At 40.4% G+C, this 71,586-nt stretch overlaps 1 protein-coding gene across 3 annotated transcripts; it reads right to left on the bottom strand.

Moving 5' to 3' along the window:
- Positions 1–36,229: 36,229 nt before the first annotated feature.
- On the bottom strand, positions 36,230–43,991 carry LOC132393663 (uncharacterized). 3 transcript variants are annotated; one of them, XR_009512025.1, is made up of 4 exons: positions 43,242–43,991; positions 39,736–39,880; positions 39,263–39,448; positions 36,230–38,960 (listed from the first exon to the last, which is right to left on the bottom strand). XR_009512025.1 is itself a non-coding variant. In XM_059969075.1 (4 exons), the coding sequence occupies exon 1, from the start codon at positions 41,495–41,497 to the stop codon at positions 40,241–40,243; it is 1,257 nt and encodes a 418-aa protein (XP_059825058.1). In that variant the 5' UTR covers positions 41,498–42,499; the 3' UTR covers positions 36,230–37,497; positions 37,976–38,960; positions 39,263–39,448; positions 39,736–40,240. The 3 variants fall into 3 exon arrangements, 2 of the variants coding, with proteins under 2 accessions (XP_059825058.1, XP_059825057.1); XM_059969075.1 differs by lacking the exon at positions 43,242–43,991 and having other exon boundaries at positions 36,230–37,497; positions 37,976–38,960; positions 39,736–42,499; XM_059969074.1 differs by lacking the exon at positions 43,242–43,991 and having other exon boundaries at positions 39,736–42,499.
- Between the last annotated feature and the right edge of the window lie 27,595 nt (positions 43,992–71,586).

Below are 71,586 nucleotides of genomic sequence, written 5' to 3' on the forward strand. Positions count from 1 at the left end.
TTCAGATGGGCCGAACCTTTGTGGCAGGGCAACCACCCTAGTGTTCTTCGAACTGAATCAGTAGAAGGTGGAAGTTGAATTGTTTGAAGAAGAGAGTCGAGTGAACCTGGGTGGATTGAGTTGGAGGGTCTGTTGTATGGATATGAGGTTCTGGTGGTCAGTCCACATCTGGAAGGGCTCGGTTTTTCCCATCAGCCAATGTCTTCTTTCCTCCAAGTCTCAAGAGATGGTGAGTAGCTCCCTATCTCCCACTCCAAAATGGCACTGTGCAGAGCCAATCTTCCATGAGAAAAATACACAGAGGTGTGTCTTCCTGTCGGGACTTCATTAGAAGAGGATGGCTCCAGCACCCATGTCAGATGCGTCCACCTCTACCACTGAAGGACTGGATGGCAGAGAGCAGTGGTGAGCTTCTTGAAAGCATGGTCCATGGCAACAGACCAGGTTATTGGTGAGGGAGTGTCAGAGTGAAGGAGGTGAGAGGAGTGGCAATTTGACTGGTTTCTGATGAAATGCTGGTAAAAGTTGCAGAACCACAAGAAATGCTGCAGCTGTTTGAATGAGTATGGTCTGGTCCATTCAACAATGGCATGCACTCGGTCTGGTTCCGTGTTATGCCTGATATTTCTCCATCTTGCAATAAATCTGGTTTTCAAGGAGAGGCTGAAGGACTGAACAGATGTGACAGACATGGTCTTGGGAGGAGTGGGAGGGATCGATGGAGGTCATCATTGTAGATCAACACATTCCTGTGCAGCATGTCTCAGAGAATCTAGGCTTGGAAAATGGCTGGACTGTTGGAAAGTCCAAAAGGCATCACCAAGTACATGTAATGGCCATTGGGTGTAAGAAACACCATCTTCATTCATCCCCCAGCAGATGTGGATTAGATTGTATGCACTTTGAAGAACTAGTCTGGTGAAGATCTGGGAGTGTCGCATATGTGAAATATGTCGTATCAAGGAAAGAGGGCAGCATTTAGTAATGCTGATTTTGTTAGGTCCATGGTAGACAGGGACAAAGACCCCCACCTTCCTTTTGGCAAAGAAGAATCTTGCATGTCTGGGGACTGGGATGTTCGAAGGAAGCCATGGGACCCAGGAGGAGTGTGGTCGTGCAGTCATATGGTCTGTAAGGTGACATGGTGCTGGAGCCTCAGCTCAGTGGTGAACAGATGACTAGGTTGTGAGGGAGAGAGAGCCAGGGGTAACCTAAGATGAGTAAGGTGTGGGGTGAGGTGATTGGGAGGAATTTGTTGGACTCGCGGTGCTCTCCGATGCTCATGTGCCCAGACGACGTGCATGCCCAGACCCCAAGAGATATCCATCAATAGCCATGATGCAAAAGGGGTGAGAGATATGCCAGGCAGAAAGTCCAAGCTGCAAACATAGAATCAGGTCCAGAAAGTTGCCTGCTGTGCTGGAACCCACCACAGTCTCCTGTGCACTTAAAGCTGTCAGGGTGTGGAGGAGGACAGAAATAGTGAGGGAGGCTATAGTGCTGGAACAGGAGGCTGGGGCAGCTTACCAGATGGAAGGCACCTTGTCTCTACCTGATGGTGTCGTTTTACCGAATGCCATGAGCATTTGATTCATTGACTCCACAGTAAGCATATAAGTTGTTTATCCACCGATGCTCACGCTCTTAGTGGGGGGCGGGGAGTTAACAGAACTCCCCTAAACTGACTGGGTTCCTGAAGTATTGATGATGAGGGTCCTGCGGCCTGAGATAGTTCTGGGAATGGAGCTGGGGTTCTGGTTGATAATCTGGAGGTTCATTTCCTGAGACACTTGCCAGGAAACAAGCAAGAGAAAATAAGCAGATAACACAAAAGCAGACAACACACACAAAATGCTGGAGGAACTCAGCAGGGCAGGCAGCATCTAGGAAAAGAGTAGAGTCGACGCTTCCGGCCGAAACCCTTGATCTTTTTGAAGTCAGTGGCCATTCTCTGGGTAGGCAGCTTGTCTTTCAAGCACTCGGAGAGGCCAAGATGGTAATGGGTCAGCAGCGCTTCAGCATTCAAGCCGCACTCTGTTGCAAACAGAGTTCCACGATGTATTCCAGTAATGAGGATGATCCTTGGCGCAGGTAAAGTATCCGGTCCGCAGCCCCCCTTCCACTTCCCAGATGGTCAAAAACTTGCTGCAGCTCAGTGATGAATTCCTCATACTTATAGTAAATGGTAATTTTATTGCCCCAGTTAGCGGCAGACCAGATCAGAGCTTACCCAGTCAGGGGAGAGATGATGAAGACAATTACAATAGATTGCCTTTTCTTAATGGAAGAGCTCAGCGCCATCTTGTCTTCTAATTCTGTAACACAAATGGCCTTAAATGGCAGGAATCACCTGTACTGAGATTTTACAGAACTTTGGTGTGGGGACTGGGTGTGGAGTTTTGCTCTTTATTATTAAAAAAAAGGGTATACTTGGGTTTTGTAGTGTAACTTTGTGAGATTGCTTCTTGGGATGAGGTGATTTACCCTTTGAGGAGAGATTGATGAGAGCTGGTTTAAATGTATTCAAGGTTAAAAGAATGCTAAGTGACCTTATCGAGAGATAAATTCTACTGAAAGAGGCTGATAGCAAAATATGGTGTGAGGATGGTCCCTTAAGCTAAGAAATCTAAAATAAGGAGGAGTATACTCAGGAAAAGGTACAGCTCAAGTCAGGGAAGTATATTTGTATAAAGGATATTATTTGTTGGAATTTTCTGCCTCAGCATAATTCAGCCCATGACCTAAATTTATTCCATTGAGTTAAATATTGTCCATTTCAACTAAAGCAGCTTAACAAAATAATAGCTGTTAACCATTGGCAAAAATCCTCTTTGGTACTCATAATTAATCATCACAAGTGTAGTCTTAATAAAACCAAGTTTCAATTCCTGCTGATTTTAAAAGTATAAACACATAAGGATTATACAGCTATTTCAGTTGTTGGCCGTTTAGATCTACAATTCTTCAATCTGATTGCTAAAGGTGATAGCTTTGGTCATGTTCAATCAGACCCTGGATACCTGGATTCCTTCACTCTCAGCGACTCTGTAGATAACCTTAAAACTACGAAGGCTAGCTAATGGGAAATTCCTTTACTCAGAGGGTGGAGCAAAATCACAATGGTGCTAAACAGCGACCTCTTTGCTTCCATCTTTGGAAACAGCTCTATTTCTATCTTTGGTATCTCTTATTTTCCTTTTCAAGGTTCTTTGGAAGACCCTGACCTGGAGTTACACTCTGACTTTGGTTCTCTGCAGGAATGGGACCCGCTCTCAGGGCCTCACGACTGGCCACTTTTTGATATCCCAAGGTCATGGCCTGGAGGACCAGTGCATCTTCAGGGTGCCAGATTTTTGTGGCTCTGGAGATGGGCTGATTGAAGGCCGGTGACTCTGACTGAGATGTCGCGGGAGAACATCGAACATCGAACATCGGGAGCAGTCCAGAGAACTGAGAATTTCCAGGGGCTTATTCTCTGGGCTCAGAGCTTGGAAAAAGTGACTTTTAACATTATAAATCAGTGAGTTGTTTGCTATGTCTCCCCACTCGCTGTGAAATGGGGACAGCTCTTTTTTCCTTATTAGAGAGAGAGAGAGAGAGAGAGAGAGAGAGAAAGAGCCTGTAGTATGTCGAATTATTGGGTGAATTAGTAGTCTTTGGGGTTCTGCAAGTCTGTGTGCTTTGATGCTTTGTTGCACGCTTGAGCGCTCGGTGGGGAGGGCCAATGCTGGCTTTTTTCTGCTGTGTGGGGGAGGTCATTGCCTTGCAACTACTTGTGCGTGGGAGGGGGAACAGGATGGTGCTTTGGGGTTCAAACATTTAGCTGTCAATCATTCTTTGGGGCACTCCTCTGTTTTTGTGGATGTTTGTGAAGAAAAAGAATTTCAGGATGTAAATTGTATACATTTCTCTGACATTAAATGTATCTATTGAACCTATTGAACATACGTTGTCAGTGCAAACTCTAATCATTTTATTGGAAAATTTCATGTTACTTTTTTTTTGCTCTGAAAATGTATGAATTCACTGACCAAATGTTAATTTGGGGAGCATTACTGAGCCCAGCTCTATCCATTCATCCTTTCTTTTTCTCTTCCCATAGGAAACAATAAATAGGAGCATAGGATTTTTCCTTAACCTCTCCCACCACATCCAGTCTATCATGACCTTTTACCATTCGATAGGTTTCAATTAAGTCACTCCTCATTCTTCTGAATTCTGGTGAATACAGGCACACAGCCATCAAACATTCTTCATGTAACAAGTCATTCAATCTTGGAATTATCTTTGTGATCCTTCTTTGAAGCCTTTCCAGTTTCAGCACATCCTTTTTAAGAAGGGGCCCAAAACTGTTTACAGTGCTCCAAGTGAAGTCTCACCAATGCCTTATGAACTCTCAACATTACACCCTTGCTTTTATATTCTAGTCCTCTTGAAATGAATGCATTCCTTGCATTTGCCTTCCTCACCACAGACTCAACCTGCAAAATAACCTCCAGTGAATCCTGCACAAGGACTCCCAAGACCCATTGTGCCTCATATTTTTGTACTTTCTCTCCATTTAGAAAACAGACAAACCTTTCATTTCTTTTACCAAAATACATGAAAATACACTTCCTAGCACTGTATTCCATCTGCCACTTCTTTGCCCATTCTCCTAATCTGTCTGAGTCCTTCTGTAACCTCTTTACTTCATCAAAGTTACCTGACCCCTCCACCTAGCTTCATATCATCTACAAACTTTGCAACAAAGCTATCATTTCAATCACCTAAATCATTAACATATAACTTAAAATGGATCGGTCCCAATGCAGACCCCGTGGAACACCACCAGTCACCGGCAGCTAACCAGAAAAGGCTCTCTTTTATTCCCACTCTTTAACTCCTGCCAATCAGCCACTGCTTTATCTATGCTAGAATCTTTCCTGTAATACCATGGGCTCGTAGCTTGTTAAGTTGCCTCATGTGTGGCACCTTATCAAAGGCCTTCTGAAAATCCAAGTACACAACATCCACTGTATCTCCTTTGTCTATCCTGCTTTTTATTTCTTCAAAGAATTCCAACAGATTTGCCAAGCAAGATTTTCCCTTGAGGAAACCCTGATGACTACGGTTTATTTCTTCATGTGCCTCCAAGTACCCCGAGACCTCATCCTTAATAAACAACTCCAACTTCTTCCCAACCACTGAGGTCAGGGTAACTGGCCTATAGTTTCCTTTCTTCTGCCTCTCTCCCTTCTTGAAGAGCTGAGTGACATGTGCAATCTCATGATTCTTGAAAGTTAACACTTTATTTAAAATATAAATTTTTACTTATTCCCACCTATATTCACAAGAATTTCTACTGAAACATGCCAATGAATATTTCTAAATGCAAATGTATATATTTTGGTGTATTTTTAAATATGGCTGATTTCATATTTGGCGATCTACCAATAAGAGAAACTTGAGGAAAATGTAAATTCGTCTGACAACACTCTGGGCAAACTGCCAAATGCAGTTGGATGCAACGGACACTCCAGGGCCAACCAAAGATACAATTGCTCATCCTTGATGTCACTTTTACCATCACAAGACTCTGCTGGCTATCAAAAAGATCAAATGTGCATGTCTACCCCCATCAGCAAGTTCCTCGCTAGTGGGGGGAGCTGGACTTCTTGTGGATTGTGTTGCTGCTCTGCTATCAGAAAGGCACTGGAGTTGATGTGTGAAGGCGGTGTGCAGTCTAACAGAGAATGTTTGGCTTGGATGTTTTTCTTTTGATCGCAAGATCCTGCTGGGCATTGATAATGTAGAATACTGTAAGTCCAGTCCTTACTTCCATAATGTTACTATTAATACGCAGAGAGCAAAGTGATGCAAGGTTTGTGCAATAATAAAAATGACTAGATTTTTAATAGATGAAAATAAAATTGGTTAAACATTATTTTAATCTAGCTGGGCATAATGGTAATTTTGTGGTAACTGGAAATATCCTTTGAAATATTCATTTTGTCTCTCCTTCGACAGATGCTGCCCGATCCATTGAGTATTTCAGGTCTTTACTGGTTTAATTCCTCAGGAATTCTTGTTGTCCACAATACTGTTGCTGAGCTTCATCCAAGGATATGCTGGTCTACATCATCAGTGATGTAACCTGGGGTCATTGGGTCTTTCAACATCAGATACACTCACCCAGGCGATCCAGCCAGAGTTGATCAGGCCCTGGCTTGTGTCCCGCAGCACCAATCCACAGGTAACATCTTTTGATCTGTAGCCATCTGAAGTCTCACTCAGCAGCCTCTGTGACGGTCCTTTTGGCTCTTTTCCTTGCAGATCCTGTAGTGCCCAGGAGAGAGAAGGTTCTACACAGTGAACAGCCAGAAAAAACTCTGTACCCCACCTCTATAGGCTCACAGCATGTCCTCCACCCCTGTCTCTGGCACTGTTCTACCAGATCCTGTTACAGGTTTCCCCTGCTATCCCAAACCTTTCGTAGCTGAAATGGTGTAAAGCGAAGAAGCAATTACCATTAATTTATATTGGAAAAATTATTGAGCGTTCCCAGACCCAAAAAATAACCTACCAAATCATGTAAAATAGCACATAAAACCTAAAAAAACACTAACATATAGTAAAAGCAGGAATGATATGATAAATAATGTATGTGCAGTGTAGGTTCACTTAACAGAATCAGGAAAACTTAGCCAAAACTGATTTGTAGGGAAAATATCAGTACGTACACGCATGCGCACACACCTGCCCGTGCAAAGCTTCACAGTCATGGTAGTCTTTCTCAGGATAAACACAAGTTTAAAGCAGGTGCCTCTTTCCATAAAAGCAAAAATCCTCTTTGGATTTCATTTGGTTAGTGAAAACAGGTACTAATGTAGGTCTTTCGTAAAAGCGAAGTGGCGTAAAGCGAACTTCCATAAAACAGGGGACACCTGTATATGGTTTTCTCATGCTCAATCCAGTCTTCCCAAGGAGCTGTCAGCTCTACCATGACCACCTGCTTCACAGAGTGACCCTGTCAGGCCTCAGGAACGATGATGCAATGAAGTCAGGGAACTTTAATTGCTCGCGAAAATTGACTTTCAGATGCCAGCCAGATGCTGTAGCAAGCAAGCAGTCAAAACACAAGTAATAGAACAACACACACAAAATGCTGGTGGGACACAGCAGTCCAGGCAGCATCTATAGGGAAAAGCACTGTCGACGTTATGGGCTGAGACCCTTCGTCAGGACTCCAAATAATAGAAGCATGAACTGTGCAGAAGAAATACATTGCAATACATGTAATCCATGTATTTAAGTACTCATTCAGGGCATAGTAAATAGACAGGGGAGAAATGTACTCAATATAGACTGGAGATATAAGTAAAGGATAATAGGATAAAGTATCAGAATATGCTCCTATTCTTTACCACAGAGAGGCATTGCCTAGGCTGGAGCCATCAGTTCCAAAATAAAATTCAGACCAAAACAAATAAATGAAAGCTGCAATTAATAAAATTAACTCAGGCAATGAAAATTAAGTGAAGAAACCTGAGAAAATCCTGGGCTGTGTGTCCAGAGACCTGAGCCTTTCTGGGGACAACTCTCTGGGTGCAGAGCTCGGAAAAAGTGACGCAACAGACTCCTAATGCCGTAAATCAGCGAGTTTTTTGCCATGTCTCCCCTCTCACTGTGAAGCAGGGACACCTCTTTTTCCTTTATTAGGGGAGAGAGAGAGTGTGTGGTATGTTGAATTACCAGGTGAACAAGTAGTCTTTGGGGTACTGCAAGTCTGTGTCTTTATTGATGCTTTGCTGCAAGTGTGAGTGATCAGTGGGGGTCACTGATGGTTTTTTGCTGATGGGGGTGGGGGGGTCATTGCCTTGCAGCTGCTTGTGCGTGGGAGGGGGGCTTTGGGGTTCTAATGTTTAACTGCCATTCATTCTTTGGGGCATTCCTGTTTTTATGGATGTTTGCGAAGAAAAAGAACTTCAGAATGTATATTGTATACATTTTTCTGATGTTAAATGTACCCATTGACCTAGAGAAAATCTCAATTCCAGAAGAACCCTATGCAAACAGATCAGTAGTAATTAATGGGTGAAAATCATCTGATTAATTAGTGTATATGTAAATAAAAAGAGTGATGTCAGTTTATGATATATTTCATCATAGGTGCATGGGGTACAGGTATGCAGTCTGAATGGGATCTTAAGAAAACCTGGCACATAAGACCGTAAGATGTGGAATCAGAGTTAGGCCATTCAGCCCATCAAATCTGCTCTGCCATTTCATCACGGCTGATCCATTTTACCCTCTCAACCTCATTCTCTTGCCTTCTCCCCATAACAATGATCCCTCTTATTTGTAATGACCAGCATGCGCAAAACTCTGCTTTGTGTAAATTTTTTGCCCAATGACAGCAACACATGCACAATAAATTTTAAATTTATAGGTAGTCGTTTTAACAGCTAGCAAAACACTGTCAATAAGAACTTTGATCTTTTCTGGGTTTGATCTTTCTCGCTCTTGCTCATCTGCACTCTCACAAAACATACAAAGCAGGCTTGTAGCATGCATATGAAGGATTTTCTTGGGGGAACTTTTGCACACTGTCCGTATTTGATTTGCTTGTTAAATGATACTTTAAAAAATCAAGTTTCCAAATATTAATCCACATCTTCCCGCTTGCAAATTCTCCAGCATCCTGGCAATACATGCAAACAACACCAGTTTCTGTATTGTACATAAATATTTCTCATAGCTGCACATGTCTAACCTCACGAACATTCAGTGTAGCAGTTTCATGCAGTACCTTGGTGCTTCTCGTGCGTTGCTTCTGTGGAATTCAGCATAGTGAATCCATGATTTCTTCAATAAAAACAGTATAAATATGCCAGTTCTAGAATCTGCAGACAAATCATTGCATACTTCATGTTGTCAACACCATCTGCATCAAAAACTGGAAAAGGAACTGTGATTTGGTACTGTTGTGAAAAACACTTAACATGCCAATGGGGTAGAGGGTGACAACCTTTTGTGCGCAGTTTAGATTCCTTTGTGCGTTAGTAGCAAAAGATGTGTGCGCACGCCTTAGAGGGAACATTGCCTTGTAACCTTTGACATCCTCACTAATCAAGAACCTATCAACTCTGCTTTAAATACACCCAATGACTTGGCCTCCACAGCTGCCTGTATAAAAATTCCACAGAATTACCACCTTCTGGCTAAAGAAATTCCTCATCTTCCAAGTCCCTTTGCAGCTCAGAATTTTGAATCTTCTCTCCATTTTGACAAATGCATGACAATATACTTCCCAAGACTGTATTCCATTTTCCACTTCTTTTCCTAATCTGTCTATTTGCTTCAAGATAACCATATAACCATATAACAATCACAGCAAGGAAACAGGCCATCTCGGCCCTCCTAGTCCATGCCGAACTCTTAATCTCACCTAGTCCCACCTACCCGCACTCAGCCCATAACCCTCCACTCCTTTCCTGTCCATATACCTATCCAATTTTACCTTAAATGACACAACTGAACTGGGCTCTACTACTTCTACAGGAAGCTCATTCCACACAGCTATCACTCTCTGAGTAAAGAAATACCCCCTTGTGTTTCCCTTAAACTTCTGCCCCCTAACTCTCAAATCATGTCCTCTCGTTTGAATCTCCCTTGCTCTCAATGGAAACAGCCTATTCACGTCAACTCTATCTATCCCTCTCAAAATTTTAAATACCTCGATCAAATCCCCCCTCAACCTTCTATGCTCCAATGAATAGAGACCTGACTTGTTCAACCTTTCTCTGTAACTTAAGTGCTGAAACCCAGGTAACATCCTAGTAAATCATCTCTGCACTCTCTCTAATTTATTGATATCTTTCCTATAATTCGGTGACCAGAACTGTACACAATATTCCAAATTTGGCCTTACCAATGCCTTGTACAATTTTAACATTACATCCCAACTTCTGTACTCAATGCTCTGATTTATAAAGGCCAGCGTTCCAAAAGCCTTCTTCACCATATGGCCTATTTATCATGTGCCTTCAGGTATCTTGAGACCTCATCCCCAACAATCGACTCCAACATCTTCCCAACCACTATTCTGCCATCAACCCTGCTGTTGTCCTCTTCCTATCAACTTTGGCCAGCTCCTCTCTTATGCCTCTGCAATTGCCTTTATTCCACTATAATACTGATACATCTGACTTTATCTTCTCCTTTCTAAACTGCAGGGAGAATTCTATCATATGATCACTGCTTCCTAAGGGTTCATTTACCTTAACTTCCCTAAGCAAATCTGGTCCATTTCACAATGCCCAGTCCAGAACAGCCTTTCTTCTAGTGGGCTCAACATCAAGCTACTCTAAGAAGGCATCTCATAGACGTTCTATAAATTCTCTCTCTTAAGTCTACTATAACATTGCCCATTTGACATGCCTTTTGTATCACCCATTGTAATTTGTTACCCAGACTCTAGCTACAGTTTGCAGGCCTGTATATATCTCCCATCAAGGACTTTTTACCCTTGCAGTTTCTTTACTCTACTTACAAGGATTTTACATCTTCGCATCCTATGTCACCACTTTCTAAGGATTTGATTTCTTTTTTTTTACCAACAATGCCACCCCACTCCCACTACTTACCTGCCTGTCCTTTCAGTGCAATGTGTATCCTTGGATGTTAAGCTGCCAACTATAATATTCTTTTAGCTGTGAGTCAGTGATGCCCACAACGTTGTACTTTCCAATCTCTAACTGCACTACAAGATCACCTACCTTATTCTGTATGCATTCATAGATAACACCGTCACTCCTGCATTCATCACCCTTTTCAATTTTGTTCTCATGTTAAACTGCAATTCATCCCTCTGACCGTAATTCTGCACGATCATCTGCCTGTCGTTCCTGACATCTGTTTGTACACCATCTACCTCATCCTCAGCCCTACCTTTCAGATTCCCATCCCCCTGCCAAGTGAGTTTAACCCTCCCCAACAGTTCTAGTAAACATGCTTGCAAGAATATTGGTTCCCTTTGGGTTTAGGTGTAATCCATCCTTTTCGTAGAGGTCATACCTTCCCCAGAGGAGATACCAAAGATCCAGAAATCTGAAGCCCTGCCCCCTGCACCAGTTCCTCAGCCACACATTCATCTGCAAAATCATCCTATTTTTACCCTCTATTATTTTGGCGCATGACACAGGCAGCAATCCAGAGATTACTACCTTGGTTGTCCTGCTTTTCAGCTTTCTGCCCAACTCCCTAAATTTTTTCCTCAACACCTCCTCCCTTTTCTTACCTATGTCATTGGTGCCAAGACTTCTGATTGACTACCCTCCCCCTTCGGAATGTTGAGGACCCGATCCAACATGCCCTGGCACCACAGGAGGCATCATACCATCCAGATGTCTCTTTCATGTCCACAGAATCTCATATCTACTTCTCTAACTGTGGAATCCCTTATCACTACTGCAAGGAATATACCCTGCTATCTTCCCACTTCCTTTCTGAGTCTCAGACAGACTCAGTGCCAGAGACATGGTTGTTGAAGTTCCCCTCTTTAAGAACTTGTGTCTCACTTGTTTTAAACTGCATGTTCTACACGTCACTCCACTGGAGTTTAAATCCAAAAGGGCACATGTGAAATTATGAATGACAATAAACATTCTCAAGTTTGCAAAAGTATTATGATCAGGTTGAACTGTGATTCAACCTCATGCAATTTGGGAATAAACTTGCAATAGAGGGGCTGTAGTTGAATTCAATTACACATTCAAAAATAACCAGTCAAAGATTTTTTGGAATTGAATTGTGCATATATTTTTAGCATTGCTCTATGATTAGTTATATATCCTGAAATTTCAACATGAATGTCCTTGGGGATAAGGGAGTATTTCTGTATAACTTGCCTTCATCCGATTAAATAGGTGGGGGTAGAGTAGGTCATAAAGGTTCATATATTTATCATAATGTTCAGGTTTAGTGGATTCTTTTTCATTCTTGACACTAAATCCCTAGATTAATTAAATAAAGAAAAAAAACTAGAAGCAATGCAAATGTTTTAAATTATCTGCAATCCTGGAGGAACTTTCTAGTTTCCCTTCAGGTTCAATGATGAAATTGGTTGCAGACCTATTGCTCAAGTGCAATTTTGAGCCCAGTAGACATTTTGTAGCAAATACAACCATGAGGTTGTCAGAACCTACTGCTTTTAAAGTGAAAACCACGCAAGAAGCTTGCATTACATACTTCTTAGCAACAGGCTTTTGATTTCCCAAGAATAGATTAAAACAAGATGCCTAATTTATTTATCCATCTAGTGGTTTCTTGAGATGCTGAGTGGGGAAATTAAAAGGCCACTGTGAAAAGACCTAGAGGGCATGTGATTGATGTGTGTTCCAGATCTGGGTTTTATGGCAAATATATTTTGAAATAACTCTAATGTTCCATTTTTAGACTAGTTAGCTGCACATCTCTAGCTTTGTACAAATTCAATGAAAACCTCCATTGTGTGTAAGAGAGGTTGAAGCCAGGCTCAGCATTGTTGGAGTGATGATATGGCAATTTTTCTTTATGCTACTTATTTCTGTCTACCTGAATAATGGTTCAATACCAGCTGCTGGTAACTGCAGTTTCTTAGAATGGGCAATGTAGCTTTGAAGGCTTATTTGGTGGATTTTTGAGTCATAGTGTACTATAGCGCAGAAACAGGCCATCTGGCCCATCTAGTCCATGCTGAGTACTTATGACTTGGAAACTTAGTGTTAATCACAATTTTTCCACTTCTCCAACTGCAACGTCTTGTCGGTAATAGAGGTAGAGCAGTACAGCAGGCTGGTCAGTTAGAGCCAAATGATTTATTCCCTTTGATGACAAGCCACATGATCTGTTTGTATATGCTAAGTCATTTAAAACGTCTGAACCAGGATCATCTAAAAAAGACAATGGATCTGCTTGAAAATAATCCCCTGGTCTGAAATGCATAGACATCTTGGTTATGCATAGGTTTTAAGGAGTTTGCTGCTGTCTATGCTGTTCTGCTCCTCCACAGGTCTCATTTATTGGTATCTTGCCAGAGTACCCACCTTTGAAACATGTGGAAAGGCATGAATTTTCTAAAAGATTTGTTCTAAAGTTACTGTAAAATGTTGTGGCTTGTGTTTTCCAGTGTAAATTAATTTTTAAAGAGCTTGCTAAGTCATTTTAGTCAAATAAAATGTGACACTGAAAAATACTTTTTTATTGTTATCTTGTCTCTAAATTTTATCTCTTTATTTTTCATTCTTTACGTTGGCTTTAAATAAATATTTTCAACATCTCATTTCTGGTTTAGCATTTGTTGCATCAGTCTAAATTCTTCAGCATTGTTAACTGGAGATGCACACCAATCTATTCTGTTCATTGGAAGTTCTAGATCTCCTATACAAAGTAAATTCAGAATCAGAATCAGGTTTATTATCACTGGCATGTATCATGAAGTTTATATTGCAATTCAATGTAATACATAGTAAAGAAGAAGAAAGAAGAGGAAAATAAACAAACAAACAAATAGATAAATAAATAAATTACAGTATACATATATTGAATAGATTAAAAATTATTATCAATGTATGAATATGTTACCATATACTACTTTGAGATTAACTTTCTTCAGGGTATTTACAGGAAAATTTTTGTTCTAAATTTAAATCGAATTTAAATTTAGGATAAAAAAAACTAGGCATAAATAAAGAGAGACAAATGACCAATGTGCCAAGGAAGACAAGGGAGCAAATAAAAAAATCTAGCCTTTTAAATCTCAGCTTAAATCTCAAGCCTTCCAGTCCTGATAATATCTTTCTCAGTCTTTTTTGCACCCCTTACAGCTTAATGGCATCCTTACACTTCTTAGGGTACAGAGATGTGCACAGTGTTCCAACTGCAGTTTGCTCATTTAACATGATGTCTCAACTCTTGTACTTAGTGCCCTGACCAACAAAGCAAGCATGCAAAATGCCTTCTTCAGCAATCTATCTATCAATGTCTCAGCTCTTAGGGATCTATGTACTTTTAACCCGATGTCAGGATTTTCTTAAACCCTACCACTTACTGTATATGTCCTGCCCATGTTGAGACCATAGGCCGTAAGATATAGGAACAGAATAGGCCATTCATCTTGCTCTGCCAATCGATCATGGCTGATTTACTATCACTCTTTACTACCCTACTCTTTTGCCTTTTCCCCTTAATCTTTGTCACCATTACTAATCAAGAATCTATCATCTCTTCTTTAAATATTCCCAAAGAGCTGGACTCCACAGCTGCCTATAGTAATAAATTCCGCAGGTTCACCACCCATTGAATAAAGAAAAATGTTTTGCATAAGTCCAAGTAAAATTCCATTTGCCTTTCTTTGGCCCACTTCCCCACTTGTTTTAAATCCCCTTGCAAACTTGAATAACCTCTTCACTGTCCACTGCACCACAAATTTTGGTGTAGTTCAGAAACATACTAACCATGTTGCTACCAGTGTTGTTATCCTGTGCAAATCATAAGTGCAATGTTTATCTGGAGATGACTATTCACTGTTATTGCATAACTCAGGTCTATGAGAGATCTATTTCCATTCTTGTATCCAATTTTCCTTCATTTGACACCTAAACCATGTTCAATGCCCACTCTTCTCCCACATACCTTTGACCCTGTTGCTGTTTTTAAGTTCAATTCAACCACATTGCTCATAGATGCAAGTTTTAAACCTTTCAAGTGGCAAAAACTAATGTTATTTCTATAGATTGTGCATAAGTGCCTCTGCCAGCCCTGAGCTCAGTGATATTAACAGAACACAACAGCTGACAAGCATTTGCCACTCTCAGCAGATAATTGTAGAAGGCTTGTTTTCAGCTTCATTCATAAGCATTTGGAAAAATGAGCAATTATTCTTACAATAGCTGACAGAGAACTCCCCTACCTGAATCCCAAATCTCAGCTCTGAAAGATATGGAAGGACTCTGACTGCTCATTTACTAATTGTATACACAGATTGGGTGGAAGCTTATTGTAGGTAAGCGTGCAGACAACAGAGGAAGATGAGTGCTATGCCAATAATATATTCCTGGCTGGCATCCTGCATATTTTAACTTTGCTATCATTACCATCTGTCTCCAAGTCATATGCATCTGCACAAAAAAAACGTCTGCACATGTTATCATGAAAATTGGCATTATACTTTGCTAAATGCACAAACAATAAGATCTTATTCAAAAAAAAATCAGTAATTACCTCCTACACCTCTGGCATAAATTTGATACTAATTAACAAGAATAAATTAGAATTTGTTATTGTACGAAGGATTTTTATTACAACATAGCTTGTTGATGAGAGTACTGTTTACATGTTTCTTTTAAAGAAATCGCATGTATTCAAAAGATTTAGAGAAGTCACTTCCAACATTTAGAAAGAGCTGATATGGAGAGATTTTAAATAACATTTTTGCAGTTTTGATTGCGCAGTGACATGTTCTCTTTCAGAATCATTCCTGATTCTGTAGAAAGGTGGAAGCGGAAAAGTAAAACAATTTGCTGCAAATGGCTTTTCTTCTTGCAATTGAGCTCCTATGGTACATAGTACAACTTATTTCACTTCAGTGCGAGTTTAGCCCAACTGTATTTCGGTTATGTGCTTGCGGCTGGTAATAACCATGGCAGCACAGAGGTTAGCATGACACTATTACTGCTTGGGGCATCAGAGTTCAGAGTTCAATCCTGGTGGCGTCTTTAAGCAGTCTCTGTACATCCTCCCTGTGGAATGCTTGGGTTTTCTTCAGTTTCTCTAGTTTCCTCTTAGACTCCAAAGATGTACTAGTTAGTAGGTTAACTGGTTGTTGTAAAGTGCCCTGTGATTAATTTAGGGTTAAATCGGCATTGTTTGGGGTCACAGGGTGATGTGGCTCGAAGAGCCGTAAGGGCCTATGCAATATTTCAACAATCAAACAAATGGATAAATAGCTTTCTAATAGATTAAACCAATGAGCATGCGAAATTTTCACTGCTCTTTTGGTATGACAATAGATTGTCACTGTGTCTTTCCAGAGTGTTACTGTGATTGTATAACAGGTAAGTAATTGTATACCAGGATCAAAACGAGTTCTGTGGAAATGGAAGGGCTGCATAATCTGTTAGCATTTTACCTTTCAGACAATATAATTCAATCAAATCCCTTTCTCCTCCCATTATTCATTTCATCTTGAGTGACAATTGTTCTCACAGCAGGTTCTCCAGGTTGGACAGTGGTGGTGTTGTGTGCTCAGTAAATGATTTGAGATTTTAGTAGGATTCACATCACAGAGATAGAAGTTTTCAATAGTCAATGTGAGGACAATGTTTTTCAGTAATTATGGAGATGAGACATTGCTCCAAAAATAGATCTGTCTTACATTAAAACCTTTAGTAGAAAAGTGTTTTAAGCCAATAGAAGGTAAATAAGTTGCTTCTGAGCATTTCTTTTCTCTTGGGATGCTCGGTGCCATGTCAATTACATAACACCTATTAAAGTCATAGAATCTTAGTTACACAGCACAGAAACTGGCCCTTCAGCCCATCTTGTCCATGCTAACAAGTTCTCAACCTACTCTGGATCCATTTGCCTGCATTTGGTCCATTTCTCTCTATCCTTTCTTATCCATGTACCATTCCAAATGTCTTTTAAACATGACATGTTTCCTGAAGTGAAGCATCTTAGTTAACCATTTGAATAAATGAATGGACAAATCCAGGTTACTTTTGCGCAACTCTAAATGGCAAGTAGGTCAAATGGTTGAATGTTTCCGCACTGTGTCATGTCTAGCTATTCCTTTCTTAAGATCAAAATATAACTGTCATACTTACCACACTGGCAGTTCATTTAAATATTATTTCAGTGCAGATACAGTATTATTTAATACCTTTGACTAGGGGAGCTAGCAAGGTAGTTTCAGAATTAGCTTGATCATAGGAAGCAAAGGTTGATAGACGAAGGTCAATTCTCCACCTGGAGGCCAGTAACCACTGAGACACCCCAGGGGTCAGAATGGGACCTCTTTTATTCTTTACTTATTAAAATATTTGGATCTGAATGTACATGGCACTATTAGTGATAGTGAAGCAAATTAGAATGAATTACAAAGACATTTTGATCAGTTAACCAGATGGACTGAAGAGGTTTTCAAATAGGTAAGTATGAGGTGATGTATTCTGGACATTCAAATCAGCATAGGGCCTATAAATGTATGGCAGAACACCGATGAGTGTTGTGGAACAGAGCAACCTTGAGTACAAGTGTGCAGTTTGCTGAAAGTGGCCACGGAAATACTGAAACGGTTGAAGAAGTTTTTAGCATGGTGGACTTCATCAGTCCGGTCATTGAGTTTAGAAGTTGGGTCATTATGTTGCAGTTATATAATTAGCTAATGAGAATGCACTTGGAGTATTGTGTACAGCTTTGGTCACTCTCTTCTAAGAAAGACATTGTCAAACTGGAGAGAGTGCATAACAGATTTGCAAGAATGCTGGCTGCCTGGGTTAGAGGACTGAGTTATAGGGCCCATGCTGAATCTTTAGTTTTTGGACCATGGAAGAATGAGGGTGACCTCACTGAAGTTTAGAAAGTCACTAGGAGTATGGATAAGGTGGATAGTCAGTTTTTTCCCAGCATTAGGGAGTCCAAAACTGGAAGGCAAAGATACAAGGTAAGTGGAGAGAGACTTAAAAGCAACCTGAGAGGCAATTTCTTTACATAGATGGTAGTGAGTACTTTGAATGAGGAAGTGATTAAGGTAGGTACAATTGCAACATCTGAGAGTCACTTGAATAGATACATGGAAGGGAATGGCTTGGAGATTTATGGGTCAAACCTGGACAACTGACACTGGCAGGGAGGATGGACCACTTGGGCTGAAGGATATGTTTGGTGCTGTATGACTGTAATTGTGCAACGGGCATTTCATAAGGTTGTGTCATTTACTTGTAAGGACTTTTTTTTTATACAACCCACTTCAATTGTTTGGGAGCAAAACAGAGGATGGTGAAGTGAAAACATGAGGAAATCTGCAGATGCTGGAAATTCAAACAACACACACAAAATGCTGGTGGAACACAGCAGGCCAGGCAGCATCTATTAGGAGAAGCACTGTCGACGTTTCGGGCCGAGACCCTTTGTCCTGACGCTTCGAAGCCAAATATTCACCTCACTCCTGGCTAATCATTCATTTGTATTAATGTTGTTAATTAAATCAGAGTAATAAAAAAACCCAGTGGGCTACTTGGCATCAATCGGAGTATTGTCAGCAGTTTTGGACCCTATATCTCAGAAAGGATGTGGTATCATTGGAGAGAGTCCAGTCGAGGTTCATGAGGATAATCCCAGGAACTAAGTGGTTAATATCTGAGTGGAGTTTGGGAGTGGTGGTCCTGTACTCACTGAAATTTAGAAGAATGCAGGGGTATCTGTTTGAAACCTACCAAATGGTGAAAGGTCTAGATAGGGTGAATTTGAAGAGAGTGTTTCTTATAGTGGAGGATTCCAGAACCAGAGGGAACAGCCTTACAATTGAGGGGTGACCTTTAAGAACAGAGGTAAGGACGAATTTATTTGTTAGAGAGTAGTGAATCTGTGGAATGCTGTGCCACAGACTTCAGTGGAGGCCAGATCCGTGAGTATTTTTAAGGCAGGAGTGTTTGTTTCCTGATCGGTCAGGGCATCAAAGGATAGGGCGAGAAGGCAGGTGTATGGGGTTGAGTGGGATCAGGGATCAGCCATGATGGAATGGGGGGCAGACTTGATGGGCTGAATGGCCCAATTCTGCTCTTATGTCTTATGGTCTAATTGAGAATCAAACATGGAGAAGTTGCTTCCAGACCAAACGATTTACAAAATCTCTTCTTGAGTGATTTGGGTTTGGGAACTAAAGTAGGAAAGCTATCATCCTGTCATAATATTATTAAACCATAGAGTATGGAAACATACCCTTTGATTCAGCTGGCCTGTGCTGACCAAGATGCCCATCTAAACTAGTCCAATTTGCATGTGTTTTGTTCATATTTCTCTAGACTTCCCTATCCATGTACCTATCTAAGCATGCTTTGAATGTTGTGAATGTAACTTTCCTATAGATAACAGCCAGATATAATCATACTTGGAGACTCATACTTCACAATTAACATGTTTAGGGCTCTCAGTACCATTAACTGTGGTGTTAATTGTTAAGGCTAATAAAATGGTTTCTCTGTGATGTTACCTAATGCTGTAATGGGTTTCAGTAGCTGGAATGTTTGGGTTATAACTGCAGATAAAGGGGGGGGGGGCTAACCAATGGAGAGCTGTTATGCTATCTTGTATGTGTGAGCTGAACTGGAGTTTGCCGTATTTTCGGGAGGTGAGCGAGAAGGATGGACGTGTGAGGAGTGGACAGCGGTTCCAGGGTGGTGGATACTGGACGTCGGCGGTTCGGACGGTGGCCGAAGGCTCGGAAGGTCGTTGTGGATGGAACCGGAGGTGTGAGCTCCAACATATTAAAATATTATGTGCACAAACTGATAAACTTACTGATTTGGTGCCTTTGGGTGATCTGTTTCTACTAACCCATCACTGAGAAATAACTATAAAGTTGTAATTATTTACTGGCCTTTGGTGTATTGTCTGATATTTGTGTTGTGAGCGTGTACTAGGGGGGCATTACACTGTATTCACACTAAAGTATTGCACTGTTGGCAGGGTGACGGCGGTTCACCCTAGGCGAATAGGGGTAAATTGGGGCACAGATGCTACACGTGTCAGACATCTTCAGCCTGTCAGCCAACTAGAAAAGACACACAAGAGATGATAAGATAATGACATAGAGTTGATAGGAGATTACTCTGGGAGAATTATCATTGACTCTGTGTCCCAAAAGACTTATAGCATCAAGTCAACCATGCTCATTTATTTAATTACATTTCGATGGAACTGGCTATGTTCAAATTAGTATCCACATTTATTGCCAGTGATCATTTTTGATCACTTTCTCAGATGGAAAGTACTTTGGTTCATCTGTGAATGTGAAAAGCATTGTAAATAGAAGCACTTCTCTCTTTTTCTTGAGGTGAAAAGAATAATTTGTGGGATCCATTTTATGACTGTTCTCACCCATGTTCAACACAACCCCATTGAGATTCTGGCAGAAAGTCTATCTTGTTTGAACCTTACACAAGCCATTAATGGGAGGATTCTTCATGAAAGAACTTCTGTGTCCATCTCCTTTTTATAGATTGGCAATTAAGCCAGATAAAGGGAGCTAACTTTTACAGGAGAACAATGGGGGCCATTTGTGGTGGGGATATGAATTCTGAAGTAAAGAAGCATTTTGTATCCTTGAAAATAAATTTACTTTTAGCTAGAGTCTGGATTTTCTTCCCAACCTCACACTGTTGCCACAGATAACTCTCACAAATGGACTTCAGGAGGGGTAAGACGAGGGAACATGAACCAATTCTCACAGAGGGATCAGAAGTGGAGAGAGTGAGCAATTTCATTTCCTAGGTGTCAAGATCTCTAAGAACTTAACCTGGTCTCAATATATCAATGCAGTTCTAAAGAAAGCATGGCAGCAGCTTTATTTCGTTTGGAGTTTGAGGAGATTTGGTTTGTCACCTAAAACAATAGAAAACTGCTATAGATGTATCATGGAGAGCATTCTGACAGACTGCATCACTGTCCGGTATGGGGGTGAGGGGTGCTACTGCACGAGATTGAAAGAAGCTACAAAAAGATGTTAAATTAGTCAGCTCCACCTTGGGTGCCAGCCTCCAATACATCTTCATGGAGCAGAGCCTGAAAAAGGTGGCATCCATTATTAAGGACCCCCCCCCCCCACCCATCACCCAGGGCATCTCCTCTTCTTGGTGTTACTGTCAGGAAGGAGGTGCAGAAGCCTGAAGGCACACACTCAGCGATTTAGGTACAGATTCTTCTCTTCAGCCATCTGATTCCTTAATGGACATTGAACCCATGAAAACTACCTCACTTTTTTATATTGTACAATGTCCTGTGTATGTTACTCAAAATGACCTCTTTGGTTTGTTACAAGTAGGAATGCTTCTTTGTCGGATAAGTGTTTCTCTCGCCGTTGTTTCGCTTTAGAATGGCTGATATGGTAATTGTATTCATTTGTTAATCAATGGGGAATGTTATTGTGTCTTGTGATGCTGGGAACTTGGGGGAGGGGTTTTCGCAGGTTTTTGGGTGTGAGGAGGAGGCCGAGGAAGATGCCGAGGAAGGTGGACGTGCGCTGGACTGCTCGTAAGACCACTGGGGTGGTCCCAGGTGCGACGGCCGGATGGGTCGATTGGTTCGTTGATTGAGCTCCAACGAGTGCACTAAACAGACTGAACTTTGATAAGTTGGCGCCTTTTTTTTTCCTTGTGTATATATATATATAGTATTGCCTACTACTCTTTTAATTTTAGTAAACTCTTTAAAGTGTATTTCATAACGGTATTTGTTGTGGGTTTGATATTGTTGGCGGGCGCGAGGCATTAACTCGATTCTCACAGCACCTGCGTGTACGGGACGTGGGTTGGTGACTGGCTGGATCTCCTTTTCCCCTAGACATATACCAGCCTTTTGGGTAAAGTGTTACAATATTATTTCAGTTTTTGCACATTTTTAATTTAACTATTAATATACATTTACTGTAATTGATTTAGTTATTTTTTCCTATATATCATGTATTGCATTGTACTGCAGCCACTAGGTTAACAAATTTCACAACATGTGCTGGTGATTCTGATTCTCAGTGATTCTAGTATTCCCATTATTTCTCATTTACAACAGCACTGAGAATACAACATCATATGAACAGCATTCAACTACAAAAATGCTGGTGTCATCCTGCCCTCCAATACTACCAACAGATAACCAGCATTGAACATCTAAGGCCAGAATTGATACCTTTGACTCCAGTACAAATTCCATCCCCTAGCCACTGGCTCCTTGTTTCTCAATGGCCACTGTTTTGTGAAGCTGTAATTATTTAAATATTCTCCAGGACAGCTTCTCATCATCTAACTCTTAACATCTCAGCCTAAGCTCTTACAAAAATCTGCAACTTCCACCAAGTCCATTCACCCACCATCCTTGTGCCACTTTAATTAGATATTGATTGCTTTGACTTACCTTCAGTATTTTCGTTCCTGTTTTTAGACCCAATTCTACCCTTTCTCTCTCTGTCTGCATCTTAAACATCTCCAGTCCTGCAACACGACAGGATCTCTGCCCAATTTCTACCACCAGTTATACCTTCCCCCTCCATCACCCACATCAGCATTCCTCAGGGAACACTTTTCATGACATCTTGGTTTGATCATTCTTACTATACCTATCCATCCTTTGTCAACCACAGGAGATGCACCACCTGTCACTCCACCTCTTCGCACATCATCACCCAGGGACCGAAACAGCCCTTCCAGATCAAAGATTTACATGTATCTCCTCCGGCTCAGTCTATTCCATTTGGTGCTCATGATGTGGCCTTCTCTATAGCATCAAGACCCCGTGTAGACTAGGTGACCTTTTTTTGGAACATCTACCCTGTGTCTGCAATGGCCATCCCGAACTCCTGGTTGCATGCTTATCTTCACTTCTGGTTTCCACATCAATCTGTATTGTCGACCTCCTCCATTGGCGAGATGATGCAAAACATAAAACTAGAACAGCACATCATATTCTACCTGGGTAATCTGGAACCTAATGGTATTGACATTGGATTTTTTGATTGCAGATAACCCACACTCCATCTGTTCCTTTCTCTCTCTCCTTCAGTCTCCTTCCCCTCAGCCATCCATTTCCTAAATGGACATTGAACCCTCGAAAACATTTTTTAATATATAGTATTTCTGCTTTTTGCATGATTTTTAATCTATTCAATATATGTATACTCTATAAAGTATATTGAATAACATATATTTATTTATTATTATTATTTTATTTTTTCTTCTATATTATGCATTGCATTGAACTGCTGCTACTAAGTTAACAAATTTCATGTCACTTTGGAACACTAGAACACTAGAATACCACAGCACAGTACAGACCCTTCGGCCCTCAATGTTGTGCTGACCCATTTATTCCTTAAAAGAGTACTAAACCCACACTGCCCTGTAACCCTCTGTTTTTCTTTCATTCATGTGCCTGTCGAAGAGGCTCTTAAATACCCCTAATGTTTTAGCCTCCACCACCATCCCTGGCAAGTCAGTCCAGGCACCCACAACCCTCTGTGTAAAATACTTACCCCTGATGTCTCCCCTAAACTTCCCTCCGTTCCCTCCCATGCTGGTGATAATAAACCTGATTCTGATTCTTGTTCTCCCCCAACTCTTCCACACATTCCCATCCTCCAATCTTCCAGTTTCATTCTTCTTCCACACATGGTTCCATCTATACACAACACACACTCTGGTTCTCCTGTCCCATCTCCAAACCTGTCCGTCTACCCACCATCCTTTCATCTTTCCCTTATCTCGTTCCACTTATCACTTCCTTTAATTATTGAATTCTACACCTGCAGTCCCTTTTTCCAATGTGTCCCTCACCCCCGTTCCTGCCTCCATCCTCACCTCCTCCAACTTAGTTCCATCTGACAATTTTTTTCCCTTTCTTCATATCATATCACACCAGCCGTTGCCTCACAACTCCACCTTTTTCCTTAACCTACCTAATTCCACCTGCCCATCGTCCATCTCCTCACCAATTTCTACCTATCACCCACCAGTCCCCAGCTCATCCCTTCTTCTCACCTTTTTTGCCTCCACATTTTCAATCTTAATGCAAAACACATCTTGAAGTAACATTTCAAAATGCAATAAAAATCTCAAAATATGTATGAGATAGAATCATGCACAAATGATCCTGGTAAGAAATTAAATGTTGGAAATAATAAAATAAAATCTCTTTTAACATCATTTGATATTTGCTTAATATGCTTTAAGGAATGTTTGATTTGCATTTTGTTGTTAGTCTAAAGATTAAATGTAACTCATCCAGTATTGACTGGGGCAAGTGCCCTGTGTGAAACGAGTAGTACACTAATACAGCTAGTAGAGCTACTGCCTCACAATGTCAGAGTTCTGGGTTCAGTCCTGACTTCTGGTTTTGTCTGTGTTGAGCTTGCACCTTTTCTCTCTGATATTAATGATCACTTTAACAAACAAAGATGTTGTTTGACCTGTTGAGTTCCACGCTGCGGTTTGCATTTTAATCTCCATTCCAGTTCTTGTCTGTTACAAATCTCTTATTTTTCTGATGTCAGTACTGGTGGCTGAGGATTTACCTGCCTGAGGTCTAGGATTCCCTTTCTAAGCTTTTTACACCTTTCCGTTTTCACATAGTATGTTATTTAAAACCTAGTTCATTCACAATCCTCTTTATCACCTATTCAAATGTATCACAACATCAAACTTCATTTAGTAGCAGTCATGTAATGGCCATGGCCATTTTATTACATAAAAGGTACTAGGTAAATGTAAATTATATTGACAATTAATCTGGACTCATTATCATGGAGAGAAAGGCCATATAAACAAAAGATCTTCCATCTGATCTATGTTATGAATGTACCACAGCTCTGAGGAGCCGAAGGGGCGGGAGCAGCCCCCTCCTTCCGGAGAATCGCAAGAGCACTATTAATTCGGGTCTCGGACCCAGGAAAATGAGAGGCAATGTAACGGTTTGGGCCATTGCTCTTAGAGACACCTGTGCTAAGTGCATGACCCTGCTACGTGACAGCTACCACGGATATGGACACCCTCGGGCAATGTGGGGGTGGGGATTGCATCACCCTACTTTGATGGACATCTACAACTCTGCAAGTCAAGATAAAAGGGGACTGCAGAAGGCAGTACCCCAGCGACGCACCAGAAGGACTCGATCGCTCAATGCTCCCATGATAGCTGGAAGCCAGTCAAAAGCCACGTGCGCTCCATAACTTCTCTGCCTGATGATACCGAGAAGGACTTCAAACTAATAACAGGAAAACAACGTTCCCCTGATTCAACGGAGTTGCTTCATCAAAGACCCGGGCAAGTTTTTCCGTTTCTCCTCAATCTCTCTAAAACACGTGAAACCCAGCGATTCCCCAAAAAGACTGTAGCCTGCAGACTTCTGAGTGACTTTTATATTTCCAATGGACAATATATTATCCCCTAGCCAACAGTCGAGATGATTTCTTAATGATGATTATTGCTATACCCGCGCTTTAGATTGAGTTTTGCCGATGTATATGTTCTGAATGTTTGTATTAACCTTACTTTTGTGCCCCCCTTTATGAATAAAAATGTTCGAAAATAGTGCCATCAGACTCCAACGGACCTCTCTATCTTTGCTGGTAAGTTATCCAGTTACGGGATACATAACATCTATTACTCTCAGATGGAGCTAACAGAATGTATACAACCCCATTGTAACTTCTGGGGTAGTGAACTGAAGGTTCAAAACTGCATGCAACTAATCTGGTTCAAATTGATGTTAACCTGGCGTGTTAGAATGGTAAAGAAGTGAAGATAATGAATGTTGCTTGCACATAATCATCAATTTGTGTTTTGCCAGAAGGGAAGAATTTTCAGTTTTCCGATGAAAGACTTGTTTCTCCACTGATCTTCGCTTATTTTAGTTTGAAAGAAGAAAAACCTTGCATAGGCAATAGAAAATCTGTAGATAGAAATCTGAGCAACACACACAAAATGCGGGAGGAGCTCAGCAGGCCAGGCAGCATCCATGGAGAAAAGTACAATCGATATTTCGGGCTGAAACTCTTCTGTAAGACTGGAGAAAAAAAGGCTGAGGAGCAGATTTAAAAGGTAGGTGGAGGGGAGAGAGAAACACAAGGTGAAAGGTGAAACCTGAAGTGGGACGGATGAAGTAAAGAGCTGGGAAGTTGATGGATTAAAGAGACAGACGGCCATGGAAGAAAGAAAAAGAGGAGAGAAGCACCAAAGGAAGGTGATGCGTGGGAAAGGAGATAAGGTGAGAGAGGGAAAATGGATGGGGAATGGTGAAAGAGGGCGGGGCATTATTGGAAGTTTGAGAAATCAATGTTCATGCCACATCAGGTTGGAGGCTACCCAAATGGAATATAAGGTGTTGTTCCTCCAACCTGAGTGTGGCCTCATCACGATAGTGGAGGAGGTCATGGTTGGACATATCAGAATGAAAATGGGAAGCGGAATTGAAATGGGTGGCCACTGGGAGATCCCATTTGTTCTGGAGGATGGAGCATAGATGCTCAGCGAAGCAGTCTCCCGTCTCTCCGACATACAGGAGGCCACACCGGGAGTACTGAACACAGTAAATGATCCCAACAGACTCACAGGTGAAGTGTCGCCTCACCTGGAAGGACTGTTTAGGACCCTGAATGGCAGTGAGGGAGAAGGTGTAGAGGCAGGGGTAGAAGCAGGAGGCTTGTTCCACTTGCAAAGATAAGTGCCAGGAGGGAGATCAGCGGGGGAGGAATGAATGGACAAGAGAGTCGTGTAGGGAGCGATCCCTGTGGAAAGCAGAAGTGGGTGGGGGGAGGGAAAGATGTGCTTGGTGATGGGATCCAGATGGTGATGGCGGACGTTTTGGAGAATTATGTTCTGGACGCAGAGGCTGGTGGGGTGGTAGGTGAGGACAAGAGGAACCCTATCTCTGGTAGGGTTGCAGGAGGATGGGGTAAGAGCAGATGTCCGTGAAATGGAAGAGATGAGGTTGAGGACAGCGCTGGTGGTGGAGGAACGGAAGCTCCTTTCTTTGAAAAAGGAGGAAATTTCCTTCGTTCAAGAATGAAAAGCCTCATCCTGAGAGCAGATGCGGCAGAGACGGAAGAATTGAGAAAAGGGAATGGCATTGCATAGCCTCTTTCTTTCCATCATATCCTTATTCTTGTGAACATTATGGTTTTTTGGAGACAGAAAAGTCTTTCCTCTCAGTATTTGTCAGCTAGTGAGGTGTGTTTTGTAGTCGGAGACAGGTTACAAATGTACATAAAGTTCCAATTGTCTACATGTAGAAATGTAGATAGGTAAATGCAATCAGACCTTTTCCACTGAGGGTGGGTGAGACTAGAACTAAAAGTGATGGGATATAGATGAAAGGTGAAATGTTTAAGGGAAACATAAAGGTGAACTTCTTCATTCAGAGGACAGTGAGAGTGTGGAACAAGCTGCCAGTGGAAGAGATGGGTGTAGGTTCGATTTCAACATTTAACAGAAATTTGGATATGTACATGATAAGAGGGGCTTGGAGGACTACGGTTCGGGTGCAGGTTGATGGGACTAAATAGATTAATATTTGGCACAGACTAGATGGGCTGTAGGTGCTGTTTCTGTGCAGTCATGTTCTATGACTCTGCCTTCTGTGTTAAATAAAGAAACAAGGACAGCATATTCAAAATTAAACCAAAGAAAAACCTAATGATTTTTTGGCATCGACACACCATGTAGTTGGTGGACCAGGAGTGTCCCCATTGTCTAATTTTGGTCCCGACATCTCCCTTCCATATGTTCTTTGGATCTTCCTTTTTCCCTTTCTTTGGGGATTCAATTTCAATGCCTGCCTGATGATTTGTCGGTTGGCTTCCTTGAGGTATGGCCAACCCACCTCCATTTCCATTTGTGTATTTGTATCTCTCTGGATTCCTGGTTGGTGTTTTCCCACAGTGTCAGGTTGGTTACCTTGTCTGGGCAATTGTCCAAAAATAATATATGTTGAGGTGATACCTCCTTAGAGGTACCATCTTTAATGTCATTTTAACACTGTATCACACTGCTTATGTACAAACTATGCACAAACTCAAGTGTGTCCTTCAACATGTAGTCCTCAGCCCTAATATTTATTGCATTTTTCTATCCAGCTCAAAGTATTTCAGTATTGAGAAGCAGAGGGTCAGCTGGTCATTTCTGTCTAGTAAGCCATGACATTGGAATGTGATCAAGTTCTGTAATAACTATTTGGTTTTCCATTTTGTAACATGTGTTTTTCTACATATCTACCTCTGTGATGTTACTCTTACCCTGACCACTTTTAACACCTGAAGACGGTTTTCAATTACCAACGTGGTTTCACTGAAAGCCTTGAATGAAATTTATTATCATACAAGCTAGAGAGACATAAGGGTAAACAATATGGAAACAGGATATTCAGCTCACTGAGTCTATATTGATTATCGATCACACGTTAAACTAATCCTACAATCCTTCCCTCACCCCAGATTTTAACACTGGCTTGGACTCCAGGGCCAATTAACCAACCAACCTTTTTGTCTTTGAGATGTAGAAGGAAGCTGGAACACCTGGAGGAAACCTATGTGGTCACTGGAAGAATGAGGAAGCTCACACTGGTAAGACATAAGATTGGGATTGAATGCAGATCATTAGCCTTACTTTCTGTGCTACTGTGCTGTCCAGATCAAAAGCTTTAAATGTATAGAGGTTATATCTGGAAACTTCCATTTTTGGTCTTCTGATTTTTGAAAAACATATACAATTGTGTCTTATTACAAAACATATGATAATTCCTCACAACCCCAGCCAATTTGTAGATGTATGCTACCTCCAACAGATTGTTGATGAAAGAAGTGAAGAATTATATAAGCAAGCATGAAATGTGTATCACTTCAGATCAGATTGCATCATTCCAATGAGCCTCTACTACTACTGCAGAAAATAGAAGCTCAGAATGATTTCTTGGCATGGGAAAACAAAATGCATTGTTGAGCTTGCTATTATTTGCCTGAATCTTGGTGTTTGGGGCCTAACATCATGTATATGAAACCACAAAAAAAAAATATAGTATAGTCAAAATATTTTAACTATACAGTTACAAGAATTAAAATAGTACATGTCTTTAAATTCATTTCTAAGATTTAAATATGACATAGTAAACTGACAAGAATTACAAACTGTTTTTTTACTATTGATTAGAAATGACCAAACAAAATGACTGCCGTGAAATTTGGCCTGCAGTTGGTGTATTTTGAAAAGAAATTCTCACTTCATGCAGCAATAAAATTCAAGTTTGCAGTAGATCATTTAAGTCTTGTTGTTGGGAAATGACATTCAAGTAACTGAAGTCACACTGATTAAAAATGCTCCAGTCTTGCTCACTGAGTTACTCATTTTCATATTTTTTGAAGTACTTATATTGTGTTGCTTATTCATGCTTTACATTATGGCAGTTCCTTCAACCAAAAAATTGCATAAGTAGGGAATCACTCCAATTGTACTGTTGATTCTATCATCCCCAAGAACATGTCAAAGAGAAAGCGAAAATTTCTGGCTAATATGTTCTTCCATCAGTATTCAATAACTATTCTAACATCTGTAAAATGATTTTATTTTGGAAACATATTAAATTCCAACAAAACTTTATTTTTCTTTCTTTTATCTTTGAACCCATCACCTTTAATATAAACTTTATCACTGAAAGAGGTTCCACTTCTGGAAAGTAATATTCAGTGGTATTGAAATGCGAGCAATATGGACATATTATCTAACACTGGTAAATGTCATATAACAATTGCAGGGCACATATTTCTGCTGCTCCTGAAAATGAGCCAGTTTGAAGAAAAGAATCTCCCCCGATAAACTTCCTGAACACAAAACAGACATTATTCTTTCATTTTCTTACATGAATCATCTCTACTTTTCTTGATAAGAACAAGGCTATGCATCTCTCAAAGCAAGTTACTGAAAGAGCATGACATGGCCACATTTTATTGCTAGCTGTCAGGCAGAGATGAATAGCACAAGCCCATTCCAGCACATAGAGAAGAATGAATTTCATTTTTAATGCACAGTAACGCATGCATTTTACAATTCACAGCAATGTGTAATAGCTCAATTTTTAAAATAAATTATGTATGATATGAACTTCTGTATTCAAGAAGTGCATTTCTCAGTGTTCATTTAATGCTGGCCTGTGAGTCTCACATTCCTATACCCTGAAGCTTTTTCCTCTGAAGATTATGGAAAATGCAACTCATCTTCAACATTTAAAATGCATAGATTTTATGCACCTTACTTTGAGTAGACTGCTTATCATAGAATCAGCGTCTATTTTGTGACAGTATTCATCATATGTGTTGCCTAGAAACAGATTTGAATGAAATCTTTTGAACCTTCTTTTATCTAGAGAGTGATTTTAATGTCTACAGGAAAAAAATGTTCTATTTATATTATACATATTAATCTAATACCGGTTTGTGAGGCAGCAATAAATCACAAGTAATGAGATTTTCATCATGTAACAATGATCTCTTGAAATGAATATTAAAAGATTGCCTCACTGTATTTGGCATTGATGAGTCAGACGATCTGAATACAAAAGAAATCCTCTGAGTGGCCGTTCTTGATACTCTACAAATCAGGCGTTATAATCACCTCAACCAGGTGTAGTTTACAGGCTGCAGATAATTGTAATTTGTGCAGAACTTGATCATAATACTTACAGAAAAATATGGAAATGTTTGTAATTGGATAAGGCTATTTAAACATGGCAAGACCAATTGCGTTTTAGCTTTCAACAACAGAGATAAATGGTGGCTGTTTATTTTATTCAATCAATACTTCTGGCAGTAATTCATCTGGGGTGCCTTTTATTGCCTTTGATTTTAGAACAATAGTATATTAAACATTTCCCTAATGTTACCATATATTCCATGGAATCATTTGTTTTATGTAATTATAATACTAGTCTTGTAAGGAGATGTTTCTCCATGTGTTTGCGTGCACGTGCCTAAGCACATATTTCTGGGAGCATGTATCAATCTTGTTTGAATGTGCATGTGTGCTTTATGCTTGTGGTGGTGTGTGCAATTTGTATGTAGAACAATATGTATCCCAGGATGCATAAAATAGGAGGAATGCTTTTTTAGTTAGTTTCAACACTGGTTTTCAGAGCTAATAGGTTGCAAAAAGCAGTTTTTGAGGATATTTGAAGGAAATGGCCGTGCAGTAGTTAAGGGCCTCTAAGCTTTTTGCAGGATCTCCTTCTTCTTAGGCAGTTCCCTAGGATAATAGTTGACTGGGGTTTCCATTCCAGTTCTATGTATTCTGAGGTGGCTGATAAATCTGATGAAGGATCTGAGAACTCTGCTACAGTTTGGAGAATTGGAAGGGATTTGGAACAGTTTGCACTCTTCATTATGTTTGTGAACTGCCTCCATGTGCTTCCATTTTGGAGACTTTGTGTATCAAATATTTTCCAGCATGTTTCTTCCTCATTTGAGGCAGGTAGTGGTCAGGCTTTTCATGAATGAGTTGCCCAAGAAGATTTTGAGAATGTTCTCAAATTATTCTTCGGAACAACGCTTCTACAAGATTCATTGATATTGCGTTCTCAGGATGACACAATATATGCTTATTGTAAAAGTCTAATTGTTATAAATGAAAAAACTCTTATTAGGCTTCCAGCCAGGTAGAGTTATCAACTATAAATGACATTTCGATGACAAACTCTGCCATCTTCATCAGGTATATATGCTAGGAGGCCACTAGGTCCTTTTCTCGCTAATTGTTATTGCTGGAGGAAATACACAGAAATGCTACCTATAGGCATATCAGTCATATTTTGACTGTGCGGAGGGGTTGAAGACTTCTGATATTTGCTCTTTTAAACAGTTGCTCTTGGTTAGATTACTTTTTGATATTGCTTGCTAGCTTGGAATTTTATTTAGTTTTATTTCTACTCTGCTGGAACCAGAAAAATGCTTCTATTTTAAGATTCTTTTGGAGTTGGAACTCTTGTTTGCTTCAAGGTTCACAGCTGCACCAAAAACTTTGGAACAAGGACAATGAAGGATAAAGATAGCACAAAAAGGCAGATAAAAGAGTTTCAAGATCAATACTTGAAACTAGAAATTGTTGTGGGCAGGATTGGATGGATGTTTTTTATAGCTGCAATATCAAAAAATTATTCTTGAAGGTTGGCTGTGTTTGATAAGAAAGGGCCTAGCTAGGGCCCACAAGGCAGATATATAAACAGATTGTACATGATTTTAGTAGTGAACCAGGACTCTCAACCAAGGAATGTGATTTAATTCTTAATTGTTCCTGCTAATAGCAACTCAAATAGTGTAATCAGCTATGCGGAAATAAAATCTGAAATGCTAACAATATTGCATCAGCTTGACTCCAGTAAGCAGATGGTCCAAAATATGATGGCATAATTACAGCAATTGGAATCTCATGGATTTGTTTGTGATCATTTGCTACTGAAGATGTTATGAATAAAAGAACAAATCTTTCCTCTGTAATCTTTGACTACTGCAAAATCGATGAAGCAAATGAATCTTGGAGCAGATTGCAAGGATGGGTAGTCAAATGATGGTTATACAGGGCATGTCCAAGCAGGTCATTGGGTGAATATTAAGTTGGTGATGTGAATGGTGTCAGGTTTATGACATGAGGTGGGCGGGGATGGATGAAAATGAACATTTTTCAGAATCAGAATCTGGATTATTGTCACTGATATGCTGTGAAATTAATTGTTTTGTGGCAGCAGGACAGTGCAGTACACAAAATATACTATGTTATTATAAGAAATATAAAACTATATAAATGAATAGAACAAAAATAATGAGGTAGTATTCGTGGATTCATGGACCATTCAGAAATATGAAGGTGGAGTGAAAAAAGCTGTTTTTAAAGTGTTGAGGTGTACTTTCAGGTTCCTTTTTACCTCTTCCCTGATGGTAGTAAAGAGAACTGCCTTCTTAAAGTTCTGCAGATCTACTGTTGAAGGTACCCCTCCACTGCACCTAGGTAGGGTTTTCCGGAATTTGAGCTCAGCAATGAAGAATGAACATCAGATTCAGCAACTAAAAATGTGTGGCTTGGAAGAAGTTGCTTGGTGAAGGTCAGCAGGAGACTTGGCAGGGTTAAGTAGGTACTAGTAGAGAAGGCTGGGCAACTAAAAGAGCACAAGTAATAGATGCAGGAATGGGCAAATATGCCCTTGTCCTACTCCATCTATATCAATTTCCTGTGCTAACCTCATTTCTTTTTATTCTAAAAATATTTGATCTTTATGTTTAACAGAATTGATGTCAAAGCTTCCACAGCTCTCTTGGGTAGAGGATTCCACTGTAATGATGTTTCTCTTCATCTCTCTGCTGAATGAACAATCCTTTATTTTGGAATTTTGACCAAGTTGACAGCCTTTCAGGGTAAACAGCAACTCTATCTTCCTGTCAAATATCTTAGCTATTCTGTATGTTAAAGTAAGATTACTTCTCATCCATCCAAATTCTAGACAGGATAGGCCCTATCTACATTAGCACTCCACATACAACAAGCCTATCATCCCAGGAATAAATCCAACAAACACTCCCTTAATCACTAATATACTGTTAGCTCAGGTGACCAGAATAGTACATAATGTTCCAAATGTGCTTTCACCCGCTAACAAGGGATTTACTTTCATAAATCCCAGTTTGCTCTGCTCAATCCTATTGCTATTTACCAAGTGCCCTTTACCCCTTCCTTAATAATAGAGCTCAGCAATTTTCCCGCTATTGATGGCAAGCTAACTGGTGTCTTGTTCCCTGTCTGTGCTCTCTCTCTTTTCTATCCTAGTCAGAATCAGGGTCTCTTTAACGCCAGTATGTGAAACATACCAGAAATGATTGTGGTTCAGTGCCAAGCACAAAACACACCACAGCATCATAATAGACAACACAATTTACAAAAGGATAGTACAAACGGCCATGGGCAATCAACAGTCAGCAGAACAATTAAACTTAAATAAATGTGAACATATGAACAGACTCAATAATTATCAACAGAATGTGGACAGCAGGAAAGACCATCTAACGGATGTTGTGCAGGGACTTAAGGGTATTACACGCAAGTGAGTTTTGTTGGGCAATCAGATCACTATAGGGAAGAAACTTCAGAGATTACGTGTGTAAAGGGGGTTTCTTCTTTTTTCTTTGTTACTGTGTATGTAATCAAAATGGCTTCTTTGTTTTGTTAAAAGTAGGAATGCTTCTTTGTTGCGAGAGAGTGCTGGAAGCTTGTTTGGGTTAAAATTTGCTGATAATGAGAATTGTATTCCTTTGTAAACCAATTGGAATTAATGTTGTTCTTTCTTCTGAGTCTGTAAGCTATTGTTGGCGGGCTTTTGGGGAGATCAGCGCGAGGGGGTCGAGAGAGAGAGGACGCGATGCTGTAAGCTGGGCGAGGAATGGACCCCAAGCGGGGGTCCAAGGCCAGGAGGTACTCCAAGGAGAGGAGATGAAGCTAGATGTGCTTGGTTGACCACTTCGGATGGTCCTAAGCTGCAAGTCGAGGAGTTCGGAGGGGATCGAATGGTGGCCAGAAGACTTCAGTAATTGAGCTCCAATGGTTGTGCACGAAGTGGTTTGGACTTTGATAAGTTTGGTGCCTTTTCTTTATTTTTTTCTTCATATATACTGTATTGTTATTAATCATTTAGTTATAGTAACCTTTATAAATTGTACTCATTTAATCACATATGATGTACTGTCTGTTTTTGGGCGAGGTGGGGACATCACACAGCATCCACACCAGCTGATTACCCAGTTTGGCGGGGCCGAAGCTGCTCCCCCTAGACGAGAACGAGCTGAGCGAGCCTGAGGCGACGCAGGGGGTTACACGTGTAGTCCTGGTGATGATGGACTTGTAACATCTCCCTGATGGCAATGTGGTGAATATGTGACTGCTAGGATGGGTCGAGTCAGCAGTATTTTTTTTTCAGTTCTTTTCTTTGCTCTGGCAATGAACAGGTTTTTCAATGTCAGTAGCTGACAACCAATGATTTGCATCAGATAATAAATTACTCATTCTATAGACAGCTAAAAGGAAAGACTGTTGGTAAAGAGACAATTGAAACCAGACTTCCTTAAGTGTCAGTCTTGGATACCTTTGTATCAGTTTGTATGAATACCATCTTACATAAGCCACCTTTCTGAACAGATGGCTTTGGTTAAGTGAGATGGTGAAATTGGAGTTGTGAAATGGCGTGGTAAGGGTAACAGCATATCAGGATTAGAGGAAGTGAGAAGAGGTAGATGTTGATTGTCCTTATGAAACTGGTAGTAAAACTGATGGAGCTGATTTGCCATGTTAGGGGAGGGGGAGACTTGAGAGCACTTCTGCTTGAAGTTGTTAAGACTTTGCCAAGAATGTCCCCTGGTGCATAGGTGAATCTGGGGAAGGAGGGAGTTGTAAGGCAGCAGAGAGTAGGATTAGTGTGAGTGTACGTATGTGGATGGTTGGCGTGGACTTGGTGGGCCAAAGAGTCTTCATTCTGTGCTGTATCTCCTAAGGTTCTCTGAACTACACTTACCTCAGATTGAAAGGGACTACTTTCTACTTGTCACTTTTGCGCACCTTTTTTTTCATCTATAGGAGGTCCTGCGATGTGTTTTTGTTTCCCTCTGAACTTGTATTTTATATGTTGTGTATTTAATATTTCAGTGATATCTGAGTCATTTTGCAAAAATATTGTTTGATTAAGCACTCTTTGACATTTATATAATTCACTATGGTTATACAAAAAAAATGTGAATTGCATACAGTCGGCTCTCCTTATCCTTGGGGGATTGATTCCAGAACCCCCTGCAGATATCAAAAAATGCGGATGCTCAAGTCTCTTATATAAAATGGCGTAGTATTTGCATATAACCAATGCATATACTCCCATATACTTTAAATCATCTCTAGATTACTCATAATACCTAATACGATGTAAATGATATGTAAGTAGTTGGTATATTGTATTGTTTAGGGAATAATGACAAGAAAAAATGTCTGTAAATGTTCAATACAGACGCAACCAATATAGTTCATCTGGGAATGCTGATGCTGCCTTGGCATCAGCTGATCCCGACTCTCCTGTGATCTTTAAGTTCTTGAGGCTGTACCGTTTTACATAGCTAGCCAGCCATCCCTTACTAGCCTTAAACTCCTTCCTCTCGCTCACAACACAAGTGACGAACGAACGAGATGTGAGGTGAACAATGCTCAACTTCCGGGTTTTCCCGATCCGTGGTTGGTTGAATCTGCGCATGCAGAACCCGCGGATAAGGAGGGCCGACTGTAGGTTGTAACATAACCACCTGATATGTGGCACCTTGCTTAAAGGAAAGGACTAAGACAAGTATCTCTCAGCTCTTTTGTTTTCCCTTAAATTTGTTTAATATTTTGAAGTTACAAAATGTAACATTAAACAGATGCTGGAAATCCAGGATCAACACACACAGCATGCTGGAGTAATTCAGCAAGTCAGGCAAAGTCTATGGAGAGGAATTATCAGTCGAGGACAAGACTGGTCAAGATGGAGTACCACACTCCTTTGGTCGACAACTTCTGGATAGATCATGAAAGCATTTTTTTTTCGCTTCTTTTATGTCTTTTAAGTTTGTATCTCGTCTTGAATGTGATTCTGGAACAGTCGGAGCCCGCACTCTGCTATTTGAAGATCGTTTGGATGCTTTGGTGCTCTGCAGTTGCTGAGATCCTGGGAGGCTGAAGTTGTGTGATTGAATCCCGTGGCGAGAAGGGGTATCATGGGGTATCACCCCATGAGCTGATACTTGACCCCATTTCACCGACTAAAGCTTCCATTGTTCTCTGATTCAATTGACAAGGGTGGCTGAAACGTCGAAGTGAGTGCAGAGTGTGATCGTCCGGCTGCTTGCCTTTCAATTGGTTGCGCTGTACTGGAGAGGGCAGAGCCTGAACAGTACTCTCCACATTATTCTCTTTGGTTTGGATTTGGACTTGGACTATGGACATTATTTTTTCAGTCTTATAGTTTTTATATTCTGTGTTTTTGCACCTGATCTTTTTTTTGTGGGGGAAGGAAATTTGGGGGTCGATGTGTCTAATCCATTTTGTTGGTTCTTTGTGTCTGAGGAGGAATTTGAGGGTCGATGTGCCTGATCAATTTTATTCATTTTTTTTTCTGTGGGAGGAGGGATTAGGGGAGCAATGTTCTCGATCTGTTTTCTTCATTTTATTTGTCCGGGAAGAGGGATTTGAGCGTCAAAGTGTCTGATCCATTTTCGTTGTTTTCTTGTATGGGAAGAGGGATTTTGAGATTGAGGTGCCTGGTCCATTCTGTTCGTTATTTTGTGTGGAAGGAGGGATTTGGGGGCAAGTGTCCCTGATCTGTTTTCGTTTGTGGGGAGATGGGATTTGGGAGTTGATGATCATGTTGCCTTTCTTTTTCTTTTGAGGTTTCATTGCTACTGGGAGAAGAAGAATTTCAGAGTTGTATATTTTGATAATAAATTAACCTTTCAACCTTTGGACCTTTCATCAGGAATTAAGATTCCAGTTTATAATATTCGTATTCTTTTCCTTTACTTATCAATTGTTTGGCGCTGGGCCAGTAAGTGATTTTTGGATGTTCAATTTATGATACAGTTTACAACTACATCGACGGAATGGGGCGACTGAGATAACTGGAGAAAGTTTTAAGCAGACTTGGATGTCTTGTGCTTTCAAGAAGTGACTGGATACTCTGAAACACAGAAACCTTTTGATTTCACTGGATGGTGTCTGTACTACAATCTTGAGCATATAATATTAAACAAGAGTGTTAGAACATTTAAGATCAATGCAATTAACCAGTACCACCACCCCGCCAAACTCAAGGAAAAGAAATGATGCAAAGTGGAAGTGAAGACAATGAATTCAAGCTGTAGTTTTCTGCTTCAGCATTAAACTGTTTGTTCAAGCCAGTGGCTAGACACACTGTTTCAAAGAAAGCATAAATTTGTTATATGGATGATACATTAATGTGAAGTGTAGAGTGTGTTTGTGTTTGTGTTTGTGTGTGGTCATCATATGTCACCTGCACAACGTTAACATCACGATTTTTTTTTTACATAGCTGCGACAAGAATTACATGAATGTCTTGGACAACCCAAGAAAAAATTCAGTTCTGTATAATTACATATTTTTATTGAAATAGCTATTCTAGCCTCATTGAATCCTACCTCGTGCTAGGTAATGCCATCTTCTAATAATATGTGCATAACAGCAGTCAGTTTGAAGTCAGCATGGCAGTAAGTTGCAACTGGAACTGATCCATACTATTAAAGGATATTTCAAAGAAGAATGCTTTTCGTGATCTTATTTCTACAAGTTAATATTCTGTTGAATAAAGTGTCATGCAACTGAGTACCCAGAGGGCATTTTGAGTGCAAAGAGCGAAGGTTTCTCACATGTGAGTGTGAAATAATGGCTTTTATTTCCAGCTGGCTTGTTATGTGGTATTCAGTTATTGATTGAAACAGTTATTAACAAACCCAGTTCATTATGTTTAATTCTGGCTGGAAAACTACCACTGGTTAATTCTTTGTTAAGTAAATTCCCATTTTATTTTCGTGGAGTGCTCACTTCAAATTACTGATTACACATTTATTATTATTATGACAACTGAAGCAAATGGGAAAAAGGGAAAATGGGTCTCTTCGGAGGAAAGTTATCTTAAGCTATGTAAAATAATTAAATATAATCAGTGGCTGTAAGCAAAAATAAATGTGTTTGAAAGAACATTAAATGTCCCTAAATGTTTTTATTTTGTCTTTGTTGGTATTAGTTTAGCTTGTGGACATATTAAGTTACTTCAATTTCTCTTCCAATGCAGCAAGGTTATATTATTTTGATAATTGACTATATTCCAAAATACATTTTTTTCATTTACTGGCCTGTTAAAGAATACAATACCGTGGCTGGCAAATCTAACATAAATGACCAGGAGTAAGACCAATATGTTCTGCAGTGCCATTCCATCATTTGATAATGGCTTTATCTCTATACATGTGATTATCTGAAAGTTTTGTTTGGTGGTGATAAAAGCACTGTCTCCTTTAAGTGTTCCATGACAAGGCAATTGCAAAACAGTGAAAAAGACATCGATGCTGGAAATCCTAAGCAAGTACCCAAAGTTCTGTAAATGCTCAGCAGGTCAGGCAGCACCTGTGCAGAGAAAAAGGCAGAGTTAACATTTTAGATTGATGAACTTTCACCATTCTTTTAAATTTTCTATTTTTATTTCATAACTAGATTTATCTTCTTTAACATCCTCTGGTGTTTCAGAAAAATATATTCAAACCTTTATCTATTTCTTTCAAACAATTCATTCCCTCATAGATTCCTGCTCACAACTTAAATATTAGATCATGAAGTTCAAAGTTCAAAGTAAAATACTTGGTCTCCACTGTCATCTGTGGCAACAAATTCTATAGGTTCACCACTCTCTGGTTAAAGAAAGTACTCACCAACTGTGTTCTAAATGGATGTCCCTCTATTCTGAGGCAATGTGCCCTGGTCTTAGACTCTGTAGTGTTCTTGCACAGGTGTAAAAGAACTCTGAACTAAACACCAAGCATAAACCAGTCAATGAGGCGGTCCCAGTAAGATTAACCGTTTACTCTTCACTCTTCCACATTAACATATGGTGAAAACTGTTGATAAAACAATACAATATATATACAGTATTTGTTTCCTTCTTGACATCACATTTACATCATAAATACTTGCAAAAGTAAAACTACAACAACTATATTACATTAAAGTGCAACATACAATCAGAATCTACCTACGCCACTGACTGGCTTTAAATGCATTTCAACACAAACTATCCGCAACTTTTTAAATAACAAAAAACATAAACATTATCAACCATCATTACTTTTAACAGAATCAGCGTTAACATTTTTAATTCAACATATTGATTATCTCATGAACTTACGGCGTTGCTTCACTGATGTTTCTAGTGCGTAGAAAGAAAACTTTTCTCGCGCTGATCCTGCACATGTGTGCCCCCTCCTTCCCGTTTCTCCAAACCGGTATTTTCCCACAAGACGTGGCGAAACTGGGTGTGACATCATCGCATGCTGCGATATATCACAGACAATGAATTTACTTTAAACAATCTTAAATTTAACTAGAAAATGATAACAAACAAATTACTAAAGCGAAAATATAATAAACTAAACAAATGCCATAAAGGCAACACACTCCCTGCTTGACCTTCGTAAGGTCAAAATGAACATAATACAAACTTCAGTCTCTAAATCAGTCCTTAGGTAGAAGTAGAATGACTTCTGTAACTGGCCTTTGGTAAATGTTCACATCACCTTGGTCAGAAGTTTTCAACTCAACCTTCCTGACATGTCCAGCCCTACTAGGGAATGTGGCAGTGATTCTGGCCATTGGCTAGTTGTTGCGGGCGATTTGCTTGTCCCTGAGCAGGACTAAATCTCCAACTTGAAGATTCCTGCGGGGTCCTGTCCACTTTTGTCTGTGTTGCAACAAAGGTAGATATTCATGTCTCCAACGAGACCAGAACTGATTTCCCAGAGCCTGGACCTGTCTCCATTGCTTTGGGTACAGATCCGTATCAGAGAAGTCCCCTGGTGGAGGGGGAGCTCCTGCCTTCTGCGTAAGGAGCATTGATGGTGAGAGTATGAAGGGGTTTTCCGGGTCAGAAGTGGTAGGAGTGGTCGTGCATTTATAATGGCTGTGACCTCTGCCATTAGTGTGCACAGTACCTCGTGGGTCAGTTGGGTGCGTTGCTGCAAAAACATTGAATCAAGAATTCTTCTGGCAATACCAATCATCCACTCCCATGCGCCTCCCATGTGAGAGGCGTGTGGTGTGTTGAATTCCCAGTTGCATCCCTGCTCACTGAGGTACCTTTGCACCGTTTTGTCCATCCCCAGCTCCTCTGATGCTCCAACAAAGTTCGTGCCGCAATCAGACCTTAACTGTTTTGCAGGGCCTCTTAGCGCAAAGAGGCGCCTGAGTGCATTAATGCAGCTGGATGTATCCAAAGATTCAATGACCTCAATGTGCATCGCTCCTGAACTCATGCAGCTGAACATGATGGCCCACCGCTTGCTCTCTGCTTGTCCTCCTCTGGTACGTCTCATAGTGATAGTCCACGGACCAAATACGTCCAGCCCCACATATGTAAAAGGAGGACAGGTTTCGAGGCGTTCTGGGGGGAGGTCCGCCATACGTTGAACTTCCAACTTGCCTCGCAGTTTCCTGCAGTTTACACATTTATGAAGTACTGAATTGATCAGTGTTTTAGCTCCCAAGATCCACAGTCCCACTGCCCTTATTGCTCCTTTTGTTAGGTGATGGCCCTGATGACTTACCTGTTCATGGTGATGGCGAGTGAGCAGTAAGGACACATGGCTGTCTTTGGGCAGGATTACTGGGCTCTTTTCTGCAGCTGGAAGTTGGGAGTGTATTAACCGGCCTCCAATGCAGATGATATCGTTCTTCAGGATCGGGCTGAATTTCCTCAAAGGGCTGTCCTTTGGTATTGGTTTATTAACTTGGAGAGCTGAAAACTCCCCTGCAAAATCCGTTCTTTGAGTTGCTTTAAAGATGACGTCCTTTGCCTGGGCCAATTCGTCCACAGTGTGAGGTAAGTTACATTTGCGCCATAAGAAAGGGAGGAAATTGCGATGGTCCTCCTGTACTAAGAAGCAATGGAACATCTGCTGGATGTCCGCTAAGATTGCGACCTTCTCCTTCCGGAAGCACAGCAGGACCCTGAGAAGGGTATTGTTAAGGTTGGGGCCTGTAAGGAGCACGTCATTAAGGGAGATACCAGTGCACTAAGCACTGGAGTCAAAGACCACCCTGATCTGATTGGGCTTTCGTGGGTGGTAAGCCCCAAACGTTGGGAGGTACCAGCACTCCCCGCCTTCCCTCAGTGGCGGTGCTACTTCCGCATGTCCATTAGTGAAGATCTTCTCCATAAATGCTATGTATTGTTGCTGCATCTCAGGTTTCCTTTTCAGGGTTTTTTGCAAGGATGTGAACCGCTTGACTGCCTGCTCTTTGTTGTTTGGCAAGCACTGGTGTGGTTCTCTGAAAGGTAGTGGGGCGACCCAATTAATTGCTTCATCTCTGAAGACCTTGGTGTCCATTATTTTTAAGAAAATGGCATCTTGAGCAGATGGAGCAAGTTTATTATCATGCTCAGTTTGAGCGAAGACTGACTGACCCAGCGTCTTGTCGGTTACTTTACATTTGTTAAAGCCTTGTCGTGCTTCCTTAATACACATGAAACTTGTGCAGGGTTGAAAAATTGAATGGCGGCTGCTCTCTAGCACATTGCTCTTAAGTGTGTTAACTGTCAGTTTGTGTACATTGCCAAGGCACACCTCTCCTATCACCACCCAGCCCAGATCCAGGCGTTGCGCAAAGGGGGCGTCGTGTGGTCCATTGACCTGCTGCCTAACCTTGTGCACCTGGAGAACACCTCTTCCTAATAGCAGGAGTATTTCTGCTTTTGGATCCAGTTCTGGGATGTGCTTGGCAATGTGGTGGAGATGTGGCTGGTGTAGCACTGCACTTGGCGTCGGGATCTCAGTGCGGTTATTCAAAATTTCATTGCACTCTAAGAGTGGAGGGAGACAGATGATGACTTTACCATCCAGGGACTCGAGCTGGAAGCCTGCTGCCTTCCTTCCATGAGTTTCCATGTTGCCTGAGCAAGTTCTAAGGTAGTATGGGAACTGCTCACTCTCAATGTTGAACAAGTCAAAGAACTCTGGTCTGACTAGTGAGCGATTGCTCTGATCGTCCAGAATTATGTAGGCTTTGATGGCCTTGTCTTTGGCTCCCTTAGGGTACACCTTAGTGAGGCAGATCTTTGAACAAGAATGGCTTGACTGAGCTTGAGCACAAACTTCTGTGCAGCTCAGGCTGACAACAGTTGTCCTGGAGTGAGCCTCTCCCTCCGCACCTTCCTGTTGTGAGGGTGAAGGAGCTTTGTCGGTTTGCGGCAATGGGCTGGGATGCATGGCCTCATCATGATTAGTGCTATTACATTCCGGGCACCTCACGGAGATCGTACAATCTCTAGCAAGGTGAGAGGTAGAGGAACAGCATTTAAAACATTTTTTTCTCCTTGAGAAGGGCCATCCTCTCTTCAAGGGGTTTTTGCCTAAATGTTCTGCATTTTTTGAGGGGGTGGGGTTTGTTATGCAATGGACAATTCTTGCTAGGGTCATTGTTAGTTCTAAAGACTTCAGTTTTACACACTGAGACAGGTTTATTAATGTTGAAATTATTCAAAGTGGAGTTAACTGGCTTGGGTTAAATTGTACTGCTACCTGGACCCATGAGGCTAGGGTCGTTTCGCTTCTTCGCCTCCTTGCACACAAACCTAGTGAAATACTCAAAGGGAGGAAATAGACCATCATTCTCTTCTTTGAGCCAACAGACACCCACCTTTCCTGCAGCCCAAATGGAAGTTTGTCCACGATTTGTCTAATCCCGTATGAAGTATCTAGGTATAATAGACCAGTTAAATAGCCATCTTCTTTGGCGCCTTGAATCTCCATGAGTAAATCTCCGAGCTCTCTTAACTTGGTGTGGTCCTTGGCTGACACCTTAGGAAAAATTTCCAGACGTCGGAATAGTGCCACTTCAATAATTTCAGGGGCTGCATAGCACTCCTGAAGTCTCTCCCATGCTTTGCTTAAGGCTAGCTCGGGGTTGTTAATGTACACGGAACGTATGCGTCTCACCTGTTCGCATGATTCTTTTCCCAGCCATTTCGTCATAAGATCCAACTCTTGGGTTGCTCCGAGCTGGACTCCGTGGATAGCGTTGGTGAATGAGGAGTACCATGTGCGGTAATTTTCAGGTTTATTGTCAAACTGATATAGTTCTGAAGTGACACGATCTCGTCATGCTAAATACTGTGTCATGGGTTCAACTGCAAGTGGCATGCTGGCTGGGGGACTATGTCGGCGGGTATATTACTGAGGGTGTACACTTGTTATGGAATTTGCTGTTCTGAATTCAGCCTTTGCCTCTTCTCTCGCCAAATCTGGTAAGTTTGGTGTTGAGAAGTATTTGTCATCAGCCCTTTCATTCTTGAATTCATCACGGAGTTGCAAGGGTAAATTGTCTTCCTTGGATGGATGTGATGCGATTGGGCCTCTCTGAGACTCCTCATGAAGTGGTACTTTAGCATTTAAGTATGGAGAGGAAGAATGAATCTTCAAGTCCATTTGAGATCAGACATAGTTGCTTGTGCGTTCCAATCTGATCTTTTCTGAAGTAGATTTTACGTCAAACAGAACATGCATTTCTTCAGCATTTTCTATTATCTCTGCTTCCACCCTGGCAGCTTCTGCTTCTCGGTGTAGCGTCAGCACTTCTAACTCTGACTCTATCCTTACCTTTTCCATTTGGTTTTCGGCTTCTCTGGCAGCGGCTTCCTTTTTCAGTTTTGCTTCTTGTTCAGCGTACAACGCTCGCACCTTGGCGGCTTCTGCCTTAGCTCTTGCATGGGCAGCCTTACTTGTTGATGCCCTATTGCCCCTGTTGCTGGATGGCAACGACTTGATGCTGGATCGAGTTGTCATTGCAGCACTTGAAACACCTGAAAATGCTGCCTTTTCACTGTAGTGTTGTTGCACAGGTGTAAAAGAACTCTGAACTAAACACCAAGCATAAACCAATCAATGAGGCGGTCCCAATAAGATTAACCGTTTACTCTTCACTCTTCCACATTAACGTATGGTGAAAACTGTTGATAAAACAATACAAAATATATACAGTATTTGTTTCCTTCTTGACATCACATTTACATCATAAATACTTGCAAAAGTAAAACTACAACAACTATATTACATTAAAGTGCAACATACAGTCAGAATCTAGCTACGCCATCGACTGGCTTTAAATACACTTCAACACAAACTATCCGCAACTTTTTAAATAACAAAAAACATAAACTTTATCAACCATCATTACTTTTAACAGAATCAGCGTTAACATTTTTAATTCAACATATCGATTATCTCATGAACTTACGGCGTTGCTTCACTGATGTTTCTAGTGCGTAGAAACAAAACTTTTCTCGCGCTGATCCTGCACATGTGAGCCCCCTCCTTCCCGTTTCTCCAAACCGATATTTTCCCACAAGACGCAGCGAAACTGGGTGTGACATCATCGCATGCCGCGATGTCACGGACAACGAATTTACTTTAAACAATCTTAACTTTAACTAGAAAATGATAACAAACGAATTACTAAAGCGAAAATATAATAAACTAAACAAATGCCATAAAGGCAACACAGACTCCCCCACCAAAGGAAACATCCTCTCCATGTCCAATCTTTTGAGGCCTTTCAGCATTTGATAGGTTTCAATGAGATACCCCCTCATTCTTCGGAATTCCAGTGTGTACACGACCAGAGCTATCAAATGCTCCTCACATGATAAGCCTTTCAATCAATCTTGGAATCATTTTTATGAACTTCCTTTCATAGTTAAGGGGCCCAAAATTGTTCACAATACTCCAAATGTGGCTTCACTAGTGCCTTATAAAGACTTAACATTATATCCTTGCTTTTATATTCTAGTCCTCTGAAAATGAATGCTAACATTGGATTTTCCTGATTCAACTGCAAATTAATCTTCAGAGAATCCTGCCCGAGAACTCCCAAGTCTCTTTGCACCTCAAATATTTGAATTTTTTTCTCCATTTAGAAAATATTTTACACTTTGATTTTTTCTACCAAAGTGCATAACCATACATTTGCACCGCATTCCATCCACCATTCTACTAAGATACCTAAGCCCTTCTGTAGCCTCTCTGCTTCCTCAAAATTACCACCCATCCATCCATTTTCATATCATCTGCAGGCTTGGCAACAAAGCCGTCAATTCTGTCATCCAAATCATTGAAAATAACATAGAAAGAAGTGGTTCCAACAGAGAGTTCTGTGGAACACCACTAGTCACTGGCAGCCAACTAGAAAAGGCTCGATTGATTTCCATACATAGCCTCCGGCCAATCAGACAATGCTCTATCAATGCCAGTATCTTTCCTATAATACCATGGGTCCTTAACTTGTTAAACAGCCTCATGTGTTTACCTTGGCCAAGGCCTTTGGAAATACCAAGTACACAACATCTACCGATTCTCCTTTGTCTATTCTGCTTGTTGTTTCTTCAAAGAATTCCAATAGATTTGTCAGGCAAGATTTTTACTTGAGGAAGCCATGCAGACTTCAGCCTATTTTATCATATGCCTCCAAGCACTCTGAACCAAATCCTTAACTATCGACTCCAAAGTCTTCCTAACCACTGAGGTCAGGCTATCTGACCTATAACATCCTTTCTTCTACCTCCCTACAGTGAAGACAGTTACAAAATATTTATTCAGTCATTCATAATTTCTTTGTCCCCCATTATTATCTCTCTAGCATCGTTTTTCGGCAGTCCAATATCTACTCTCACCTCTCTTTTACACTTTATTTACCTGAAGAAATTATTGTTATCCTCTTTAATATTATTGGCTAGGTTATTTTTGTATTCCTTCTTTAAGACTTTTTAGTTGTCTTCTATTGCTTTTTAAAAGATTTCCATTCCAGTAACTTCCCACTAATTTTTGCTCCATTAAATGCCCTCTCTTTGGCTTTTATGTTGGCTTTGACTTCTTTAGTCAGTCGTGGTTCCTTCATCATGCCTTTATAATATTTTGTCTTCGGGATATATTTATCTTGTATGTTCCGAATTTCTCCCAGAAATTCCAGCCATTGTTGATCTACCGTCATCCCTACTAGTGATCTCTTCCAATCAATTTTGGACAGCTCTTCTCAGATGCCTCTGTAATTCCCTTTACTCCACTGTAATGCTGATATATCTGACTTCAGCTTTCTCTTCTCTAATTGCAGGGTGAATTCTATCATATTATGATCATACATTCCCTAAGGGTTCCTTTACCCTAAACCCTCTAATCAATTCAGGTTCATTGCACAACGGTCAATCCCTAGAGATTGGGTGATGTGCAATCCCGAAAGATCTTAACCATGAGCTGCTCTATTATGAAAATATATAACAATAAGTTATTCTTTTCCTGTTTTGTGGATGAGATTCTCACCTTCTATATTATAATTAGGCTACTTATGTGTTTGTATTTGTTTGCAGGGTAGCAATATATGTGGATAGAGCTCACCACTAATTGTCCTTTGGCTTTTAAATTCATGTGCACTTTGAATTCTCAGTGGAGGGCTAATAGAAAGTCAGTTCCTGTACATCAATGCAAGCAGTTAATTCAATCACGTGATAAAATATTAAAGTTTATAAGTATGATATTTTCATAGATCCTACCAGAATTGCTGTCAGTGAGATTGGAACTGGAATTGGTTTATTATTCCCACATATAAGAAGATACATTGAAAACCTTGTCTTGCATACTGTTCCCAGTGATCAAATCATTGCACGGTGCATTGAGGTAGAACAAGGTAAAACAGTAAGGATGCAGAATAAATTGTAACAGCTACAGATAAAGTACAGGTAAACAATAAAGTATAAGATTATAATGAGGAAGATTGCAAGCTCAAGAGTCTACTATGGGAAATACCTTCATCTGATTCCAACAAAAAAGTTTTAACAATAAAATGTCAATTAATTTGCATTATTTGCTTCAGCTTACTCTGCAATGAGAATGTACCCACGTCACTCAGGAGTAAAACTAGGTTTGATTGGTTCCGCTAAACAGGACTGTCTATTTTACATCTTGCCTGCATTTCTGCTCCATTCAATTCAAAGTGAATAAGGTTCACTGAAGATAAAATGGAAAGGAAATGCACTTCTAGTGGTTTTACACTATTGCGCAGTTTGACATTCAACCCCTTGAATTTTAGAATTCATATCACAAAGGGAAAAAATACTTGATTATAAACACAAGAGATTCTGCGGATGCTGGAAACCCAGAGGAACACATGCAAAAAGCTTGAGGGAATCATCAGGTCAGGCAGCGTCTGTGGAAATAAAGAGCTAATGTTTTGGGTTGGGACACTTCATCAGAATGATAAAATCTGATCGGATTTAATGATACAAATGTGGCCTTCTGTAAATAAAATTTATTGTGAATAGTTGAGCACCATCTTGTTAACTCAATATTTTTTTTTAAACAGCAGAACACCACAAATACTGGAAATTTGAAATTAAATCAAAAAGTGTTGCAAGTGCTCAGCTGGCCTGACAATATCTGTGGACAGAGAGAACAGAGCTAATGTTTCCAGACAGTGACTTCTCTGTATTGATAGTTCGCTGATCAAATACAAGAAAGGAAACTGAGAGCAATGAGAGCAAACAAGGTAAAGGAGCCATAAAAAAACATAATACTGGATAAAGTCAGCAGGCCAGACAGCATGAATGAAAAGAGGAACAGTGAATTGTTATCATTAACTGCTTCTCAGTCCAGAGATTTTATCCGACCTGTTACCTTCTCCAGAATTTTCTGTTTTACTGTGAAGTCAGATTTTCAGTATTTGCAGTCTTTTATTATTATTTTCATTTATAAGTTAAAGGACACATTTGGGAATCTCAAAATCTCAAGATTAGCTGCATTCCCAGAAGAGGGATGGCAATGGATTATCGACCTGAAATGTTAACTTACACTCTTTCCGCATATCTTTCCGCCTGATCTGCTGAGTATTTCCAATATTTTCTGATTTTGTTTCAAACTTCAATACCTTAGCACTCATCTATTAAATATTTCATTTATGCTGTTGAGATATAGTACATTGTAGCAAAATTTTTACTTTCCAGGCAGATTTGAGTTAAAACTAGCTTCAGCTTTAATGGGGACACAGTATAATCAAAAGGTGTGCAAAATTCTTTAAATTTTGCCGTGGCATTTAGACAGTACTTAAAGTACTGTCCCTCTTTTCTCCCCCAAAGCAAATGAGATCTGTGCTTCAACAATCATCTGACATTTTCTCATGGATCCAAAAAAAAAAGACTTGGTTATATCAATACTTTTAAGAAAAGCAACATAATAATGTTGGAAAAGGGCTGCAGGAAGTATGACAAGGTGATGAGTGGCTTTGAATTTCTGACAGCTGTACCAACCTTCCCAGACAGTTGACAAGGAATCCTTTCTGCTTAAAATCAGGATGCTTTTTGTTGTGCCTGACTGCAGATGATCTTCTCAGATTCGCCAGAGTTAGCAATCCTAATGGTCCTGCAGCAGCTCATTTCACAATAGTTAGAACAAATGCACTTTCACTCAGCATTGGAATCATCATTTCTCTTTAGCTGGGGCGGCTGCCACTGCAGATTAGGGCTCTAGACAAGCCTCTGGGGATTTTTCTCTGCCAGAGTAGTTGCTTTTTATACAGCAACAATTTATTAAATTGCTTTCCTTTTAAGTGCAATAATAGTCTCGCTGCTTAGAAAGGTTGAAGAGATATCCAACACATTAATATTTTAAGATGGTGGCAGTAATTATATTGTGTTTACCTAACAAGACAGTTTATTTTGCTTTCCCACTAACTCAAAGCGGTGAAGCTATTATTTTCTGTGGATATGGATTTCTGAATGCACTGATAAAGCTGGGGGCAGTGTTCTTGACTTCTTGAAATGTGCTGACAATCTCTTGAAGTACTGCAGGTCATCGCCCTTTTGCATTGAACGAAAAAAAATACTACCAAAAGCAAGAAGATGTGCTTGTGTTATTTCCAAAAATATTTTTTTTAGCACAATGTGGGAAACAAACCACTTTATTAACTAGTTCCTTTATAGTTTATAATTAAAAATGAAGAGCTCGTAATCAAATTTCTGCAAATGGATGCTCTGATCTCTCTGTTCATTAATCATTACAGTTGGCTCAAGAATTTGAATCATGAGACAATGAGAGTAGGGTGATGAGGGATGGATGATGGATGATGGATTCAATTTAAACTCATAACTGTCACTGTTGTGATGGTATATTGGGTATAACGTCTCTACAACAGCTAACTGTCTAATAAGTATATGTAGATGATTATCCTACACCTATTGAAAAGCACTTCTGTAATTTGCAACTTTCTAAATACTAGATTCTCACAATTTAAATCATGCCCACAAATTGTTGTCGTCTGCTGGAGTGTCCCCTCCAGGGCTGAAGCCTAGGCGGGAAGATTTGAAGAACCCGCTGTTGCCCATGCAGCAGGTCCCCCCTCTCCATGTCACTGGTGTAGTCCAAGGGAAGGGCAAGCGTTAATACAGCTTGGCACCAGTGTCGTCGCAGAGGTTGCCAGAGTGAAGTTGTAAACAACATCAAACAGCCTTAGGGACCCCGGCTCTTCCTTGGGAGTTACTCCTGAAGCCTTTCCCATGGGTTGGTGTGCCCGCATGGCAGAGGAGGTTTAAGTCAGAGTTTTCCTTCTCCTAGGTGGGCTGCCATCCAAGGCTAATGGGCACCACGGTTTTGAAGGACCGGTGATCCACTTTTGCCCCTTTTCTTGTCAGTAGAAACAGTTCTGCTGGGCCTAGTAACTAAGCCACATGTAAAGGCCAAGAGTTGGACTTTGTTGTCAGAGATGCACACCATTTGAAGCACATTATAGGTAGTGAGGGCTTATCCCCACTACCACCTCCGGCTAAGACAACCTTAGGAACCTGTAGATGTCATGGACCTGCCCGTGTAAACATCCTAACTTAATCTCCGTGCCTGTGTCCTGCACTTGGGTTCGCTTCCTTTACTCATTGTAACAGTAGTCTGTTAGAGTTATATAAAGAGAAACCTCAATAGTTGAGTTAGTGTCTTGCTAATTGCTTCAAATTACATTTGATAATTCATTTCTTACACTGCAACAGAAACCATTCTTTCTACAATGGAGCTTGACTGCAACTTTTCCGAGCTCATCTGTGGAAACAGCTTATTTTCGAATGCATCTCTTTTTCCTTTTCAAGAGTTCAGTTGAAGAGCCTGATCAGAGCGACACTTGCTTCGTTGCAATGATGGGACCTGTTTTCGGTTCTCACTGATCGGCTGTTTTTCAATATCCCAAGGATGTAGCCTGGAAGACGTGCACGCCTCTGGGGTTTTGAGGCTTTGCAGCCCTACTGATGACCCTTTGTGGGCCTGAAGCATCACAGGAGAAAACGAAACATCGGGAACATTGCATCAGCTGCTGGGGAGGGGGTGCGGTTCTGTACTCAGCGAAGCTCTTTCTCTCGTTGGTGGGGGAGAGTTTGTTGCTGATTCTTGTGTTCGAGAACTCAGAAAAAAACAACGCAGCAGACTTTAACACCATTATCAGTGGGTTGTTCGTCTTTGTTAGTCACCCCTCTCACTGTGACAGGGTGACCTCTCTGCCCCTTTATTAGGGTGACAGAGATCCTGTGGTATGCCAAATTGTTGGGTGAACAATCAGTTTTTGTTATACTGCAGATCATAGTCTTTCTTGGGGGCTTTGCTATTGCTTGCTTGGTGGATGGAGGGGGCTGATGCTTTTTTTGCTGAAGTAAGCGGGGAGTGGGTGGGTTGTTGTTTTGCCATTGTTTGGGCATGGGAGGTGGGAGTAGGGAGTTCTAAGGTTTTTACTGCCACTCATTCTTTGGGGCACTCTTCTGTTTTCATGGATGCCTGTGAAGAACAAGAATTTCAGGTTGTATGCTGTATACATTCTCTTATATTACATGCAACTATTGAACTATTTAAAACCAGTTATGTTTTTAATCTTTCAAAGTTTTGTTGAAAATAATTAATCTGAAAATGTTTGGGTTTTAAATGTGTGTGAGTGTCTGGATCAGTAGGAGCTGTCTAGTCTGGTTCCTGATTAACCCAGACAAAGGAGATTAGTAGAGAAATTTAGTTCACGACAACTAAACCAGCACAAGGTATGCAAAATCGTGGTGGAATTTGAACTTATATTTCATTTGCCTTGCTATTAACTTCATCATTATTCCACTGTATGCAGGACTTGGCAAAGGATATTTGCCTTATCTTGCATTTGATGACTACAGAGGGCTCATGACTGTCTGCTTCTTAACAGGAGTTACAGTTATGTAAGCTTGACTTTGTGTTGGGGCTAGTCTGAATGGGTAGGTGTTTTAGAGGTTTGGTCGCATTCCCTCACATGCAAGGTATCAACGGCAAACATATGCGTCCTGGAGAGTTCACCAGACCAAGAGCTTTCATTCCATCAAAGTGCACTTGGTTTGCAATGGCCAAACCAAAAAACCGAACTTTCAGAGATTTTGTAACAGTGATTAACTTTATTTGTCGCATGTACTTCGAAATACCAAAACATACAGTGGAATGTGTCAACCACTGCAGTCCAAAGATTGTGCTAGAGGCAGCCCACAGTTGTTGCCACACTTCCAGTGTCCACAATTCCCTATCCCTAACCATATGTCTTTGGAATGTGGACATGAACTGGAGTACTTAGGGGAAACCCACGCGGTCACGGGGAGAACATAGAAGCTACTTACAGGCAGTGGCAGGAAATGAACCCCATCAATATTTTTTAGCTCTGCAGAGTGTTTCACTAACTACCACCATGCCACCCACTTTATGTAAGTGTTCAGGACTTTCAGGAAGGGCCTGATGCTGTTGTCCTGTAGCACTCCACTTTGTCTGAAGTATTCATGTTTGGAAATACAATGACCAGCTGGCTGCACGGGGTCAAGAGGTGTCACCATAAAATCTGGCCAATAGTCCGGTGACATCATCGTCGAGAATGGCAGCTTAAGTCACTAGCTCCTCTAGAAAAATGTGTATTAAGCCCCATTAACCCGTCAAATATAATACTTTTTGAAAAAGATTTGAACTGAAAAGAGGGGCAAGAATGGGGAGAAGAAATTGAAATTAAAAAAGCAACACTGCGGAGCCTGCGTCCGAGAGGAGTGCAGCGAGTGTCTCTCCAACCCAACCGCGTGTGAGCGAGGTGGCTGCTGGGCCTCTTTCAGTCAAAGCAGCGAATGTCTTTGAAATCCTGAAAGAAATAATGGAGGTCCAGAAAGATATAAAACAGCAGCTCCGTGATATTAAGGCAGAGCTCGCCAGCGTTAATCAAAAAATAGCGGTGGCAGAGACTCGCATTGATAAGGTGGAAGATCGCATTCAAAACATGGAATGGATACGGAGCAAGACAATAACAATAATACATCACCAAGAAGGTAAACTGCTTGATCCGGAGGGAAGATCACGATGGAAAAATATCAGAATCTACGACATTCCCGAAGGAGCGGAGGGCTTGTCTATGACGGAGTTTGTCAGAAAGTTACTACGGGACACGCTGGAGCATCCCCTAGCTATGAAGCTGGAAGTCGAAAGAGCCCACCGCGCGTTGATCCCAAAACCTACCCAGGATAGAAAGCCACGCTCAATTATAATTAAATTCCTTCGGTACAGCACCAAGGCGGAGATTCTACGAAGAGCCTGTGGTAAGAAGAGAGTGTTTTTAGAGGATAAATTAATATATTTCGGCCAAGATTACCTCCCTGCGGTCCTCCAGAAATGCAAAGAATACTCCAAAGTAAAGCGAGTATTAAAGCAAAATAAGATTAGATTTCAAACTCCGTACCCTGCTAAACTTCAAGTGTTTTATGACAACGGAACGCAGTTGTACCAGACAGTGGAAGAGGCGACTACAGACATGAAGGCCAGAGGGTTGCCATTCAGCATGACTAAAACGAAAGAAAGCCTGGCTGAAGAATTGTCCCGCTCGGCTTGGGAAATAGTGCGAGAAACGAGAAGGCAGGAGACAGGAGGAAGCTGAGAGAAACATATCATGAAGAGACCGGGAGTTTCCCAAAGACAGTCCTCACCCCTTCCAGAAGAGCTATAAGGTTTGGCTAACTTTAAAAATGTTGAGAAGCTAAACTGAAGCGGAAGTACACGGTGATATACTTAACTCGAGAAATACTTATTATAATGTGGATTTTATATTACTTAGTTGTTATTCTTTATTCGCTCACTTACTCCTTTTTCCTCACCAAAATGAGAATATATATATATATATATATATGTGTGTGTGTGTGTGTGTGTGTGTGTGTGTGTGTGCATATATATATGTGTGTGTGTGTGTGTGCATATATATATGTGTGTGTGTGTGTGTGTGTGTGTGTGTGTGTGTATATATAGGAGTACACAGGGAAATCTTTTCTGTGTAATGGATTTGTTCACTGACTTTCATGAATACTGCAATGGGGGCCCTCAACTCACAAATAGGAAGGGTTATCCCCCACAGCTAGACAGTTCCTCTAGCTCAATGCAGGGTCATTTACTAGAGACCTCAGCCTTGGAATCACACGTTCATTGCCATTTTTGTTATTAATTGAGTTTCTTCGTTCTTATTTGTTCAGGGAGTAGATCGATTAAGTTTTATTCTAATTTCAATGATACATTGACAGATAAATACAGATGGCTAAGGACAAGGTAAAATTCATTTCTTTTAATGTAAATGGGCTATTAAATTCAATCAAACATAAGAGAATTTTATCCAAAATGAAAAAAGAACAAACCCATGTAGTATATTTACAGGAAATTCATTTAAGTGATAATGAGCATAAAAAACTAAAGAGAATGGGCTTCACTAATCTGTTTTTCTCCTCCTATAAATCAGGACATAGGAAAGGAGTTGCTATTCTTATCTCAAGTAAGCTAACTTTTGAAAAAATATTCGATATGGGAGATAAAGGCGGCAGATATATTCTGGTAAGGGAGAGTATAGATGACAATTCAGTTACTCTATTGAATATATATGCACCCCCAGGAAGTGATATTGGTTTCTTTCAGAAAATTACTGATATTATGGTAACGGAAACAGAAGGTCTCCTGATATGTGGGGGAGACTTAAATTTACAATTGCAACCAAACTTAGACTCTTCCAATAGAAAAACCTATGAAACAAAATCTTTATATAAGAAAGTTAATACACTTTTTGAGGATGTTGGTTTAATTGATATATGGAGGGACCTTTTCCCTGACAGAAGGGATTACACTCATTATTCTGCTCCACGTTCTGTATATACAAGAATAGACTATTTCATAATGTTTGGAAAAGACAAAGACAAAATAAACACCTGTGGAATTGGGACAATAGATGTAAGTGATCATGCACCTATATATTTATCTGTTGATTTTGACCTACAACCAAAGAATACTATTTGGAAACTAAATTCAAGTCTACTCAATGATCCGTACTTTAAGGAACAAATTAAAAAAGAAATTGGTCTCTACTTAGGACTTAATGATAATGGAGAGGTTTCACCTCCCAATTTATGGGATACTCTGAAGGCGGTTTCAAGAGGGAAAATTATAGCGATATCTTCATATAAGAAAAAAATAAGGAATAAAACATTAAAGGAATTACAAAATAGGCTGAGGGAACTAGAGAAAAAACACAAATTGAATTTGGCACAGGATACATTAGGGGAAATTAAAAGAATTAGGAATGAAATAAATAATTCGGCTACACAAGAAATCAGGAAAAACTTAATGTTTCTGAAACAGAGTCTTTATGAAAGTGGATCAAAATCTATGAAAATGCTGGCGTGGAAACTGAAAAAAAAGATAGCAGAAAATACAATTCATAGAATTAGGGACCCAAGAACGAAAATGATAAAAAATAAGCTAAGTGAAATTCAAGAAGCTTTTGAAGTGTTTTACAAAACACTGTATTCCAAAGTTCCAGGGGGAAGCATAACCCAAATTGACACCTTCTTGAATTCTCTAGAGTTACCCACTTTAAACGAAGAACAAAATAGAAGGATGACTGCTGACATAACTGAAGTTGAATTAAAAGCTGCAATTAGTAGGCTTAAATTAAGCAAGTCACCAGGATCAGATGGGTATATTGCAGAGTGGTACAAAGAATTTAAAAATGAGTTAATTCCTGTTTTACTCCCCACACCGAACTGGGCTCTAAAAAAGGCACAAATGCCATCCAGTTGGAAGGAAGCGATAATCTCAGCTATACTGAAAGAAGGCATGGATAAAATGGAATGCGGGTCATTTAGACCAACATCATTCTTAATGTAGATTATAGGTTATATACCTCCATCATGGCCAAATGATTAGAGGAGTTTCTACCCATACTGATACGTAATGATCAGACAGGTTTTATACGACAACGCCAGACTCAAGACAATATATGAAGGACACTTCACATTATGGATCATATACAAAAAAATAAAATCGAAGCAATAGTGATAAGCGTGGACGCTGAAAAAGCAGTTGATTCGGTTAATTGGAATTTTCTTTACAGAGTATTACATAGACTTGGTTTCTAAGACACAATTATTAAAACTATACAGACACTATATGACAATCCTACTGCTAGGATTAAAATCAATGGATATTTATCAAATAGTCTTACCCTAGAAAGGGGCACGAGACAGGGTTGTGCATTGTCACCACTATTCTTCGCGCTATATCTGGAACCATTAGCTCAATACATCAGACAAAATGAAGATATCAGGGGAATTACTATTAAAGGGACAGAGCATAAATTGGATGACATTTTGATCTATCTAGGGCAACCAACATACTCTTTACCTAAATTGATGCAATCCTTTGAACAATATGGTCAATTATCAGGATAAAACCCAATTACTTTCATATTACTATAGTCCACCAAGAGAAATTGAAAGTCGATACCCCTGGGCATGGCACACAGAGTCTTTCAAATATTTGGGCATCATTATGCCAAAAGATTTGGCAAGATTATCAGAATGTAAATATCAGCCTCTATATAAGAAAAAATTAAGGAAGATGCGGCAAGATGGAGCCTGATTCCTTTTTTCAGTCTCAGTTCAAGAATTGAGTCTATTAAAATGAATATACTGCCCAGACTGTTATATCTCTTTCAGACCCTACCAGTAGAGATTAATCAAAATCAATTCAATGAATGGAACAAGATGTTATCAAGGTATATTTGGCAAGGTAAAAGGCCTAGAGTTCATCTCAAAACTTTGCAATTAGCAAAGGAAAAGGGGAGATGGGGCTTGCCTTCTCTTAGAGATCATTATTTTGCAGCACAGTTGAGTGCTGTGATATGTTGGTGCCACCCATCATATGACGCTCAATGGAAAAACATTGAGGAGTGGCTACTTCCCATCCCCATACAAGCAATTTTGGCTGATAACAACCTGCAAAGGTACATAAATACTATTGATAATCCATGAGTGAAATTGACTCTTAAAATATGGAAAACCACTATAAAAGAATATAATCTAGAGGGAGATATTGCAATTCTTAAATGGTGTGCATATGACTCTGATTTTACACCAAATAAATTGGATGCTAGATTTAAGGACTGGACAGCTAAAGGAATAACAGTTCTTTGCAACATAATGAAAGAAGGAACACTGTTCAGTTTTGAAATGCTTACAGAGAAACACGTATTAGAAAAACAAGATTTTTATCGGTATTTACAAATGTGACAATATGTTAATAAGATGCTTAAAAATGTAACCAAGGCAAATACATGCTTGCTAGAGCTCTTTAGAAAAGCATATAATTCAGATAATGGTAGTAGAATAATTTCAAGAATGTATAAGGGGTTGTCAAATCTTAAAACACATTTGACTTCATACATTAAAACAAAATGGGAGAAGGAAGGAGGAAGAATGGACAACAATACGGAGATATCAATGGAAGTGTACCAATTCACAGAAGTGGAGGGAGTTTGGATGGAAAAACTTGATAAGATATTTTATTACACCCTCTCAGAAATCCCATTATGATAGTAACCTTCCTGTTTGCTGGAGAAATTGTGGAAATCAAAATGCAAATCATTATCATATTTTTTGGGACTGCCCTGTTATCAAAAACTATTGGTGGGGGATACACATTGCCCTAGAAGACATCTTTAAATGTGAAATACCCTTGGAGAGTAAGACCATATATTTTGGATATTTTCCTCAAGAATGGTTAAAAAGAGATAAATATTTAATGAATATACTGTTGGTGGCTGGTAAAAAGACTCTTACTAGGAAATGGTTATCACAGGAGACCCCAACTTTAAATACATGGATGGAAATTACAATGGACATTTACAAAATGGAGAAGATAACAGCATCTGTTAATCATAAGCTGGAACAATTTGATTCATACTGGGGGAAATGGTTTAACTACATAATGCCTCATAGGCCTGATTTTATTCTCACAAATCAATGATTCTGTTGTTAAAAAAAAAAGATCACTCCCTACTTGTACATAGTTCTTTCCTTTTGCTTGTTTTTTCTTTCCACTCTTTTCTATAAGTATATACCCCAGATAAATACTTTGTGGAGATTTTGTGATATATATGATTATATGATATATTTGTACAATGTCTGAAATACGTCTTATGGAAATGTTTGTTTGATGAACTTCAATAAAAAAATAAATTACAAAAAAAATCTGGCCAATAATATTTCTCAGAAACCTGAACGATGAGGCTTCAGAACATTACAGTCAAGGACACTCGGCGACCAGAAATGTAATCAAGCTTTTTGTGTCTGGAACATCCACTTAGGTTGCCTGGATGATTCTCTTGCATGCTCCAGAAGGTACTAAACAGGGCTTGTATAATGCCTATTGCATGTCTCACTGCACTGAAGTCAGATGCACCTCAGACAACTCAGATGAGATAGTGGAAGAAGAGAGATAGGGATACGGATGGTACAAAGCCAGCAGCAAGGCTTGCTCTCCCAGATATGTAGAAGGCCCTTGTTGCTGCAAAATTATCCTTGGCTTCACTGAAGTCTAAAGACCAAAGCTCAAAGGATTCACCCATTACTACAGCCAACATTAACTAACCACAATCCCACAAATAGTTACTGTAAACTCTCTCTCTTTGCTTATGTTTATTCATGGCTTTGCATTCATTATCACACAACTGAAAAGAACATTAACCCTTCATTTTTCTATCATTTATGTGTCTATCTAAGCGTTTTTTAAACGTTGCTAGTATCTCTGCCTCTACCACCACCCCTGGCAAGACGTTTCACATATCCACCATTCTGTATGACATCCCCCTATACTCCCCACACTACCCTGGAAAGCAGCTCTATCAAGTCACCTCTCATCTTCCTTCGCTCCAGAGAGAAATACCATAGCACACTCAACCTATCTGCATAAAACACGCTCTCTAATGTTGGTAAACATCATCTGCCCCTTCTCTAAATCACTGAAAAATGAACATACAGGTACAGCAATGATTAAGGGGGCCAATTAAATGTTAATCTTTGCTGCAGTGTAGATGTTACATTACAGTTTTATAGGGCTCTATTGAACTCACATTTGGGCCAACACTCTTCCCACTAAAGGAAGATATACTAATGATCGGCTGAATGCAGCCAGTGTTAACAGGTTCATCATGTGAAGAAAAAGATGATTTCTCTCAAAGCGTGATCTTACTGAAACATTCAAAATTAGCAAATGGAAAATTGTTCTTAACCACACTTGGGGTGTCTAGAATCAGAAAGCAGTTTCATTATAAAGGACAGAGGTGAGAAGAAATTCCTGCACACAGGGTGCAGTGAATCTTTGAAACTTGTTACCTAAGGATGGAAGTTCGGTAGCTGAGTATATTGATAGGATTTTAGACATTAAGAAAATTTTAAAAATAGAGTAAATTGGTACTGAGATAAAGAATCATCCTTGATATTACCCAATGACAGTGCAACATACAACTAGAAAATCTAATCATACTTCAGTTTCTGATGCCTCATGTTCTTACAGTGCAGTAAATCAAAGAAATAAAATGCTGGCTTTACTACACAATTTTTGTACCATTAAGTATATAATTCCTTCAGCATTTTGAGTGTGACACTTAGTATGTGCCAAAATCTTTCACATTCAGTATAATGCTTTTAATACAACGGGCGTGATGTCGATGCTCTCAATTCAACCAGTGTAAGTTTTGTACACATCAAAATCACAAAAGCAATGAAACTTTTAACTCATTGGTATTGTTTGTGTGTTTTAGTGTTGCTGGGACACTTCCACTTCGCAAAATATGTCAGCTGAAAGACAATTTTAAGTATCCTCACAGTGCTTGCTAAGATTATGTACTCTAAACTTTCAAGAAGAACAAAAACTTTCAAACTTTCCAACTCGAAGATTGTGGTGAACTATGTATACTGTCTGGACACGCCCCCTGCTGACTGCTCCTGTGGCCCCTCCCACGGACCCCGGTATAAAGGCGATTAGGGCCTGAGCCCTGCCCTCGGTCTCCATTATGTAGCAATTGCTGCTTGTTCTTTCTTCCAGTCAATATAAGCCAATATCTCGCCTCACGTCTCAGAGAGTTATTGATGGTGCATCAAAGATAAAACCACCACTGAGCATATTTGGGTTTACAAATTGTTCCTTGTGTGCATAATCTCTTGAATTTAGAGGTAATGACACAAATATGTTGATATTTAAGTTAGATTTGAATGTACATCAGAAGCATTGTTCTGCAACATTGCTGGCTTCTAGTGCTTTCTAGTGTCAATGATTCAAATGCTTCACCCTGCTCCAGTTTTTCCTTCACTCAGGAATTTAGAACTTCAATTAATCTAATTCAGCTCACCCCTTGCAGGGCAGCTGTAGAGTTGACAGGTCTCGGAAAAAGCAAGATGTGTTGGTGTCACAGTGAGTTCTCACCAGGTCAAAATTTCCTGTTGTTCTCCACCTTGATTCCACCACTCACGGGCATGATTAAAGAGGAGAATTTTCCCTTTGATGTCCCGTTTTACATAATGGTGATGAGAAGATGATGCAAATTAGTTTCATATTAGAAGCTGCAGGTAAACCCACATTTCATGGTCTCATTTCTTAGCTTTTATCAGAATTCCAAATGTTGTTGCAGATTCCGAGTGCTTAAAAGTTTACATCATATATGCTTGGCTTGGAATTTCTAATGAAAAAAAATGCATCAAGCTAGGTTCTTATTGAGAGCTGATATGCACTAAGTGCTTGCCTCATAAAATCTAATAAATTCAGCTAATCCCTAAATCATGTGTAGCTGTAACCTGTGCAGGCAATTTAACAACCCTTTCCCTGCCCGCACATAATTGTCAACAATGTCATGCTCATTTACGGCCACAATGGTAAGTAAATACGATTAACAGTATAACAAATTTCTGTGGGATTCATATTAAATGACAAGTGTAATCACAATATAATAACACATTTCTTTATGTCTTTTGGAACAGCTTAGTTGAAAAGCACTTTTCAAAAGAGGAAAGAATGAGATTCTGGAGAGCTGCTCTTTTCCATTAAAGTATCCTGATCCTTCACAGAGCTGAAGCCAAAGAGGGCAAGTGGAAGTTGCTGTAGGGGATGGATCGGGGAGAATAGAGAGATGCTTGATTTAACCTCGTTTAACCTACACTTTCATTGTTATCTGAGCTGTGCCTAAAATTGACTATTGAGGTAACTTGACACTAAACAATGTGATATTTCCTGGGATATTGGAGAGACAATATTGGCCATGTTATTAATTGCTCAGGTCCTATGTTGTGGCAACCAAGAGGCATTTGCCTATGGCAGCCCACATATCTATAAAATAGATCAAAACAAATAAATGTCATCACTTACAAAAAGCTGGAGGAACTCAGCAAGCCAGGCAGCATCTATGGAAAAGAGTAAACAGTTGACATTTTGGGTCGAGACCCTCCTGTATGTAGGTAGGTAGGTAGGTAGGTAGGTGTGTGTGTGTGTCTTGGTCTTGCTTGGATTTCCAGCATCTGCAGAGTTTTCCATGAAAAGTCAGCAATTGCTCTCATCTTTGAAAATAATGGGATCCAGTTAGAACGCCTTATGATGATATATGTTGCTCCACTGCAGCCAATAATGTTCATCATCAGACCTCAATACCCTACACCCAATTTATAGTTTCCGCATTAACATCTCAAATTCTCCTCTTCCTGTTCCAAGATAAAAATCCCTGGCCTGATGTCCTCTAAATTCCAGCTGAAAGACCAATCTGCCTCCGTTTCTCAGTATTCAGGGCAACATCTGTGCAAAGGAATTAATACAGCATTGGGATGAGCGTCCCTTTTTTAACCAGCATTGTTGACTTCAACAGAATCGTTAGAGGTGTTAAGTCAATTCTTTCACTTGTTATTGTTAATTTTTATCCTTATATCTTTTTCACCACTTTTTTACTACTTTTGTTTGTAATTCATTCTGGATAAATGTTACTGAGAACTCATTTATCTTGTTTAAAGTTCATTCTTCATAACAATTTCATTTAGATAGGTTCAGCTACATGATAGAATATATTTGGGATAAATCAAAAAAATGCTTGTTGAATTTAATGATCTGTTCTTGTTCCTAAAATATTTTTATGCTTGCATGATTGCCCAGTGTCTATACTTTACAGGTTTATTTAGATTTATATCTCCATTAGGGATATACACCAGAGCTGCTATAAGGCAAGAAATGGCCTGTGGCCTTATTATTTTGAATGCAAGAAGTGATGCCAAATTATAGTTGGATATTTCAATAGAATTGTCAGAGTTACAATGTTGTGCTGAGTTTGATATATGTTCAAAGATGTTTGAGTAGCAGCGTTTTGGTAATGTTAGATGGAAGCAACAGTTTGCAAACTGGGTTGACAATGATAAATCTTGGAGTGAATATAATACTACACTCTGAGTTCACAGAGTACGGATGCATTGAAATTAGACAATTTTGTACATTTAAACATATAAAAGCTATTTTAGTCCACGTTAGATCATAGTAGCTTATAGCCTTGACCCAGACAGACTGGTTCATTGACATTAAAGAGGACAGCAAGCAATAGAAGTCCCCACATAATTATTGTCCTGTTGTGCTGGGTATTAAGCAAAAGACTGGAAGCTACATATTGAGGGAGAAGTGATGAACAGTTCAAGCAATAGTTGTAGTCTAAGTTTGAAATTCATGAAGACATTTATTTTGCTGCAGATGCTTCCTCTTATCAGGAAACTAAAAGGATGAGGTCAAGATGGCGCCAGTGAACAACACTTCCTTGGGCGACATCTTCCAGATAGTCCACAAAACTATCTATTTCACTTCTTCTTCATCTTTTTTTATTTTAAATGTGTTTCTGGTACTGTTAGAGCCTGTGACTTTACAGTTTGTAGATCGATTGAGTGATCTAGCACCCTGCTGTCTCTGAGAAAATTCCAGGAGATGAGTGTCCTCGAAGCGAAGAAGCTTAGCCCATGATCGACTCCATTTCTTGCTGATTAAATTGTTGAGGAAGATTGAAACATCGAGTGAGTGTTCAGCGTCAACTACTTGCCTCTCACTTCCTGCTCTTGAGGGAAGATGTCTGTGTGTGAGGGATCTCTTGCTTGCTGCACCGAAGGGAAGGCCTTTGCATCTCTCCCTCAATGTTGTCGGAGGATGCTACTGAAGTTTTGTGATTTATGGATACGACTGTGGACTGTAGTTCAAATTGGACTTATTAAATGTTATGGTTTTCATATTTTGTGTTTATGTCCATTCTTTCCTGTTGCTGTTTGGCATGATGTGTTAGTTTTTTTGTGTGGGGTGGTTGGGGTTCAGACTTTGATGTTCTTGATAATTGCACAATTTGTTTTTCTGCATGGGGCCTGGTTGTTGTTCTTGTTGTCGCTTGCACAGTTTGTTTGCATGGAGGGACATAGATGACCTTGTTGCTGTTTGTGAGATTTGTTTTATTTGTGTGTTGGGGGAGCAGTTGATGTTTCTCTTTGAACAAACTCCATGGTTTTCTTTGTTTCATGGTTATCTGGTGAAGACAACTCTCAGAGTTGTATAGTACATATGTACTTTAATAGTAAATGTATCTTTGAAACATTGCTGTGTTTGAACCAGTGCTGGACCAATAAAAAAACTCAAAGACAATTAGGTTGAACCTGATTTTTAGACAATCCCTTGTGATAAATTCCAAACTTGTGCTCACCATTGTCACTTAAAGCACTTTTGAAACATGGAAAGATAAAAGGGACAGATTGCCACTTGTTGATTGGTTTGTCCCAGTTAGGATGTGAGTGCATTTGACTCAAGATTGGGTAGAAAATCATGCAGTAAAGAATGCAGCTTGTTACAACATTCTGTAAGCCTGCCATTGACAGCAACCTCAACTTGCACTTGCATGCCATGGTGAAGCTGTTACGACACGCACCTGACAGTGGAGCCTCCAGAGTATAGACGCTCTAACTCTACAGAATATAGTGAGCTGGTGAGCCCCCTTTCAAGATTCAGACCCACCCCACTCATTGGCGGCCCTGTTTTGGCACCAGGATTTTAAATGTAGTTCAGTGCTCAGTCATCAGATTTAATTTGGATTCTTGTCTAGCGTCTAGTTTTGAAACCTGTGTTCATTTATCTTGATTCTAGTCTCACATACTCCAGCACTTGTGTCCTAATCATCCTTGCCTAGGTCTCTCATCACAGAAGCTTCTTCCATTGGTATTAGGATTCTTCATCATCAGCAGCATGCATTGGTAAAACAGATCTTACCTTTGGCTGCTGGACCTAGACAACCTCCACAAGAAAGATGCCTCATTTCAAAATTATATGAATTCCAGATCATGGTACTGCTGCCATCAGGCGGAATGTACAGAAACCTTAGTTCTCACACCACCAGGTTCAGGAACAGTTATGACCCTACATATATAGGCTTCTGAACCAGGATGGATAACTTCATGCATTACTACTCTGAACCGATTCTATGACTAACACTTTCAAGGACTCTTTGAACTCAAGTTCTCAATATTATTTTTATTGGCACCTTCAATCTTCTTTGGCACTTTGGTGCTCGTCAGTCTTTGCTCATTTATACTATTTTTGTAAAATTTGACAGCATATTTTACAGTAAAAACCTGCAAGAAAATGAATCTCAAGGCAGTACACACTTAATTAATAAATTTACAATGAACTTTGAAACAACAACTCAAGCTATAGGATCAAATTTGTGTTAGCTGGAGTATTAGAGTCATAGTTATATAGCATGGACACTGGTCCTTAATCCAACTGACCATAATGGCTCGTCCCCTTGGCCTGTACTTGGCCTATATCCCTCTAAATCTTTTCCATCCATGCACCTGTTTAACTATCTTTTAAATATTACAATTGTAACTGCCTCTGGCAGTTCATTTCACATACTGAACATGCTCTGTGTGAAAATTTTCCCCTCAGGTCCATTTTAAATTTCACCTCTCTCACCTTAAAGTTATGTCCTCTCTGAGAATTTAATGGCGCATCTTTAAAATATACTGTATACTAGTAGGAATGAAATTGGCATACCCAATCAAAAAATGTTTTTTTCTTGATCTGGCCCTTACATGATTTTTTTTTCAGTTTCAATTACAAAACTTTGGAGGTAGGGAGACTCTACTTAAAAATATTCATTGTTGATATAAATGGATTTTTGGACCATAGGGATTTCAAGTTTTATCATGACGAGATGGAAACTGGTGTTTAGGACATGATCTTACTGAACACCTTAGCCAGTTCAAGGGATATGTGACATCCTGGGGCTTCTATTTTTATGTTCAAGGTTACCTCTCAACGATCTCGGGCAATGAGGGGTGAATAATAAATATTGTTTTTCTGTTGTTTCAAATCCCTGAAGCAAATAATTTAAACTAAACCATTAGGGAAGCAAGAGCCAGAAATAACTTTACAATTTTTACTCTCAGGCTGCAGTATAGATGCCAATTCTATATCAGAAATTCATCATGAGTTAACTGATGTTATTTAACCTCGTGAGCATAACCTATCACTGCTACTTGTAAACTAAGCTAAGAGGTTGGTTTTCACTTCTTGGACCATTTTAATCTACCCAGATCAATATTGCTATACGATTAATCCTATATCACATATTTTATTTAACGGTACTGAAAACAAAACACAAGCTTTGGCTTCCCATGAATAGAATATAGCTTACTAAAGATATAGTTCACTCAAGCCTAACTAAATTTCGATAAATAATGAAAATCATCTATCAAAATGATAATTTAAAAAATACTGTGGTGATGAACAAATAATGGAAATTAAGTAATAATACCTACATTGTATTTCTTGCTGTTTCATTAGGCAGGAGGTACAAAAACCTGAAGTCCCACACTATCAGGTTCCCAGGCAATGTCTTTCCTATAGTCATTAGGCTCTTAAACTGATCTGCACAAACCTAACACTACCTCAGCAATGGAAAACTTCAATCACAGGACTTAAAGTTTTTTATTTGCATTAATCTCTTGTTTTACACAATCTTCTTCTTTCACACTCTTGTATAACTCATGTATATTTTTATATAATTTATGCACTGTCTGTTACCTGAATTGAGGTGCCTATGATTAGGCTGCAAGATTTTTTCATTACACCTGCAACTGACTGTGCTTCGCTATACTAGTGTAGATGGCAATAAACTTGATTTGACTTGAAGTTTGAAAATTAAATAGAAACAAGGATGTATAGAAGAAAAAAACCACATTAATTAACTTTATATGATCTGTTATACAATAAGAACTAATACCTTCAGTTAACTTTGAATGAATTTTTGAAAGGAGCCTACAGAAGATGTGAATATATCCTTCAAGTTGTTTACTTTGGGTTGTCAATTATGGACTAAAAATTCAATAATATTTGTCAATACATCAAAAATGTAGAGGAGGCTTGACCCAAGAGCAGAGCAGTGTGATGAATGAACAAGAGAATTATTACGTTAATAATAGACCACAGAATAGGAAGCCACAAGGGGCCACAAAACAAGAGAGAACAAAAACAACAAGCAACAAGGTTAACATTGGGCATGGAGACTGAAAGTGAGGAACAACTTGTTAAGGCTGGCTGGTTCAATGAGTCAACAAGGACTGTGGTTGAACACTGGGGTTAAATAGGCTGCAGGTGATGGGTCTGGAATAGCAGGCAGGTGAATCTCATTAGCTGGGTGGAGACTGTGAGATGCCTGCATTTGCAGCCTGGGAGGTGTCAGGAAGAGCAGGCCTGATAGGATCACCCCCTTCACCAACATTTGAACTCTGGCAGCCCAAGATGATCTGGATTTGGACCAGTGGAACTACTTGATGAAGGATGGATCCAGGATTTAATTGGATGGCACCCAAGACAGTGGCATGAATCCATCAACCATTGAACAGTGCACAACAGACCACCTACCACCATCCTAGATTTCAGAGGTGCAGGCTCAGGTAGCTTAACAGTACCATAGTTAATGAGCTGGACATAGGACACATGAAACGTAGGTATAATCCTGGGGGTTGGTGGCTGATGGAGACTGTAAGTAACTGGGTTGATATGATGGCTAATCTTAAAGGGACCAATGATCAAGGAAAAGATCTTGTGGGAGTTGGTGCGTGGGGGTAGATCTCAGGTGGAGAGCCAGACATGATCCCCAGGCTGGAGTAGTCTGGCTGGGCACTAATGCTGATTAGTCTGGCAGCATTAAGATTCAAGATTTAAGATTCATTTATTATCAAATATATAAATATACAACCTTGAGATTTGCTTGCCACAATGCAAGAAACTGAAATAACCCAATTAAAAGAAAGAATAGTAAAAATAAAAATAAAAGACTAACACTCAATTTGCAAGAGAAAGAAAATAAAAAAAACACAAAACATGGAAACATTTGAAGCAAACAACAACATTCCCAACCAAAACTGAACCCTCAGCTCTAAACCCTGGAGCAGACCAATGCCCCAAAGACATGCTTATCAGGTCATCATATTAGTGGGCACAGCGCACAGCAGCAGTGGGGCAGTTGTCATAGCCTCAGCACCATGGAGATGACCATCACAGGGAACAAGTGAAATCAGCTCTCGTCCTGCCTGACACCCTGTCCTTTCAGTCTATCTGGGCCAGAGTTAAAATTGACCCAATGACAGAATAACAAAAGACTCACGCCCTAGAGACAAAAGTAAAGATCGCAGAGAGTGAGTAACATTGACTCTCACCTCTGACCTGGCCTAGCATTTTAATTGTCTGAACAGTGAATGGTACCTCACACTAGGATCTGGGCACAGGGCCTAGGCCACGTTGCCCAGCGACTTGCTTTGGGCACAGATTCTGTTGTTCAGCCCGAAGCTGCTGTCAAGCTCTTCAAATCAGCTTGGCACCCAGCGTGATCCAACCTCACTCCAGGGCCAGTTGAAAGAGCATCAGAACTCTCTGCCCCGGCCTTGACTTCTTCAGCACCCACAACGATCCAACCTCACACCCATGCCTACTCTATGGGCATCGGAACTCCAATTGCAAAAAATCATCTTGGCTCACCCTCTGAACTTGCCTCACCATCGCTTGCCCCTTCACTGTAATAATAATTTAATATAATTTATCAGAGAAAGGGTATTTTTAGTGATGTCCAGATTTCTTATCCTTTTGACTACCAGAAGCTGTTGTACACTTTCTGTCAGTACCATCACCTGAATCGACAGCTTAACATTTTGTGGTTGGCAGCTAGGATATCCCTCCATGCCCCTCTCCAGGCATTCTGGTGGCTGTGAATTAGGGCCCTGGTGCGCAGAACTTCCACCGTGGGCTCCTCCATGGAGAACATTGGGGGTTGGTAGCAAAGAAGCACATCAAAGTGTTACATACCTGTGGCAAAGGAGGTGAGTAGATTGTGAGACAACTTCACCCAGAGCAGCTACTTCTTCCTCATGGAAGGGTTAAAGGCTGTGAAACATGGCAGAAACTTGCTAATTGGCGCTTTCTGACTGACCACTGGTCTGCAGATGATAGCCAGAGGACAAACTCACTGAGGTGCAGAGGAGGGAACAGAAGGTTCACCATAAGTGGGAGAGAAACTGTGGGACCCCATTTGACACAATGTCCTGAGGGAATCTATGGAGGCAAACGACACTTTAGAGAACCAGGCCCAACGTGCCACAACCACAGACTCTGTAGTGGAGTCTGGGCACTCGCACAGGCGGCTGCTGAAAAAGAGCAGTAATCACACTCATGAGAATGCACATTCCAGCCAATTAGGGTTTATTTGTGATTGTATTTAACTCCCTTGCTCTCATTTCAGTCCTGTTGAGTCTTGATTGAACTATAGGACTGGCAACATTCCCTGCTTAACATAGTTCACGTTCTGGGAAAGAAGATTAAAATTTCAATTGACTCTGCAAAGGAGAGGAATTGATTTAATAATAAGATATTGCTTCTGATCTACAGTGAGGGCATTAGATTTTAGTTTGACAGTTTTGGTAAGTGGCCTTTTTGGCCTAGTGTTTATTATTTTCCTTTGGTTCTGTACAACTGTTACTAAAACTCAGTGAACTGTTCAACCTGCTGCTGTATCCCTCCCTCTGCACTTGAGCAAACACCATGTTAGCAAGATTTGACCGTTAAAATGGACTCAGCAGAGAGAACTGACCTTGGCCCAGAATTTCTTTAGTGAGGTTGGAGAAAAGTTAGACACTGGAGAATGGGTTGGCAGAAATGGATTGTACAGTGCGACCATTGCTTTTTTTTTGAGCAGCAGGCTCAGTGCAAGCAGGAAGAATAGGTATCAATGTTTGCAGTGACAGGTCAGCAACTCACCACAGACAGCCAGATTCAGATGGTAGCCATTACTGTTCTCGATGCCACAATTCAGCAGCCTTCATCCAAGGGCCATCCCATTCCCAGCATTCCCACTCCCACATCCTTCTCTATAACAGTCTCATCAGCCTTAGCCATTAATACCCCAATTCCCTTGGCAGTGTCTGCAGCAGGGTCAAGTATTCCTCCACCAGACAAATGCTCCAGTGACGCTGAGGCAGCAGGAGTTGTATTAGTCAGTGCGAGCTGGCTTTCCAAGTCCAGCCAGGTAGGCTTGGCGATGATGCGCAAACACTGGCTGATATGGTAGGTGAATTGCGCAGTTGTGGGCCCTGTGAGGGGACCGGGTGCTGGCTTCCATTTTACTGAGGGTGGTGGCTGAGCCGTTGTAATCCCAAGGGAGTCTGGTGAGGCTGAGAGTCTCCTCCCTCCGTGAATTTACAGCATGAAGTTTACAGGCAGATGGTCCAGTAGGTAGGTCCTCAACTCAGCAGTGCACTGGATGACCAGGTGAGGGAGTAATCCAGGATGAGGACAGTGTTGAGTAATGAATTGGATGGGGATGCCGTTCTTTCCAATGCTCAAGTGTAGAGGCTTTGTGCCCACTCTGACTGTCCAAGACTCTCGTGACCATCCATCGATGGTCATGATGTTGAAGGGCTGAGAGATCTATAGGCTTGGTAGGGATTCCAAACTGCACACAGAATCTGGCCTGGAAATTTGGCTCCTGCTCCAGAATCCCCCAGAGCCTCCTATGCGCGTAGACCCATTGGAGTGAGGAGGAGGACAGAGAGAGTGAAAGAGATTATGGTGCTGGGATGAGGGGCTTACCAGATAGGCAGTCCTTCTTCTCTACCTCGAGGTGCCATTTCCCCAGACAAAGTGGGAATTTGTTGCTTTGGAGGTTGTCTGCTTCACAGTAGTCACTCAAGTTGTTTCTCTGCTAACTCTTGTCTTTTGGTAGTGCAGGATGGCTGGTGTTAAGAAAGCTCTCCTTAACCACCTAGGTTTGGAGGTATTGGTAGTGATTTGGAGGATTGTTCCATAAGATGCTTGCCGACATGGAGAGCCAGATTGATGAGGCTTTTGAAGTCGGTGGGCATTTCCCAGGAAAACAGATAGCCTTTCAGGTGCTCTAAGAGGCTGTGATGGTAATGGGCTATGATGCTTCTGCATTCCAGCCACGTTCTGCCATGAGGGTCCTGAATTCCACGGTGTAATCCAGCACAGAGCGTGAACCTTGGCGTTGGTGAAGTATCTGATCCGCTGCCTCCCTTCCTCTTCCCAGATGCTCGAAAACCTGGCACATCTCAGCAGTGAAATCCTCATGTTTGTTGCAAGTGGTGGCTTTGTTGTCCCATTTAGTGGTGGCGCAGGTCAGAGCTTGCCCATTCAAGAGGCAGGTGATGAAGGCAATCTTGGCCCGATCCTTAGGCTACAAAGGTGGCTGGAGCTTGAAGTGCAAGATAAAAGCAATGGGATAGGAAGCTGCAGCATTGGGTTGGAGAGCTGTTGAAGCACTTCAGTATGGGAACTCACAGCTCAGAGGAAGGAAGTTGGCTGGTGCAGAGCTGCTGTGCCCAAGATAGAGAGCTGGATGAAAGTGACAGACAGATGATCAATGGTATCCTGCAGCTTCTGGATCATGTGCTTGTGTTGGTGGATGGCTTCCTTTAGGTAAGCATACTGTTGTGTCAATCATTGGTTCAATAATCCTGTCAGGAAATGTAGAGGAGGCGAGACCTAAATACAGATCAACAGAGATGATCCAGAGGTAGGCCAGAAAAATAACAATCCACAAGGGGCCACGGAACACGAGAGAAGAGAACCTAACACAACAGGCAGAATTGTAAACTTTAGGCAGGGGGAATGGAAGCCAGGAGAAACTGGTAGTGGTCACCGGTTTGATGAACAAACGAGGGCTGTGGAGGTGAACTGGGGTTAAATCGGCTGCAGGTGATGAGTCTGACATGAATGGCTGGTGAATCCTGTTAGCCGGGTGGAGACAGTGAGATGTTTGCATGTGCAGGCTGGAAGGTGTCAGTGAGAACAGGTCTGGCATGGACATAATTATGTTCTGGTCTTGCCAGGCAACCATTTGAATGTTTTTTTCAGTAACTAAGCCATATGCTGCAGCCATGCAACTGACAACATTGCTGTTAAGGAGACAGTATAAGCTAATGGCAGGAGTCATAGTTCTTTAGCTTGTACAGTCACTAGACTGCTACTCATGTAGCTAACTGACAGGTTCAAGCTTTCAAGAGATGAACACCAGCTTTTCCAATCAAAAACCATTTGCAATAGCAAACCGTGAAGAA

This window comes from Hypanus sabinus, chromosome 5, assembly GCF_030144855.1.
Source record: "Hypanus sabinus isolate sHypSab1 chromosome 5, sHypSab1.hap1, whole genome shotgun sequence".
In the NCBI taxonomy this organism is placed as follows: domain Eukaryota; kingdom Metazoa; phylum Chordata; class Chondrichthyes; order Myliobatiformes; family Dasyatidae; genus Hypanus; species Hypanus sabinus.

Bases quoted from the DNA above. Each gene is read 5' to 3' on its own strand.
- LOC132393663 (XM_059969075.1), bottom strand. From the start codon at position 41,497: ATGTTCCATTGCTTCTTAGTACAGGAGGACCATCGCAATTTCCTCCCT.